General features: G+C 46.0%; 2 protein-coding genes across 2 annotated transcripts in view; both read right to left on the bottom strand.

Annotated features, from left to right (window-relative positions):
• The window catches only part of fan1 (FANCD2 and FANCI associated nuclease 1), a 37,993-nt gene extending 31,860 nt beyond the window's left edge, over window positions 1-6,133 (bottom strand). The window contains exons 1-2 of the mRNA XM_063071089.1: window positions 5,549-6,133; window positions 1-137 (exon numbers count right to left, since the gene is read on the bottom strand). The exon at window positions 1-137 is cut by the window's left edge and continues 4 nt beyond it. Coding sequence (XP_062927159.1) covers window positions 1-137; window positions 5,549-6,122 — 711 coding nt within the window. The 5' untranslated portion in view covers window positions 6,123-6,133. The remainder of the gene's footprint in view (window positions 138-5,548) is intronic.
• A 13,201-nt stretch (window positions 6,134-19,334) lies between these two features.
• mphosph10 (M-phase phosphoprotein 10 (U3 small nucleolar ribonucleoprotein)) lies at window positions 19,335-64,496 on the bottom strand. The gene is made up of 11 exons (XM_063071088.1): window positions 64,399-64,496; window positions 56,871-57,492; window positions 48,348-48,484; window positions 46,244-46,403; window positions 43,672-43,813; window positions 36,913-36,980; window positions 35,746-35,883; window positions 33,830-33,940; window positions 31,910-32,017; window positions 27,996-28,226; window positions 19,335-26,088 (listed from the first exon to the last, which is right to left on the bottom strand). Exons 1-11 carry the CDS (start codon window positions 64,464-64,466, stop codon window positions 25,939-25,941), a joined length of 1,935 nt encoding a protein of 644 aa, XP_062927158.1. The 5' UTR covers window positions 64,467-64,496; the 3' UTR covers window positions 19,335-25,938.
• Window positions 64,497-72,089: the final 7,593 nt, after the last annotated feature.

The following is a 72,089-nucleotide window of genomic DNA, read 5'->3' as shown; positions in this document are numbered from 1 at the left end:
CTGAACCAAGCCAGCGAGGGCCAGTTCGTTGATGATAGGCACCAGATCCAGGCCAATCTCAACATATTCCAGTCGTTTCACCCTCAGCCAATTCAGCTTCCGTTGGAAAAGCCTCACATAGAGTTTCTGGGCAGCACCTGAGGACAAAGGAGAATACAGTGACTTTAACAAGAGCAGCAGACCCAGTCAAGATTTACATTAAATCCTGAGTACAAGGACACGGCAGAGAAACTAAGCAAATACACTGTGTGCGTCTGTTTTCATGGAGAAGGCAAAAACTCCAAGAAATATCCACAACCCAAGGAATCAGTGCAAATAAAGAAATAAAAGTAATAGGATTAGTGAAGATAAAACTATTTGCAAGTTAATGAGCATGAGAACTAACAAATCACAAGGGCCTGATTATCTTTTCAAAGCTGTGGCTGCAGAGACAGTGGACGCTCTAGTTATCCAAAGATTCAGCAATGGTTCCTGCAGGTTGGAGGGTAGCAAAGGTGACCTTTTGAAAAAGGAAGAAAATAGGAAACCATTGGCCTATTAGTCTGACATCAGAAGAGGAAAATGTTTAAATCTATAATGAAGGATATAGTACAACGAAACTCAGAAAAATAATTTGACCAAACAGCCAACATGGATTCAACAGTAGGAAATGAATTTGGAATTGTTTGAAGATGCAGCTAGTGGAGTAGGTGAGGGGGGCATCAGTGAATGGGAATTCACTTCAGTTGGAAAAACAGCAACACTGTAAAACTGGGAAATGATGTTGTTTAAGAGGCCTCATTGTCTTAACACAAGTCACTGAAAGCTAACAATTAGGTACACCAGCAAGCTAAGAAAGGCAAATGATATCTTGATCTTTACTGGGGTAAGTAATTATCTCCTACAATCACACAGAGTCTTGGTAGGATAACATCTAAACTACCAGTCAGTTTGAGACGTCTTACATTTGCCATAAAGGGAGTGGTGTAAAAATTCCCCAGCTGGGAAGGCAGAGTGACCATATAGCGAGTAGGCTGAGCCTGAAGAAATTGGAAATGTATACAACTCTGACATGGCACTCGCAGGCATGATGTCTTCCCTGGATCCCGGGGATATGTGAAAATAAGTGGAAGGCAATTTACAACTTAAATCAGGAAAAAGTTCTTCAAAGAGTGGCGAGTGTTTAGAATCCTCAAACTCTGTGGACTGTGGAGCCTCAGCTATGACTTGCATTTAAAACAGGTCAGTAGGTTTCCAGATGTGAAAGACATTGCTTTCGTAATGTGAACACAAAAGTGGTTCATTTTGGTAGGTCAAATATGATGGCAGAATATAGTATTAATGGTAAGACTCTTGGCAGTGTGGAGGATCAGAGGGATCTTGGGGTCCGAGTCCACAGGGCACTCAAAGCTGCTGCACAGGTTGACTGTGGTTGAGAAGGCATACTGTGCATTGGCTTTCATCAACCATGGGATTGAGTTTAGGAGCCAAGAGGTAATGTTACAGCTATATAGGACCCTGGTCAGACCCCACTTGGAGTACCGTGCTCATTGCCTCACTACAGGATGTGGAAACCATAGAAAGGGTGCAGAGGAGATTTACAAGAATGTTGCCTGGACTGGGGAGCATGCCTTATGAAAATAGTTTGAGTGAACTTGGTCTTTTCTCCTTGGAATGGCAGAGGATTGTGTGGATAGTCAAAGGCTTTTTCCCAGGGCTGAAATGGCTAACACGAGAGGGCACAGTTTTAAGGTGCTTGGAAGTAGGTACCAAGATGTTAGGGGTAAGTTTTTTTTACTCAGAGAGTGGTGAGTGCGTGGAATGGGCTGCCAGCAACAGTGGTGGAGGCGAATACGATAGGGTCTTTTAAGAGACTCCTGGGCAGTTACTTAGAGCTTAGAAAAATAGAGGGCTAAGGGGAACCTGGGTAATTTATACTTTATACTTTTAATTTCTAAAGTAAGTACATGTTCGGCACAGCATAGTGGGCCAAAGGACCTGTATTGTGCTGAAGTTTTTCTATGTTCAATAATACAAGCAAACTGTGTTTGAGGAAGAGGGTGTGCCATGATCTTGCGTGTCCTACGAAGGGGTGCAGAGTACAAAGTCTAGCAGGAGTTTGTTCGTTCTCCCTATGACTGTGTGTTTCCTCTGGGTGCTCTGGTTTTCCCACAGTTCAAAGACACACCAGTAAATTGTCCTGTGATGAGGCTAGGGCTAGGCTCGGGTTAAATCAGTGGTTGCTGGGTGGTGCTGTAAGGAACTATTCTGCACTGTATCTTTAAGTAAATAAATGTGTAAGTGAGAAAACCCACACAATTCTGATGAAGGGTGTTCAGCATGAAGCATCAACAGTTTCTCTTCCCACAGATGCCCCCTATCTGCAATGTGTTTTCCAGCATTCTTCACTTTCACACAAAGCAGTAGTCTGACCATAACTAAAGGACAGTGCCCAGTTCTGGTCACAACACCTCAGGAAGAATGTGATTGTATTGCAGAGGGTGTAGAGGAGATTCACCAGGATGTATCCACACTGAGAAGGCAGTATATCTGCAGAAATTGCTTTTCTTGGAGTTGCAGAGGCTGTGCATACAGAACTGGGGAGCAGAGATGGTGAAAAAAAATGTTTATCAAGTGTTTACAATCAGAATGCAAAAGATCAAAGTTTAAGGAAATTTTGAGAGAATTTCAGAAATATTTTGTTTGAATTCAGAGGGAGATTGAATTCTGGAATTCTATGTTTGAGGGAGGGTGTGTGGGCAGGTGGCCAAGTGGTTAAGGCATTGAACTAGCTACCTGAAGGTCGTGAGTTCGAGCCCCAGCCAAGGGAACGTGTTGTGTCCTTGAGCAAGGCACTTAATCACACATTGCTCTGCGACGACACTGGTGCCAAGCTGTATGGGTCCTAATGCCCTTGCCTTGGACAACATTGGTGCCGTGGAGAGGGGAGACTTGCAGCATGGGCAACTGCCGGTCTTCCATACAGCCTTGCCCAGGCCTGCGCCCTGGAGAGTGAAGACTTTCCAGGAGTAGATCCATGGTCTCGCAAGACTAACGGATGCCTTTACTTTACTATGTTTGAGGGGGCTGGTGAAAGCACACACCTACACATTTTAGGAGTATCAGATGGGCAGAAAATGCCAAGTGATAGAGGCTAGAGACTATGTACAGTTGGCACACCATCAGCTTCCTGATTCCAGGATGCAGAGAATCAGTTAGACAGCACAGGCTCAGGCTCTTACCCCAAATCATCCATGCTGAACAAGATGACTCTATGCACTCGTGCTATTTACCTGCATTTCTCTCAGACCTTTTCTATCCACATATTTGTCCAAATGTCTTAAAGATTGTGATTGTACACACCTCTGCAAATTCCTCTGGTAGCCTGTTCCAACATACTCACCATCATTTAGGTGAAAAACTTGTCTCTCAGGTGCCCTTTATATCTTCCCTCTCTCACCTTAAATCTACGTCCTCTACTCTGAGCAGTTACCTTATCCTCGCCCCTCTCTACACATTTGAAGGGAAACTGCACCCAGCCTCTCAAGCCCTCCAGTCCCACTAACCCTTCCCAGCTTCCCAGTTGGGGGAGACTAGAAATGCATGCAATACAGTACGTTTATAACATGACTCCCATCACTGCACTGTGTTGAAGGCCAGGGTCAGCACCATTACCATTCTCAGGAACCTCCAGGTCTCTCTTTTCAACAACACTCCACTCTCCAGAGCTATACCATTTACTATGCAAAATCTTCCTTGCTTCAACTGATCAAAATGCAATACTTCACACTTACCAAGTTAAATTCCATCTTCCAGTTGTAACCTTAGATAACCTTCTTCACTGACTACTACCCCACCAAACTTACTAAACACATTGTTGCCCATATCATCACGAAGAAATGAAACGTTGCCCCAGCAGTGTCCCCTGGGGCACGGCACAGCACCACTGTCACACTCTGACTCCTTCACTCTCACCCTGCATCCCATGTGATCTAACTTTACAGCTACCATGTGGGACCTTGTCAAAAGTCTCGCTGAAGTACCTGTACGAATGGCGGGGTGGAGATACGTCTCTACCAAAGGAGATGTAAGGCACTCCTTCCCTCTGCTAGCCTGCAGGTCACCCTTGGGCAAGGTGTAATACCTGCTTAGCTCCCGATCAGGGTCACCTGAAGTCATGGGACCAGGTGATAGATGGCTGTATGAGCAGCTGGTGCATATCACAAGTCCTGGTTAAGTGACCATTGATTCCAAACAGATATCTGACAATGACTGGGGTCACCTGCCTTGAAAAGACACTGCCCAGAAGGCAGAAATGACAAACCACTTCTGTATAAAAATTACCAAGGAAAATCATGGTCATGGAAAGACCATGATCACCCATGACATAGACCACAGCACATAACGAACAGCGAAAATCTGTGTAAACAACATTTACCACCCATCAATCTTTTTTATGACACCTTTAAAATAATCAAGCTTGCGAGACATGACTTCTCATGCACAGAGCCTCACTGCCTATTCCTAACTCAGTCCTCGCCCTGTCAAACTGCTGGCAGCTCCAGTCCTCCGGTAATCTTCCCAACATGGACATTAAACTCTCAGCCTGATGGATTAGAATCTGGGCCGTGCCCACTCTGAGTGAGATTTGATAGTATCCAATGTCATGAAGGATGAACATAATAATCTTCTTTCTAACAGAGAGGATATTTAATAAAAAGTACTGTTTCATTTCGTTAATTGCTGGGATTCAAACTGCAAGTTGAACAGAATCAACAGGATGCAGAGCTAGGCTGAGAAGTGGCAGATAAGGTTCAGTCTGGAAGTGTGAAATGATTCATTCTGGAACGTCCAACTTAAAGACAACAGAGTTAATAGCAGGATTCTTGGCAGTGTGGAGGAATAGAGAGATCTTGGGATCCAGGTCTATAGACCCTTCAAATTTGTAGCACAAGGGAAGGCGTGGGATGTGTAGGCATTCACTGATCAGAGGATTGAGTTCAAGAGCTGCAGGTAAGGTTACAGCTCTACAAAGCTTTGGTTAGACCAAACTTGACTATTATGTTCAGTTCTGCTCGCCGCATTATAGGAAGGACAGAGAAGCTTTAGAAACAGTGTAAAGGAGATTGACCAGGATACCCCCTGGATTAGAGTACTGTATAGGGTGAACAAGGGAGGGCTTTAGAGTGAAGGAGAATGTACAAAACGTTAAGAGGCAAAGAGTAGGTATGTGGAACGTATTGCCAGGGGTGGTGGTAAATGCAGATATAATAGGGGATTTTAAGAGATACATAGATTAAAGAAAATTGAGTTATGTGAAAGGGAAGGGGTAAACTGATCTTGGAATAGGGCAAATGGTCGCAAGAACGGAAAGCCTGTACTGCACTGTAAAGGATAAGGTACAATTTGACAAAGATCTGAAATGAGAGCTCCGCCAAAGCCCCAATAACCTAAAGACCGCCTGCCGTTCTGTTTCACACTGGTCTTGATGAAGCCAAGAGCCCGGGCTCCCAGCAGGGCCCAGGTCACCTGGGACCCACTAGTCCCGAGTTCACAGTCGCCTCCATACCCGAGAGCCCCCGGAACATCCGGATCCAGTGTTTGTCCTCCTCGTTCAACAGTTCGGCGTCCGGGCTCAGCAGCACCGCGTCCAGCACCATCAGAAAGTTTGCCAGGTAGTAAGGCGGGGCGGCCGCATCCCGCCACTCGCCTCCGGCAGCGGTTGCCTCCCCGGTCGCGGGGGAAACGGAGGCTGCTGCCTCCAAGGTGGCGGGGGAAACGGAGGCCGTTGCCTCCCCGGTCGCGGGGGAAACAGAGGTTGCTGCCTCCCCGGTCGCGGGGGAAACAGAGGCCGCTGCCTCCCCGGTCGCGGGGGAAACAGAGGCCGCTGCCTCCCTGCTTGCAGCATCGGTTCCGTTACCGAGGGCTGCACCAACACCGGCCCCGGCATCCGCGCTATCGCCTCCGGCCTTTCTCTGTCGGTATCGCCGCGACAACTTGTTCAAGAGGCAGGACGGCGCCGCGACGTCATCTGTACCCGGTCGACCGGCTGCTAATTCCTTTCCGGCCCCGTCCGAGATGCGAGGCCTTCGGTCCCGCAGTGAAAGGCGACATCGCCGCTTCTTCGGTTCCGGAGGCGACATGTTATCGAGGCACCGCCTCCTTCCACGGACAAACTCGCTTCAACCACCAATCACAACTCTCCCCTGACAGACCAGCTCGCCCCATCCACCAATCACGTGTCGTCCAGCCACGGCATCCCGCCCTTTTCACCGACTCGCCGTTCAGAGCTCCCGCTCGGTAACCTAGCCCCGCCCCACCCACTGCTTAACCAATCACCGTTCGACATTCAGCCCCCCCACTCCTCCCGTGAAAGACTTCCGCACACGAGGTCACGGACTGGTCAAGCTACAACCCCAAGTCTCCCTAAATATATAGAAAAACTAACAGCACAAGATAGGCCCTTCGGCCCACAATGCTGTGCCGAACAGGTATTTACTCTAGCAATTACCTAGGGTTACCCATAGCCCTCTATTTTTCCAAGCTCCATGTACCTATCCAGGAGCCTCGGTATGTAGATGCTGTTCCTATAACCAGCCCAATTTTGGATCCAGGTTGCTAACTTTTCTTGGATTCCACGGATTCTAAGCTTTTCAAAAAACTTTCCATAAAACTTTCCATATCCGACCTTATCAACCCCGTCTCCCTGCCCCCGAGTGCCGGCGACGGTGCAGTGCTGCCCCCTAGTGTTCACTGGGCAGAAAACAAGCCATACATTGTCTTCCATTGCAGACTGCGGCAAAATTCAGGGACTCGTGGTCAAGTGTGACTTGTGCTGTGCATGAATTGTTAAGGATGACGTTATGGAGTACTTGCTAACACAGAACAAGGTAGGACAAAGTCAGCGTAGTTTCCTTAAGGGAAAATCTTACCTGAAGAAACTGCTGGAATTCTTTGAGATGACAAGTAGGATAGATAAAGGATGTTGTATATTTGGACTTTCAGAACGCCTTTGACAAGGTGCCACTGATGAGGTTACTTACCAAGTTAAGAGCCGATGGTATTACAGGAAAGTTATTGGCATGGTTAGAGTGTTTGCTGATTGGCAGGAGGCAGCAAGTGGGAATAAAAGGTTCCTTTTCTGGTTGGCTCCAGTGAATAGTGGTGTTCTGCAGGGGTCGGTATTGGGACTGCTTCTTTTTATGCTGTATATCAATGATTTAGATGATGAAAATTGTGGCATTATTGGCAAGTATGCAGATGATACAAAGATTGGTGGAGGGGCAGGTAGTGTTGAGCAAACAGGTAGGATGCAGAAGGACTTAGACAGATTAGGAAAATGGGTAAGAAAGTGGCAAATGAAATACAATGTTGGAAAATGCATGGTCACGCGCTGTGGTAGTAGAAATAAATGTGCAGACTATTTTCTAAACAGGGAGAAGATCCAAAATCTGAGATACAAAGGGACTTGGGAATCCTTATGCAGAACACCCTAAAGGTTAACCTGGAGGTAGAGTTGGTGGTGAGGAACGTAAATGCCATGTTAGCATTCATTTCAGGAGGGCTAGCATATAAGAGCAGGAATGTGATGCTGTAACTTTATAAGACACTGGTGAGGCCTCACCTTGAATATGGTGAACAGCTTTGCGCTCCTCAACTAAGAAAAGACGAGCTGGTATTGGAAAGGGTCCAAGGACAGTTCACAAGGATGATTCCGGAAATGAAAGGGTTATCATGCGAGGAATGTTTGATAGCTCTGAATCTGTAATCGCTGGAATTTAGAAGGTTGAGCAGGATCTCATTGAAACCTTTCAAATGTTGAAAGGCCTAGATAGAGTAGATGTGGAAAGGATGGTTCCCATGGTCTAACACAAGGGGGCACGGCCTCACAATAGAGGGGTGACCATTTGAAAGAGAGAGTGCAGAGAAAATTCTTTAGCCAGAGGGTGGTGAATTTGGGGAATTTATTACCAAAAGCAACTGTGGAGGACAGGACATTGGGGGTATTTTTGACAGAGCTTGATAAGTTCTTGATTGGACACAGCATCAAAGGTTATGGGAATGGGGAGTGGGGCTGAGGGGAGAAAGGATCAGCCATGATTGAATAGTGGAGCAAACTCAATGGGCCAAATGGCCCAATTCTGCTCCTATGTCTTATGAATGTTGGTACTGTTTTGCACCTGGATCCCAGAGTAATACTATTTCATTTGGCTGTATTCATGGGTACTTATGTATGATTGAATGACAATTAAACATAAACTTGTACTTACTATATTCACAAACAAAAGACAATCCGCAGATGCCAGAGATCCGAGCAACACACACAAAATGCTGGAGGAACTCAGCAGGCCAGGCAGCATCTATGGAAAAGAGTACAGTCGACTTTTTGGGCTGAAACCCTTCAGCAGGACTGGAGAAAAAGAAGATAGGGATTTGATTTAAAAGATGGGGAGAGGGGAGGGAGAAACACAGATGATAGGTGAAACCGGGAGGGGAGGGGTGAAGTAAAGAGCTGGGAAGTTGATTGGTGAAAGAGGTACAGGGCTGGAGAAGGGGGAATCTAACAGGAGAGAACTGAAGACCCTGGAAGAAAGAAAAGGGGGAGGAGCCCCAGAGGAAAGCCAAGGAGATAAGGTACAAGAGGGAAAAGGAGATGGGGAATGGTGAAGGAGAGTGATGGCATTACAAAAAGTTTGAGAAATCAATGTTCATGCCATCAGGTTGGAGGCTACCCAGACAGAATATAAGGCATTGGTCCTCCAACCTGTGTGTGTCCTCATCGCGACAGTAGAGGAGGCCGTGGTTTGACATATCGGTATGGGAATAGGAAATGGAATTAAAATCAGTGGCCACCAGGCAATCCCACAACTTCTGGCTGATGGTGCTCAGTGAAGCAGTCTCCCAATCTACGTCAGGTCTCACCAAAATACAGGGGGCCACACTAGGAGAACTGGAAGCAGTATATGATCCCAGCAGACTCACAGGTGAAGTGTCATCTCACCTGGAAGGACTGTTTGGGGCCCTGAATGGTAGTGAGGGGGGTAGTGTGGGGCAGGTGTAGCACTTGTTCGACTTGCAAGGATAAGTGCCAGGAGAGAGATCACTGGGGAGGGATGAATGGACAAGGGAGCTCTGTGGAAAGCAGAAAGTTGGGGGGAGGGAAGAGATGTGTTTGATGGTGGTATCCATTGGAGATGGTGGTAGTTATACAGAATTATGTGCTGGACGTGGAGGTTGGTGGGGTTGTACATGAGGACAAGAGGAACCCTATCCCTGATGGGGTGAGAACAAATGTGCATGAAATGAAAGAGATGCGGCTGAGGGCTGCATTGATGGTAGAGGAAGGGAAGCCCTTCTCTTTGAAAGAAGAGGATATCTCCTTTGTTCTGGATTGAAAAGACTTATCCTGAGATCAGATTCAGTGTAGACAGAGGAATTGAGAAAAAGGGAACACAAAATAATAAAACAGACTATTGTACTATGACGTGTGTTCTCCTGTTGCAGATATGAACTGTTGTGTATGCTTATTGCATTTGGTAGGAAAGATTTTCTGTAGTAATCGTTGTGACAGCGGAGCTGAATGAGCCTGTTTGAAAGGTGCTCCTCTGCTTATTCAGTAGGTCATGGAGAGGATGTGCCAGATTGTCCATAATGGATAACCCCCCACCCAACACTAACTCATCAAGAGTCTGGGTTGTGGCTAAGTATGGATCCAGCCTTTTTGATGAGTTTATTTTGTCTTTTTGCATCACCAATTCTGATGCTGCTTCCCCTACATAAAGCTGCAAAGAAGACCGCACTCGCTACAACAGTCTGGTAAAAGATCTCCAACATCCTGCTGCATACATCTCAGCTTCCTTAGAAAATAGATTCTGCTCATCTCCTTTGTGTAAACAGCCTTGGTGTTGGTTTTCCAGTCGTCTGTTGTCGAGGTGAACATCCAAGTATTTGTACTCCTCCACCATTGCAACTACTTCTCCCAGAATGTATACATGACTCATCACAGTTCTTTTCCTCCTGAAATCTATCACCATCTCCCTGATTTTGGCCACATTCAGGAGCACTACTCCACAAACTTGTCCACCAGTTTTCTGTACTCCAATACCTACTTACCCCCAACCACTGCAGCGTCATCAGAGAACTTCTGCAAGTGACAAGACTCAGATTTGTACTGAGAGTCTGAGGTGTACAGTGTGAACAGAAACGGAGACAGGACAGTCCCTTGTGGCTCCAGTGCCACTCACCACTGTAATGAGAATACACATAGATTAAGATGTTAGCTGTCCTGTGCTGGCACCAGTGGGATCAGCAGTTGATCTGCCACCCGTCTTCAGGAGAAAGAGAGATAAGGAAAATAATGGAGCAGCATTTGGAGATGTTAATGAAGAGACGGGGGAGTTTAATGGAAGGAGAGCTGTCAAGATCGGCTCCCCCTTTGAACCCTGAACTGTTTGAAGTGATGGACAGGCCATACCCCAGCAGGGGGATAAAAAGGGACAGGTTCGCTAGGGCAGCACACACATGACACCCCAAGGTAACGAGACCCTGGAAGCGGTGCATCTCCCACAAGTCGGTGGGAAGTTTTGGACAGCTGGTTGCAGGATCAAGCCATAGACGCACAGGGTGGAAAGGCACGATTGGCAGGAACCTGGTGTGTGTCCACCCTTGCCTGGGTGCCAGGTTCACCGCAGGGAAACGATCGTATCGGGAAACGGATGACCTCAGATGACATCACAAAGGGCTCGCACAAAAGCTGACTGCGAAGAATATCGAAGGTCTGTGTGGAAGCTGTTTGAATATTCATTCGTTTTGCTCTCTCTCTCCTTCCCCCAACTGTCCATCGCCACGGCAGTGATTACTGCGAACTGAACTGAACTAAATTGAACTGAACTTTGCGTCACTTTGAAACTGGTCATTTACCCCTAGACAACGATAGAGCTTGATTGATCCTGTTATCTTAATTCTGTGTACATGTGTGTTTATCATTGCTGAACTGTTGCATTTATTATCCTTTTGATTAGAATACTGTGTTGCTTGTTTCTTTAATAAAACTTTCTTAGTTCTAGTAATCTAGACTCCAACTGAGTGATCCATTTCTGCTGGTTTGGCAACCCAGTTACGGGGTACGGAACACCACCATCTCAGACTGAGAACTACCCACCCATACAAACTGGGGTCTGTCTGTCAGGTAATCAGTAATCCAGGAGATAGTGGATTTATCTACACCCATCCTTTGCAACTTCTTACCAGAAGAAGTGGCTGGATCGTACTGAAGGCACTAGAGAAATCAAAAAATGTGATTCTCACAATGCCACCATCGTCATCCAGGTGGGAGTGAGCTCTCTGCAACAGGTAGATGATGGCATCATCCACTCCCACATGAGGCTGGTAGGCAAACTGTAGAGGGTCCAATGAAGATCTCACCTGCAGTCCATCAGGTAAGAACCAGCCTGACTCAGACTCAGACTGCAAAGGTGCTACAAAGCATCAGACCACTGGGTCGCACAGGCCTTCAGTACAATGAATCCGTCCAGTCCAGCAGCCTTGTCTTCATGTAGTCTCTCCAGCTGTCTCTTAACCTGACCTGCAGTCAGTCTGGCAGGGGAGGGTGGTCACCCTCGGAGGCAGGAGACTCCAAAGTTTGGGGGTTTGGAACACAAGCACTCATCAGAGGGGAGGAAGAAGGCTTTGGGGACAGGGAGGGTGTCTGGTCTGGGCAAGTGGGGGAGGCTTGAATGTTCCATGTAGCCAACAAAAAGGCAGGCATAGCTGGGACCCATGACTTCACTTTTTGTTTGAAGGAAGTGGGAGGAGCCATAGGAGAAATTATTGAGAGTGAGGACAAGTTCCGCCAGGGGGAGTAGAGTGGTGGTGAAGAGGAACTGTTTGGGTCTGGTGTCCAGAGAGAAAGAAAAAGCTTTGAAGACTTCCTGCTGGGGGATGGAGGTGTACAGGGACTGGACATCCATAGTAAAAATAAGATGATGGAGGCCTGGGAACTTGAAATCATTGAAAAGATCCAGAGTGAAGTGTCACGGATGTCAGTAGAAAGGGACTGAACTAGACAGGATAAAAACCGAGGCGAGGTATGCAGATATGAGTTCAGTGGGGCAGGAACAAGCTGAAACAACGGGTCTACCTGAACAAACAGGTTTGTGGATTTTGGGTAGGAGGTAGAAACGGGAAATGCGGAGTGTGGGATCTATGAGGTTTGTGGCAGTGGAAGGAAGATCCCCAGAGCTAATAAGGTCAGTGATTGTGTGGGAGACAATGGCCTGGTGCTCCTTAGTGGGGCCCTGTTCAAGGGGCAAGAAAGAGCTGTCTAAGAGTTGTCTCTGGGCCTCAGCAAACTAGAGGTCAGTACGCTACTATAGCACCCCACTTACCTGTGGGTTTGATGGTGAGGGTAGGATTAGTGCAGAGGGAATGGAGAGCAGAACGTTCAGAAGGAGTGTTGGAATTGGAGAGAGGAGTGGTGAAGTCTAGATGGCTAATATCCCGTTGGCAGATTTGCTGATGATACCACAGTGGTGGGGCTCATCAGCAAAAATGATGAAACAATGTACAGGGAGGAGGTCAAACACCTAGAGAGCTGGTGCAGTGATAACAACTTGATGCTTAATGTCACCAAAACCAAGGAGACGATCGTCCATTTCAGACGGTCTCAGCCTGAGCACACACACCTCAGCATCAGCGGCTCCACAGTAGAGAGAGTGGAAAACATCAAGTTCCTTGGGGTGCAGATCTCGGACAATCTCACCTGGTCCAGGAACACCACTGGGATTGTGAAACGGGCCCAGCAGAGATTGCATTTAAAATCACTCCCCACTAACATCTTAACTACATTCTACAGAGGCGTGGTTGAGAGTGTGCTGACCTTTTGCATCACAACCTGGTACTCCAGCTGCAGTGCTGTCGACAAAAAAACCTTGCAGAGGGTGGTTAGGGGAGCAGAGAAGGTTATTGGGGTCTCCCTACCTTCTGTCCAAGACCTCTTTTGGAGTCGATGCCTCCAGAAGACACGATACATCATTAAAGACCCCTCACACCCTCTCCATGAACTGTTTGTTCTTCTGCCATCAAGCAAACCTTACAGGAGCATCAAAACTAAAACTAAAACCACAAGGCTATTAAACACCTTCCTTCCACAGGCAGTCAGACTGCTCGACCTGACTCTGCTTTGGACACTTTTAACTTGATTTTAACAAACATGTGGCTGTTGTACTTTACTATTTATTGTTATGTTTATTATTTAGTGTTGCGTTTTGTTATGTTATGATCGCACTGCTCCTGGGAAACGCTGTCTCATTCTGCCCTGCAGAGCTGATGTACAGTTAGAATGACAATAAAGTTTTTTGAATCTCTTGAATCTTGAATGAAAAGGTCCAGAGCAGACAGAAGACCAGAGTGGGGTGTCCAGGAAGAGGAGGAGGGTTGAAGATTCGTGAAGGGGTCATTGCTGCAGGGTGGAAATTCCTTGCCAAATAGGCTTGAAGATTGAAGCGGTGGAAGAGCTCAGTGTCATGGCGGGCATGGATCCCACTGATGTGTGGGCACAGGGGGACAACTGAGGGGCCCTTACTGAGGGTAGAACGTTCTGCCTCAGAGAGGGGAAGGTCACCGGGGATGGTGAAAACCCTACATGGATGAGAGCTGGGATCAAATGGGGGAAGGGGGTTGGTAGTGTCTGAGAGGAAGGGGGGCTTGGGATGTTCAGAGATAGTGGGGTGAGAGGAAGATGAAGTTTCTGAGGATCCAAAAGCTGGCAGTGGGACCAGAGAGGGACGGGATTGCAGAGTGGTTGTGGGGGAAGGGGAGACGGGGGGTTCCAGCAGCAGCACATGAAGACCAAGCCTGGAGGTCAAGACCAGAGTTGGAATTGGAGGTTGCACAATTGGCACTTTGGAAGTGTCTGAGGTCCCTGGAACCCGCATTGATAGCGATGGAGTCCGGCTTTTGAATCTGCTCTGGATCGTTAGAACCATTGAGGTCGGCAGCAGGGATCGCAGTCTGCAGACATCTGGGCCCACTGGCATTGGAGACGGCGGTTCTGTGTCTGGAGACGGGTGAAGTTCCAATCCTTGCAAGACGTGAGAAAGTCAAAGAACCGGCATTTGAAAGCATAGATCCGGCGGAAGATAAAGTAGCAGAGGGGTCCACTGCAGGCGGCAGAGAGAGAACTTACAGTGTTTAGTTATCTCTTTACAAATCGCATCAATTGCACAGGATCTCCCACAACAAACCATTGCTAACTATCTTCCAATTAAGCACAACTTCAGAAATTAGAATTTAGATTTTTTTCTAATTTCCCTTCCACCAACTTTATACTAACAGGCCTTTAATTATCTGTCATCCTTGAATAAAGACACATATTTGATGTCTTCCGGTCATCTAGACTAACTCTGCAGTTCAGGCCTGCAGCCATCGGCTTCACGCTCCTCAGGGCTCAAAAGCCTCCGTGTTTTGGACTTAACTTTCAGGGACACTGCAGTTCATATTCTGTGAATTATCTGTTTACTTTATTTGCACAATTGGTTATTTTTTTTGCTCACTGGATGTTTGTTTGTCTTTGTTGTATGGATTCTATTGTGTTTCTTTGCTTTGACGATGCCTGCAATAGATGAATCTTAAGGATATATATGGTATACAGACTGCGATAATAAATTTACTCTGAACTTTGAACCTGTGGCAAACAGTTAAATGTCTGTCAGAACCCCAGCAATCTCCTCCCTTACCTACCACAGCAGCCCGGCATCCATCTCATCAGGCCCTGGGGATTTCAGAAGTCAAACAAAATTCATTATCGAAGTACATACATGTCACCATAAACAATCCTGACACTCATTTTCTTGTGGGTATTCACAGTAAATACAAGAAACACAATAGAATCAATGAAAGACTGTCCCAACAGGACAGACATGCAATCAATGTACAAAAGACGACAAACTGTGCAAATACAAAAAGAAAATAAAAGAAATAACAATAATAAATAAGCAATAAATAAGAATAGCCTGAGAGGAGTCCTTCAAAAGTGAGTCCATAGGTTGTGAGAACAGTTCAGTGTTGGAGGGAGTGAAGATATCCCCTCTGCTGCAAGAGCCTGATGGTTGAGGGGTCATAACTGTTCCTGAACCTGATGGTGTGAGCCCTGAGACTCCTGTACCTCCTTCCTGATGGCAGCAACAAGACAAGAGCATGTCCTAAACCAGCGGTCCTCAACCACCAAGCTGCGGACCGGTACCGGACCACAAAGCATGTGCTACCGGGCCGCGAGGAAACGATATGATTTGGCGATATGAGTCAGCTGCACCTTTCCTCATTCCCTGTCACTCATTGTTGAGCTTGAACGCACGCGAGGTCATTACCCACGGGTCATCCATGTCAGCGCGGGAAGGAGATCAACTCCTCGAGCTTGCAAATGACGGTGGGCTGAAAAGTATGTTTGACATAACATCTCTGCCGGCATTCTCGATCAAAGTCAAGGCTAAATATCCTGAGATAGCCACGAAAGCACTGAAAACGTTGCTTCCATTTCCAACATATCTCTGCAATGAATGCAACGGAAACTAAATTGCGAAATAGACTGGACATAAGGAACCCCCTTCCAGTATCGCTGTCTCCCATCACCCCACGATGAAACAAGACCAGGGCTCCCACTGATTCAGCGATATTGGTGTGTTGCAATGATTTTATATGTTCATACGGGGAAAATATGTCCTGTGTGTTTAATATCCAAACATTACTTAAAATGTTATGATGCTATTGGCTTATAAGTGACTTATATAACCATATAACAATTACAGCATGGAAACAGGCCATCTCTGCCCTTCTAGTCCGTGCCGAACACTACTCTCACCTCGTCCCACCGACCTGGACTCAGCCCATAACCCTGCATTCCTTTCCTGTCCACATACCTGTCCAATTTTTCTTTAAATGATAATATCGAACCTGCCTCTACCTCTTCTACTGGAAGTTCATTCAACACTTACTTCAAGCTCCTCTGTCCTCCCCTGATAATTGACTTATCACTATATTCATGTGAAGAAAATATGCGCTGTGTGCTTAATATTAAATTCATTAGATAAACCCCTTTAGAAACGAAATTGAGTGTATTAGCCACTCATCACCGATATTCTGGTCGTGATTAAAACACCCACCTCCGAACAGAATCATCAAAAATGATTTGTAGAAAAAAATCGGCACGTGCACATGTGCGCAAATCACGCATGCACACTGGTGCCCGCACAAGGCTTCATGGTCATAAACACAAAATAATCTGCAGATGCTGGGGTCAAAGCAACACTCACAACACGCTGGAGGAACTCAGCAAGTCGGGCAACATCCGTGGAAAAGATCGGTCGACATTTCGGGCTGGAACCCTTCGTCAGGACTGTAGAGAGAAGGGGCAGAGGCCCTGTAAAAAAGGTGGGGAAGGGTGGGAAGGAGAAGGCTGGTAGGTTTAGTTGAAAAACCAGTAAGGGGAAAGATAAAGGGGTGGGGGAGGGGAAGCAGGGAGGGGATACACAGGAAAGGTGCAGAAGGAATAGGGGAAAACACAATGGGTAGTAGAAGGAGGCGGAACCATGAGGGAGGTGATAGGCAGCTGGGGGAGGGGGCAGAGTGACATAGGGAGAAAGGATGGGAGGGGGAGGGAATTACCGGAAGTTGGAGAATTCTATGTTCGTACCAAGGGGCTAGAGACTACCTAGACGGTATATGAGATGTTGCTCCTCCAACCTGAGTTTAACCTCATCATGGCAGTAGAGGAGGCCATGTATGGACATATCTGAATGGGAGTGGGAAGCAGTGTTGAAGTGGGTGGCTTCTGGGAGATCCTGTCTGTTGTGGCAGACGGAGCGGAGGTGCTCGACGAAGTGGTCCCCCAACCTGCGTCAGGTTTCACCGATGTAGAGGAGGCCGCACCGGGAGCACCAGATACAATAGATGACCCCAACAGAGTCACAAGTGAAGTGCTGCCTCACTTGGAAGGACTGTTAGAGTTCCCCTTGTCCTCACCTACCTCCCCACCAGCCTCCGGATCCAGCACATTATCCTCCGCAACTTCCGCCACCTTCAACAGGACCCCACCACTAAGCACATCTTTCCCTCTCCGCTTTCCGCAGGGATCGGTCCCTCCCCACGGATCTCCCACCCAGCACCTGTCCCTACACCTCCTCTCTTGCCACCATTCAGTCCTTCCAAGTGAGGCAACACTCCACTTGTTTCGTCAAGCTCTCAAAACATTTCATCACAGCAGATGCAAGTGCTGGGCCGCCTGCTTTTTTTTAATGGATTCACCCTCCTGCAGGATGCTCTCACTTTGGTTTTAGAGACTGTAATCAGTGTTATCAGGGGCTGTGGGAATTTGTGATGGTTCCTCCATGTTTTGAGAGCCCTAGTGAGCACAGGAGATATTGAGTTCATTTGGGAGCGAAACCCTGTTTATCACCTGCTTTGCTTTCTAGGAGACTGCATTCAAACCCTGCCACAGCTGTCAAGCATCCTTCAGTGACTCAAGTTTTGTCCAGAATTGCCACTTCGCAGGTGAAATGACTTTCCAGAGACTGTACATGAACCTCTTGTATTTTACTTGGTCACCATATCTGAATGCCTCTGATCTGGCCCTCAGCAAATTGCATATTCCGGGGTTCATCCAGGGCTTCTGATTGGGGTAGACTCTGATTCTGTAGTGATGTATTTGTCTAAGATTGTTTTTATGAAGTCCACAACTGATATATTATTTACCTACCTTAATCGTTTTAATGGTCCATCAGCAGGATTTGCCTACTTTAATCGTTTTAATGGTCCATCAGCAGGATTTACTACTTTAATGCCTGCTTAGGCATCTAATACTGCTTTCATTTCATGTAGCATGCTGCACAATTTCACAATTCCAACCTATGATGGCTTTCTCCTTGGTGAATGCAAATACTTAGTAATCTTGCTGCTAGGAAGGTCCCACACTTCTGCTATTAGCAACAGGACACAAAGAACCGACGTGCTCTCACTGCCATACATCTGATTTTACCCTTTCGCTTGTTCTACCCATCACCCCACCCCAACTTCTCAGCTATTGATTGTTTTCTCCCTTCTGCAGCTCTGATAAGGGGTGTCAACTTGCCATAGATTCTGCCTGACTAGCATTTTCTCTTTTTATTACGGTAGGAATGATGAGTCTGCTTTCAGGTGGAGTTAGTGTGATCTATGGAACTCTGCAGAGATCAGTGCTGGGGTCTCAGTGGAGTACAAACTGTATCAATAATTTACAGGCAAAATAGCCAAGATTCCTAAAGATAAAACGCGCTGTGAAGAGGGTGCAGAGCAGCTTGGAGGAGATATGGACAGGCAAACTGAATGGGCAAGGAACATAGCAGATGGTATGCAATAGATCATTCATATTAATTGAAAAAATAGGCAGTATTTTTTAAGATGATGAGATTGGTATTTATAGAATATACAAACGTAGAACAGTACAACATACTGCAGGCCCTTTGGCCCACAATGTTTCGCCAACCTATATGAACAATCAATGCAACCCCTCCTACACAGCACAGAACCCTCCATTTTTCTTTCATACATGTGCCGATCTAAAATGTCTTTTAAATGTTCCTGTTGTATCAGCCTTGACCACCAACTCCAGCCAGGCGTACCAGGCACAGACCACATTCTAAGATGTTTCCCCTAAACTGCAACCCCACAGCCAGGATCTCCTAATGGCCACCCATTTCAATTTGACTTTCCATTCCCATAGCGACACATCTATCCATTTCTCCTTTACAGGTTGGAGGAGCAATCCATCAGATTCTGTCTGGGTCGTCTCCATCCTGACATCGATTTCTCTAATTTTCATCAACTACAGCCCTCAGATTCCATCCCACTCTCTTTTCTCGTTTTCCTTCAGCCTTTTACATCTTCCACCTATCATCAACACAAAATACTCTGCAGACGCTGGGGTCAAAGCAACACTCACAACACGCTGGAGGAATTCAGCAGGCCGGGCAGCATCCGTGGAAACCATCAGTCAATGTTTCGGGCCAGAACCCTTAGTCAGGACGGGTCCTGACGAAGGGTTCCGGCCTGAAACGTTGACTGATGGTTTCCACGGATGCTGCCTGACCCGCTGAGTTCCTCCAGCGTGTTGTGAATGTTGCTTCCACCAATCATCACCAGTTCGATAACCCTACAGGAGACATAGGCGCAGAATAAGGCCTCAACCCATTGTGTCTGCTCCACCATTTCATCATGGCTGATCCCAGATCCCATTCAACTCCCTACACCTCCCCTCTCACCATATCCCTTGATGCCCCAACCTATCAGGAATCTATCAACTTCCGCTTTGAATATACCCCTGGACTTGGCCTCCACTGCATTCTGTGGCAGAGCATTCCACAGATTCACCACTCTTTGACTTAAAAAAAAATAAAGGGAATTACAGAGGCATGAGAGAAGAGCTTGCCCAGGTGGATTGGAGGAGAATACCGGCGGGGATGACGACAGAGTGGAGATACCTGAAGTTTTCTGGAATAGTCCACAAGGCACGGGATAGACATGTCCCACAGAAGTAGTTGTTCTCAATTGATAGGGGTAAGCAACCATGGTTGTTAAGGGAATTTAAGGACTATGTAAAAGGAAAGGGCATATAAGATAGCAAAAGTGAGTGGGAAGTTGGATGATTGGGAGGCTTTTAAAATCCATCAAAACACAATTTTAAAAAAAGCTACAATGAAGGGAAAAGTAGCCAATAATATAAAGCCGGATACTAAAAGTTTTTTTCAGTTATACAAAGAGTAAAATGGAGGTGAGAGTTGAAATTGAACCACTGGAAAATGATGCTGTTGAGGTAGTAAAGGAAAAGGAAATGGCAGTTGAACTTAATGGGTACTTTGCATCATTCTTTTCTGTTGAAGAAACTAGCAGTGTACCAGAGGTCCATGAGTGTCAGGGAGCAGGAGTGAGTGCCATTTCCATGACAAAGGGAAAAAGTGCTAGGTTTTTAAGGTAGACAAATCACCTGGACCAGATGGTCTACATATCAGAGTCCTGAGAGAGGTTGCTGAAGACATAATGGATGCATTGGTCATGATCTTTCAAGAATCATTTGATTCTGGTATGGTCCCAGAGGACTGGAAGATTGCAACTGCCATTCCACTCAAAATTGAGGGGTGACCTTTCAGAACAAAGGTAAGAATTTTTTTTTAACCAGAGAGTAGTGAATCTATGGAACGTTCTGCCACAGACTGTGGTGGAGGTCAAGTCTGTGGGTATATTTAAGGTGGAAGTTGGTAGTTTCCTGATCAGCCAGGACATCAAAGGATATGGTGAGAAGGCAAGTGTGTAGGGTTGAGTGGGACCTGGGATCAGCCATGATGGAATGCTGGAGCAGATTCAATGGGCTGAATGGCCTGATTTTGCTCCTATGTCTTATGGTCTTACCCTGTTCCAAAAGGCCACCCCTCAATTTTGAGCCTGTGCCCTATAGTTCTGGAGACCCCCCACCATAGGAAACATCCTCTCCACATCCACCTTATCTAGTCCTTTCAACAATCAGGTTTCAATGAGATCCCCACACGTTCCTCTAAATTCCAGTGAGTACAGGCCCAAAGCTGCCAAATGCTCGTGTTAACCCCTTCATTCCCAGAATCATCCTCGTGAATCTCCTCTGGACTCTCTCCAATGACAACACATCCTTTCTGAGACAAGGGGCACAAAACTGTTGATAATACTCCAAGTGCAGCCTGACTAGTGTCTTATAAAGCATCAGCATCATCTCCTTGTTTTTATATTCTATTCCCCCTGAAATAAATGCCAACATTCCTTTTGCCTTCTTTACCACAGACTCATCCTGAGAATCAACTTTCTGGGAGTCTTGCACAAGGAAAATGAGGACTTGATAGATAGGAGCTACAGGGAGGGTGTCTCCTCTAAGTTGCAGGAGGCAGGTACTGGGGTGACTGTCAGGAGAAGGAAGGGAAATAGACAGCCAGTACAGAGTACCCCTGTGGCTATTCCCCTCAATAAGTATACTGCTTTGAATACTGTTAAGGGGGATGACCAACCGGGCGGAGCCGCAGTGAATGAGTCTCTGGCAATAAGTCTGCTGCTATGGCTCAAAAGGGGGGAGAAGAGGACTGCAGTAGTGATAGAGGATTCTATAGTTGGAGGAGTAAACACAAGATTCTGTGGATGTGAAAGAGACAGCTGGATAGTATGTTACCTCCCAAGTGCCAGGGATCCGGTCCACAGCATTCTAAAGGGGGTGGGTGAGCAGATAGAAGTCTTGATACACATTGGCACCAACGACATAGGTAGGAAAAGGGTGGAGGTCTTGAAGAGAGAATTTCAGGAGCCAGATAGAAAGCTGAAAATCAGGACCTCCGAGCCAGTAATCTCTGGATTGCCTGTGCCAAGTGTTGGTGAGAGTAAGAATAGGATGATAGCAGATGAATGTATGGCTGAAGAATTGGTGCAGGGGGCAGTGTTTCAGTTTTCTGGATTATTGGGATCTCTTCTGGGCAAGGTATGATGTGTACAAAAGGAACTGGTTACACCTGAACCCGAGAGGGACTAATATTCTTGCGGGCAGGTTTGCTAGAGCTGTTGGAGCGGCCCTAGACTAATTTAGCAGGGAGGTGGGACGCAGAATGATAGGACTGAGGGTAGGGCAGATGGTATATTACTAGCTGCAGTGTGTAGTGGGACTGTCAGGAAGGACAGACAGATAACAGGGCAAAATTGCAGCCAATGGGATGAGTGACAGTGTAACGGGGACAACATTGAAAAGGGTGACAAATACAGGACTGAAGATGTCATATTTGAATGCATGCAGAAAACAGAATAAGGTAGCAGTTACAGACTGGCAGGTGGGCATCACTGAATCATGGCTAAAAGAAGATTATAGTTGGAAGCTTAACATCCCAGGATACAAAGGACAGGCTGGTAAGCGGAGGGGGTAGAGTGGCTCTGTTGGTAAAAAATTTGAACCAAATCATTAGAAAGAGGTGACATAGGATCAGAAGGTGTAGAATCATTGTGGGTAGTGTTAAGGACTGGCAAGGGTAAAAAGACCCTGATGGGAGTTATATATAGGCCTCCAACAGCCAGGATATGGGTGACAAATTACAATAGGAGATAGAAAATGCATGTCAAAAGAGCAATGTAACAATAGTCATGGGAAATTTCAATATATATGTAAAGTTGAAAAATCAGCTTGATACTGATTTTGGATCTCAAGAGACAGAATTCGTAGAATGCCTATGAGATGGCCTTTTACAGCAGCTTGTATTTGAGCCTACTTAGGGGATCAGTTATTCTGGATTGAGTATTGTGTAATGAAGAGAATTTGATTAGGGAGTTTAAGGTAAAGGATCATACTAGGAGGCAGTGATCAAAATATGACAGAATATGCTCTGCAATTTGACGGAGAAGCTAAAGTCAGATGCATCAATATTACAGTGGAGTATAGGGAATTTTAGATGCACAAGAGAGGGTCTGGCCAAAGTTGATTGTAAGGGGACACTAGCAGGGATTATGGCAGAGCAACGATGGATGGAGTTTCTGGAAGCAATTCGGAAGGTGCAGGATAGATACATACAAAAGAAGTAGTAGTATTCTAAAGGCAGGACGTTGACAAGGGAAGTCAAAGCCAACATTAAATGAGAAGGCATATTATAAAGCAAACATTAGTGGTAAGTTGGAGGACTGGGAAGCTTTTAAAAACCAAAAGAAAGCAAATAAAACATAATGAGTGAAAAGATGAAATATAAATTAAAGTAGCCAATAATATCAAAGAGGACACCAAAAGATTTTTTAAAAACTGAGTAAAAAGAGGCGAGAGTAGATATTGGACCGCTGGAAAACGACACTAGAGATTGTAATGAGACAACAAATGGCAGACAAACTGAATAAGTATTTTGTATCAATCTTCACTGTGGAAGACACTCACAGTTTGATAGTGTCAGGGGGCAGTAGTGAATGCAGTTACTACTGCTAGAAAGAAGATGCTTGAGAAGCTGAAAGGTCTTAAGGTAGGTAAGTCACCTTGACCAGATGGTTTACACCCCAGGATTCTGTGAGGTAAATCAGGGTTCTGACAGAGGTAGCTGAAGAGAGTGTGGAGGCGTTAGTAATGATCTTTCAAGAATCAGTAGATTCTGACATGGTTCCAGAGGACTGGAAAATTGCAAATGTTGCTCTACTCTTTAACAAGGGAGGGAGGCAGAAGGAAGAAAATTACAAACCAGTTAGCCTGACCACAGTGGCTGGGAAGATGTTGGAGTCAATTGTTAAGGATGAGGGTTCAGGGTACCTGGAAGCACATGATAAAGTAGGCCAACATCAGCATGGATTCCTCAAGGGAAAATCTTGCATGAAAAATCAGTTGGATTTTCAGAAGGTCTTTGACAAGGTGCCGCACAAGGCTGCTTAGCAAGATAAGAGTCCATGGTATTACAGTAAAGATACCAGAATGGATAGAGCAATGGCTGATAGGCAGGAGGCAAAGAGTGGGAATAAAAGGAGCCTTTTCTGATGGCCACTAGTGACTAGTGGTGTTCCACAAGGGTTGGTGATGGGACTGATTCTTTTTACATTGTATGTCAATGATTTGTGGCCACGTTTGAGGATGATACGAAGATAGGTGGAGGGGTAGGTAGTGTTGAGGAAGCAGAGGCGCTACAGAAGGACTTAGATTAGAATAGGCAAAGAAGTGACAGATGGAATACAGTATCAGGAAGTGTATGGGCATGTATTTTGGTAGAAGGAATAGAAGTGTAGACTATTTTCTAAAAGGGAAAAAATTCAAATATCTGAGGTGTAAAGGGACTTGGGAGTTTTTGTGCAGTATTCCCTAAAGGTTAACTTGCATGTTGAATCGGTGGTGAGGAAGGCAAATGCAATGTTACCATTCATTAAGAGAGGCCAAGAATATTAAAAACAAGGATGTAATGCTGAGGCTTTATAAGGCCCTGGTGAGGCCTAACTTGGGAGTATCGTGAGCAGTTTTGGGCCCCTTGTCTGACATTGGAGAGAATTCAAAGGAGCTTCACAAAAAAGGATTCTGTGAATGAGAAACTTATCATATGAGGAGTGTTTGATGGCTCTGGGCCTGTACTCACTGGAATTTAGAAGAATGAGGGATGGCTTCGATAGAGTGGAGGTGGAGAGGATATTTCCTATAGTGGGGGAGTCTAGGACCAGACAGCATAGCCTCAGAATTTAGTATGGAGAGGAGGAGGAATTTCTTTAGCCAGAGGGAGGTGAATCTGTGGAATTTGTTGTCACAGGAGGCAGTGGAGACCAAGTCATTGAGTATACTTAAGGCAGAGGTTAGCCTGGGCATGAAAGGTTACGGGGAGAAAGAAGGAGAACGGGGTTGTGAGAGAAATGGATCAACCATGGTCAAATGGCGGAGCAGATTCAATGGGCTGAATAGCCTATTACTGCTCCCATCTCCTATGATCTTCTGTTTCTTCCCCCTTCCCCACCCACCGATCCCCTTAATTGGTCTCACCCATCACCTGCCAGCTTGTACTTTGTCCCCTGCCTCCACCTTCTTATTCTGGCCTCTTCTCCCTTCTTTTCCAGACCTGACGAAGGGTCTCAGCCCAAATCATCCACTGTCAATTCCCCTCCATAGATGCCAACTCACTGGGTGAGTTTCTCCACCATTCGATGTGTGTTGCTCAGCAAGTTGGGCTTTATTTCAAGAGGAACTGAATACAATAGTTGAGACTTCTTACTCCCATTATGTGAAGCCCTTTGTAGGCGACTTCTGGGGTGTTGTGGCCAGATTTGGTCTCTGTATACAAGGAGGATGTATGGATGGAGGAAGTGATGGTCCACTAAGTTGATTCATGAGATGGGGAGTTTGCTGTATAAGGGGAGAATTCATAGATAGGCCTGTACCCTTCTGTTTTGTGAGAGATTATCCAATTTGACATGGTGCACATAGCAGTATTTCCCCATGTTGGAATTTCTACACAGTGGTCACCATCTTCAAATAAGGTGATGGTCATTCAGGGACAGAGACAGGAAGAAATTTCTTCATGCAGAGGTCAATGAATCTTTGATGAACCTATGATGGACTCTTTAAAGAATCCACAAGGTTCTCTTTGCTCAGTCACAATTACATTCAAGGCAGAACGACAGGTTTTCAGATTGTAGAGAAATCAGAGGAATGAGGATGTGGCACAGACTTGTAGATCAGACATTACCATAGTCAGAAGTCTAATAGCCTGGGCCTGTTTCTAACTTCAAACAGAAAAAAACTGTATACAAATCTGATGAACAAATCTTCATTGATAGTGGGCAAGATACAACTTCAAATTCTCTCAATTATACAAAAAGTTTAAACTTTTAAAAAGATTTCAACACTCCAAATGGAATGTACACATACTGATTGGGTTATCAAATACAAATGTCCTACTGTGTTGGGACAAAATGAATGTGTGATTGAATGCAGTGAGCCAAACAAACTGTTCTGAACACATGATCTGCTGCTCAGGTTCCCATCCATCAATCTGCAGAAACTGCTACTAGGAAGCTACAATCCAACACAGAAAACAACACTGCTTTGTGTCACATTGGTGTGCACTGCCAAGTTTAGTAAATGTTCCATTTCTGTTGTTTTCCACCTCATCCCAGACCACGATGTTATTTTCCTCTCCATCTCTAACATTTTGTTTCTGCTCAAAGGTCAGCAACCAGAAATACCTCTCATTCACTGCACAGAAGCCATCTGACATGGTCAGTGTTTGTATTTTTGTTTAGTTCAGATATTCCATTGTGCCTGGTAAAGTTCTTTCAGAGACTCAGGAGTCCAACATGTAGTCTTCTGTGAAAAACAGTAAAAAAGTAGTACTTCTTTAGAAAGCAGCCTGTTTTGAATAAAAATAGGCTTTGGAAAGCAATGTTGCACCACGGTGGGATTGTCACTGCCTTGATCATGTGAAGGAATCTGTATTAAAGTTTCAATTTGTTTGCTGAAAGTTTCCCAAGCTTATTCTTCTTCTTGCCTGCAGCTTTGACTCCACTAAGTTCAGCTTTCACTTGGTCTTGTAAATGGGAGAAGAAGGCTTTCGATGAACGCAGAGTTTTGTCTTTACCTTCATCCTTTTTGTAATTAGGAAAAAAAAACGTTATTACACTTCTTGTTTAAAGAAAAAGGATACTACTTTTAAATGCATGAGCTGAATTACAGTGGGGAACACAGATTGTAGCACACAATGCCCAACAGTATAGGGATTTACTGTAACAAAATACATTTCTATCAGCGTGCCAATAATTCAGAGGTCAGCAATGTGTTCAAACTTAAGAGGAAGATTGAATGGAATTATAAGCAGATAACACAGAGGGGAATAAACTACTCAGGCAGATAAACTGAGCCAGTAACGATATAGTATAGCAAAATGATGAAGACATGCCACTGATCACATTCCAGCCTTTAAAGGAACCTGCCATAATATTAGCAACACACACAAAATGCTGGTGAACGCAGCAGGCCAGGCAGCATCTACAGGAAGAGGTACAGTCGACGTTTCGGGCTGAGACCCTTCATCAGGATTAACTGAAAGAAGAGACAGTAAGAGATTTGAAAGTGGGAGGGGGAGATCCGAAATGATAGGAGAAGGCAGGAGAGGGAGGGACGGAGCCAAGAGCTGGACAGTTGATTGGCAAAAGGGATACAAGGCTGGAGAAGGGAGAGGATCATGGGACGGGAGGCCTAGGGAGAAAGAAAGGGGGAGGGGAGCACCACAGGAAGATAGAGAGAGGGACAGAGGGAGAAAAAAGAGAGAAAAAGGAGGAAAATAAAAAATAAATAAATAAGGGATGGGGTAAGAAGAGGAGGAGGGGCATGAACGGAAGTTAGAGAAGTCAATGTTCATGCCATCAGGTTGGAGGCTACCCAGATGGAATATAAGGTGCTGTTCCTCCAACCTGAGTGTGGCTTCATCTTGACAGTAGAGGAGGCCAATGGATGGCCATACCAGAATGCGAATCGGACACGGAATTAAAATGTGTGGCCCCACGGAGATCCTGTCTTCTCTGGTGGACAGAGCGTAGGTATTCAGTGAAACGGTCTCCCAACCTGCGTCGGGTCTCACCAATATATAGAAGACCGCACTGGGAGCACCGGACGCAGTATATCACACCAGCCGACTCACAGGTGAAGTGTTGCCTCACCTGGAAGGACTGTCTGGGGCCCTGAATGGTGGTGAGGGAGGAAGTGTAAGGGCATGTGTAGCACTTGTTCAGCTTACACGGATAAGTGCCGGGAGGGAGATCAGTGGGGAGGGATGGGGGGGGGGGAACGAATGGACAAGGGAGTCGCGTAGGGAGCGATCCCTGCAGAAAGCAGAGGGGGGTGGTGGAGAAGGTGTGCTTGGTGGTGGGATCCCGTTGGAGGTGGCGTAAGTTACGAAGCTATGTTGGACCTGGAAGCTGGTGAGGACAAGGGGAACCCTATCCCTAGTGGGGTGGCGGGAGGATGGGGTGAGAGCAGATGTGTGTGAAATGGGAGAGATGCGTGTGAGAGGCGTTGATGGTGGAGGAAGGGAAGCCCCTTTCTTTAAAAAAGGAAGACGTCTCCTTCTTCCTGGAATGAAAAGCCTCATCCTGAGAGCAGATGCGGGGGAACTGCAAGAAGGGGATGGCATTTTTGCAAGAGATAGCGTGGGAAGAGGAATAGTCCAGGTAGCTCTGAGAGTCCATAGGCTTATAGTAGACATCAGTAGATAAGCTAAGCTGTCTCCAGAGATAAGAGACAGAAAGATCAAGAAAGGGGAGGGAGGTGTCAGAAATGGACCAGGTAAATTTGAGGGCAGGGTGAAAGTTGGAGGCAAAGTTAATGAAGTCAACGAGCTCAGCATGCTCTCAGGATGAGGCTAATTGTGGTACTTATTGTGGGGAACAATTACATAAAGGATATAAAACTTCCTTTCTTCAGTCAGAGTGAGACATATTAAGCAGCCAGATCACACTCCCTTCCCTGAAGTTATTCGTTGAGTGTCTGCACTCACCTTCAGCAGTAGCACCCTTCCTTGCTGAGCCAGTTTCTGTGCTTTCTGAACATTCATTTTCTTCTCTTCTTTATTGCTCATTTTCACGTTCTGCTTTTCTAGACTTTTCTGACGCATTTCTTTTGCCCGTATTCTCAGACGTTTCAGCTTCTTCTTTTGTCTCCTCTCCCGCTTTTTGTCTGTTGGTGTCTTTTCATTTTCTCCCTGGAGAACCCCGGCTCGGCCCTTCTCCTATAATCATCAACAGTCAGAAGGGCAGAGACACCAAGCACGGGTCTAACCAGCATTTGTACAAACCAGCCTTTCCCCAGACAGAGGCAGCAGAGTCATTCAAAGCATGAACCTCAAACACAAACTTATGAATCTCATCCAGTGTACATTGGATACACTGGGTCTGGTATAGAGCCACTGAATACAGAAGCAGGGACCGAGTATGGGGCACTCATTGAACTCTTATTAATGGCCAGAGGTTGAACATTGTGGATATGCTATGTTGTTGTCGGAATTTGAACCCTCAAGCCCATTCTCAAATTGTATTGTTTCTTAACAAATGACGCATTTCACTGTATGTTAAGGTTTATGTGATAAAAGTGGACATGGAGAGGATGGCTCCTATAGTGGGGAGGTCTATGACCAGAGAGCACAACCCCAGAATACAAGGACTTTGCTTTACTAGAGGTGAGGAGGAACTTCTTTAGCCAGATAGCGATGAATCTGTGGAATTCATTGCCAGATAGCTGTGGAAGCCAAGTCATTGGGTGTATTTAATGTCATAGAACATTACGGAACAGAACAGGCCCTTTGGCCAACCTAGTCAGTGCTGAACATTAATCTGCCTAGCAACACACATCAAAGTTGCTGGTGAACGCAGCAGGCCAGGCAGCATCTATAGGAAGAGGCGCAGTCGACGTTTCAGGCCGAGACCCTTCGTCAGGACATTTAATCTGCCTAGTCTCATTGACCCGCATCCAGGCCATAGCCCTCCATACCTATCCGCATTCCTATCCAAATTTCTCTTAAATGTTGAAATTGAACCAAATCCACTTCCACTAGCAGCTTGTTCCACACTCACAGCACTCTGAGGTCCTGGCCTGAAACGTCGACTGTTTACTCTTTTCCATAGATGCTACCTGGGCTGCTGAGTTCCTCCAGCATGTTGTGTGTGTTGCCAGCATCTGCAGATTTTCTCATCAAGTACCCCACCTCATGCTCCCCTTAACCATTTCGCCTTTCACAATAACCCATGACCTCTAGTTCTAGTTTCACCTGGCTTTTATTCTATCTATACCCCTCATAACTTTATATACCTTATCAAATCTTCCCTCAGGAATATAGTCCTAACCTTTTCAACCTTTCCCTATATCTCAGGTCCTCAAGTCTTGGCAACATCCTTGTAAATTTTCTCTCCACTCTATCTTATTTAGATCTTTTCAGTAGGTAGGTGACCAGAACTGCACACAATACTCCAAATTAGACCTCACCAACACCTGCAACAACTCCAACGTAACATCCCAACTCCTGTACTCAATACTTTGATTTATGAAGGCCAATGTGCCAAAAGCTCTCTTTACAATCCTATCCACCCGAGACACCACATTCAAGGAATTATGGATCTGTACTCCCAGATCTGACTGTTCTACAGCACTCTTCAGTGCCCCACTGCTCGCCGTGTAAGCCCTACGCTGGCTTGACCTCCCACACTTGCCAAAAATTCCATCTGCCATCTTTCAGCCTATTTTTCAAGCTGGTCCAGATCCAGCTATAGTCTATGATAGTCTTCCTTACTGTCCACTAATCTCCCAATCTTGGTGTCATCAGCAAATTTGCTGATCCAATTTACATTATCATCCAGACTATTGATACAGATGACAAACAACTGACCCAGCACCAGTTCCTGCAGCACACCACTCGTCACAGGCCTCCAGTCAGAGAGATCAACCATCCACTATCACTCTCTGGCTTCTCCTGCAAAGCCATTGTATATTCCAATTGACTACCTCATCTTAAATGCCGAACGCCTGAACCTTCTTAACCAACCTTCCATGCTGGGCCTTGTCAAAGGCCTCACTAAAGTCCACGTAGACAACATCCACTGCTTTGCCTTCATCAGCTTTCCTGGTAACCCTCAAAAACTCCATAAGATTGGTTAGACATGACTTACCATGCACAAAGCCACGTTGACTATCCCCAGTCACTGTTAGTCTATCCAAATACTTACATCTCCAGTCCCTCAGAATACCTTCCAAGCACTTTCCCCATTACTGACGTCAGGCTCACTGGCCTATAATTTTCTGGCTTATTCTTCAAGCCTTTCTTAAACAACAGAGCGTTAGCTTTCCTCCAATCCTCCAGCACCTCACTCCCACAACAGTCCAGGGAATAACTTGTCAGTCCCTGGGGATTTATCCACCCTATCTTGGCTCCAGACAGTAAATACCTCCTCCTCTATAATCTGTAAACAGTCCATTACTCACGGCTGTTTTGCCTGACTTCTATATAGACTCTGCTTCCAAATCTCAAGTAAATAAGATGCAAAAATATGTATTTAAGATCTTCCCTTTTCTTTTGGTTTCATGCATTGATAACCAGTCTGAGCTTCAAGAGGAACAATTTTGTTCTTAATATATCTGCAGAAGCTCTTGAGTTTCTCTCTCTTTCATCTTGTCTGCTGGAGGAATATCCTGCTTGCACCATCTCCTTTGCCACATGTATGATCATCCCATTTCTGGCCTCACGAGCATGTGACATGGGTTGCAATCCTGACAGCACAACCTTTGAGGTCCTGTGCTTTAACTTAGCACCTAACTCTTTGAACTCACTTTGCAGGACCTCATCACCATTCCTACCCATCTCATTGGTACCAATGTAGACTATGACATCTGCCTGCTCACCTTCCCCCTTAAGAAATGCTGTGGACTCAATCTGAGAAATCCCTAACCCTGGCACCCAAGAGGCAACATACCATACGAGAATCTTGTTCTCATCCACAGAACCTCCTTTCTTTTCCCCTGATCATTAAATCCCCTATGATTACAGCTAGCCTCTTCTCACCTCCTCCATTCTGAGCCACACTCAGTGCCAGAGACCTGACTGCTGCAGCTTTCCTCTGCTAGGTCAATCCCCCCCTCGCCCCCAACAGTATCCATAGCTGTTATTGAGGGGAATGGCCAGACGTATTCTGCACTGGCTGCCTAACCCCCTTCACCCTCCTGACAAGTCACCTGTTACCTGTGTCCTGCACCTTGGATGCAACTACCTCCCTGTATGTCCTGTCTATTAATCCCTCAGCCTTCCGAATGATCCAGAATCCATCCACTTCCAGCTCCAGCTCCTTAACACGGCCTGTTAGAAGCTACTGCTGGATGCACTTCTTGCAGGTGTAGTCCTCAGGGACTAACTGTGCAATAAAAAAGAAATGAAAAAAATCTACCTGCAGCCTTCGCCCCCCTCCCGCCTAAGCCTCTCAAGCAAAAGCCTGAACTTCCCACTGTATCACTGGTCCACTCACACAATGGCTGTTCTGCTTAAACCAAACTTCTTTTTACTGGACCTTGCCAAGTGCCTAATTATGCACACTCCAACATCTCCTAGTGATGTGTGGTGTGCACTTTTAAAACAGAGGTTGATAGGTTCTTGATTAGTAAAAATGTCAAAAGGTTACAGGGAGGAGGCAGGAGATTGCGGTTGAGAGGGTTAATAAATCAGCCATGATGGAATGGCAGAGCAAACTCAATGAATTGAATGACTTAATTCTGCCCCCAAGTCTAATGGTCATTAATAAATAAATCTAACCTAATGCAGCCATCCCTGCTGCAGCTCAGCTGATGATTGGGTGCTACAGAATTTAGTATGCCCCAGAAAAGCTTATCCCATTAACCCTTTGTCTTTCCACTGATTTTCACTTGATCCCTTACCTTGATCTCTTCTGGTGCCAACAAAGTGGCCTCACTGACATTCACTGGTGCTACCTCCTCCATACTGATGGATGGCAGGTTGGAGACGACCTTCAGCTCAGGTACAGGCTGATAAAATTAATAAGAACCATTAAAAGCATTCAATAGGATGATAGTTTATTCAAGGTTCGAGAGTGTTTAATGACATTTCCAGTATATAAATGTAAAGGAGAACAAAATAATTGTTATTCTGGATTGAATGCAGAGAAAAACACAGGAAGATAAATAATATACTTCTTTTAAACTCAATAAATACTTAAGATAGCTTATGTACATAGATTGATTGTAAGTCCACAAAGTGATACTAAGGACAGGAGTGTCGGTACCTGAGGTGATTCTGTCAGGATTGATAAAGTAGTGATGGCTGACAGTGTGGAGGGGGTGGGCTAGTGGTTGGAGGTGTTGATCAGCTTTACTGCTTCGGTAGTAAAAGGTCGGGTATGGATCAAATTGAGGTGGTGAGGCCTAGATCCAAGAGTGAGGAGCAACCCACTGTTTGACCGATTTAAGCACAGTGCCAGATTGAAAAGGTCAGGGTGTCGGGGATGGAGGCAAGGGACAGGCCGGTGTCCAGCTCAACTCTGCGCTGAACTGAGGCTGTGACCTGCAACTAACAGGCTCCTGGATTAGCTGTGACTGGCTTCGTGGCTGTGGACTCACATTCATGTATCTCAGTTCTGAATGTTATTTGCTTACTTTTATTGTTTGCACAATTTGATTTCTTTTTCTGCACATTGGTTATTTGACAGTCCTCTTTTAAATTGGTCCTATTGGGTTCCTTTGTTTTTGACTGCCTGTAAGGAGACGAATCTCAAGGTTGTACATAGTGTACATACTTTGATAATAAATGTACTTTGAACTTAGCATGGAGAAAGTAACCGTTTTTGAGTCTGGTGGTCCTGATGGGAGTGGGGCAAACAGTCCACAAGCAGGGTGGATGGGATTCTTCATGATGTTTTCGCTTTTTCCAGCACCTTTCTGTATTTGTGTCGTCAATGCCAACAATTCTCCTCCAACATGGACAACTAACAGACAGGCAGCACAGGTTATGTTCCTACCTCAGTCTCACACCATGGGGGTATTCACAATCTCAGTATTCAGTGAATGAAGTGTTCACAAAGACCTGTTCTTGGTTTCTGCAGATGACTAAGTTGCTCAAGGTACAAAGATCAGAAGGTCAATATGCAGTGAACTAGAGGAATGGCACAGCGTCTACAGCATCACAAAGAGCAGCTGCAATAATCTATTTAAAAATGAAGTCCAATGAAACAGAGGATTTGAAACGAAGGGCTTCGGTGCTGGAATTAGTGACTTTTCAAAACACCAGGCTGAAGTGCAATTCCATTCCAGCAAAAGTGAAGATTATATTATCAGCTTGGTCTGAAATCTCTCTTCTTGAGGATACACTCTAGACCCACACAGGCATTGGCCATATAAGAGCTTACCTACCCTAATGACTACACTTTATGTGTTAACTTGCATTTTGAGATAGCCAATCTCAGGGACATCATAGCAAAATACAACTTGTCCAGACACATACAGCAATGCAGATTAGGGAAAGAGACCAATTTTCAGGGGCGCTCAGGCACAATGAGGTTCACTGCTGAAAGGCGGTGATCTAATCTGGAATGAAATGTGAACTGAAGCTGAAATCTCTGTCACACCAGTAGCCAGCATTAGACACGAACAGCATATTCATCAAAACACACACTTAAGAGAAGGTGGTGTCCCAATACATTATGTCCGGGAATCAGCTGTGTCACAATGACAGCATCAGGCTCAGGAGAACTTTAACATGCTATAATGCTGTAAGAAAGAGCGGAGCTGCACCTCAAACACATTGTCTCCAAGCATTCATGGTGTTACAGTTTTTTTACTCACCGGTTTGGGGGTGAACTGGAAGTTGCAGAGAGCGTCCAATTTGAGGAATAAAGAATCCATCGCTTTCTGGATCTCCGTGTACTGCTGGTTTTCCTCCACTTCAGTCCTTTGCTGCAGTGACAAGAAATACAAAGCTGAAGTTTCACTACGCTGATACAGGAACAACACCTTATCACACCCATAGGCAAGGCCAACCCCTTCCACTTCTTCATCCATTTTAGCTTAATCCTTAGCAAAACAAAATCAATGGTAATAAAGCAATATATTTCACATTCAGTTCTGTTTTTCTTTTTCAAAGTTTGAATTATAACTATTATCTTAAACTGAAGATATTATACTTGCCCTGGGTACAGTTCCCAAGGTTGCCAACTCTCCCTGGAACACAGATTTACCTGCAAATCTAATCACTTAGTGTTGTACAGGCTTCCCCCACCATCCGAAGGTAGAGCATTCCTATGAAACAGTTCGTAAGCCAGAATGTCGTAAAGTGAAGAAGCAATTACCATTTATTTATATGGGAAAAATTTGTGAGTGTTCGCAGACCCAAAAAATAACCTACCAAATCATGTCAAATAACACATAAAACCTAAAATAACAGTAACATATAGTAAAAGCAGGAATGATATGATAAATACACAGCCTATATAAAGTAGAAATACTTTTCCACAATCATTGCCGCACTGTTCTCCGTAGCGAAAATCTCACGCAAGTGCTCTCGGCAGAAACAACTCTCTCCAGTAACCTTTAAGCTATGAAGCTGCCAAATCATACCAAATAACGCATAAAAATACACAGCCTATATAAAGTAGAAATAATGTATGTACAGTGTAGTATCACTTACCAGAATTGGGAAGACAGCTCCGAGCACACTGATGATGGTGTGTTAGGCTGAGTCGACAGAGATTGGGGTGGTGCAGTGGACCCCACCCTCCGGGCCACCGACCAATACCAATCCGCGAAGAATGCAGCGGTAGCCGGGACGCACCCAGCACATCTTTAAACAAAAAGCCGAATTAAGCAAGCTAATTAACTAGGTGCCGCCCGGCACATAAATGTTAGCCCAGATCAGAGGCGACAAAATCGGCAATCACCTCTGATTTGGGCTGACATTTACGTGCCAGGCGGCACCTAATTAATTAGCTTGCTTATTTCGGCTTTTTTCTTAAAGATGTGTTGGGTGCGTCCCAGCTATCACTGAATTCTCTGCAGCAATGTATCGGTCCGTGGCCCGGGGGTTGGGGTGGTGGGACACTGGGGTGTCATCTCATCGTTGTCTGTTTCCATCAGGGCAGGCAGGTCATCTTCTTCACGTTCAGTTCCTGGATGACTTCACTTTGTCTGTTCACTACTGCATTCAGCTTCAATTGTTATCCTTTCCTCTTGCAAGTGCATCAGCTCTTCATCTATCAGTTCTTCGTCATGGGATGCCAAAACGTCTTCAACATCATCTTCGTCAGCTTCCACAAGCCAAACTCACTTTGTCCTTACTTCGTTCACCATGATCAAAATGCTTAATTATGTCTAGTTTTACACTAAGTGTAACACCCTTACGAGCTCTCTCAGACTTTTCTGATACCTTAGAACTCATCTTGCTAACGGCTGCTCACAGGCACGTGTTTAAGCAATGCCGGCTAGAATGCAGTTCCGGGGGAGGAGCTTGGCTGCTCGGGGCGCGCACTGCCTTTTTCGTAATGTGAAAACAGCTTCTGTAGCAAAAACAGGTAACTAATGTAGGTCTTTCGTAACAGCGAGGTTTTGTAAAGCGAACATTCGAAAAGCGGGGGACACCTGTATATCTATTCCACTAAAGAATAGCCACCAATATGCAAAGTCCAAATCCAATTTTCTTTACATATCCCAGATCACTGAAACCAGCTATGAACTATTTATTGCCCAAGAACAGCAGAGCTCCTTACCTGAGTTTGTTTTTGATATTCCTGCTCATAGACCGCAGCCAGACTCAGTTTACTTTTCTCATGGTCCAAGGTGAGGCGCTTTTTGTACTCAAAAGTCTCTTCTTTTGGTTTCTCTTTGCGCAAGACATCATCCCAGGCCTATGACATGGAACACATACACCTAGGCATCAGTATTTCATTCACAATAAACCATCAACTACTGAAGTATACTAACAGAAGCAAGGTTAAGAACCCTGGACTCTACCGACTGTCAGTGCCCCTAATATCCAAAGGTACCTCTGTGTAAATTAGACTGATAAAGCAGGTCAAAAGCATCAAGAATGAACGTTCATCTCCCCAGTCTTGTCCGAAGCTCCAGAAAGACACAACAAATGCTTGGACTGGGAGCTGCATAGAAGATCCCAATATCTGCCTCATCCTTGTGCTGAGCTGCTAACTGACCTGCTGTACATTCCTGGATATTGTGATTTTTAGGAAAAGTACTTTGTCTTTAAGAGCGTCCAACCCTCATCACCAGGGTCAGTTTTCATATGGAGATTTCTGCAGTCCCATTTTCCTTTGACACTCAAAGCTGCTCCCATTCTCATTGCTGCTTCTGTTGTTGAGATGGCTATAAGCAGCCATACATTCACTCTCCAGTAAGTATGCATTCTTTCTCCAACTCCACGTTGGCCAAATGCTGCCTTTCAGCTTGGCATCTTATTCTAATGCTTGTTTATCCGACTATCATTTTGGACAGCTCAAAGCCCACCATTCACAACTGTCTTCCCGGTTCTTGCACATTAGTGAAAGATTCTATCAGGCTTGCTCGGGTCATCTTACTCCATACACCAGTCACTGGTAGGTAGGAATAATGAAGCAGCAGGCCAAATCTGCCCCTCAGGAAGACAGGTATTGTGCTGCATGTCCTACCACTCCCATTTCTTCCATTCTATACTCATTAACTCCAAGCGCGAAGTGCAAATCCAGGATGAGTACTGCATCTACTGCACTAAGGTTCAATCCACAACCTGCCTTTCAAATGAATCACTCTCCTTCTCATTATACTGGACACTTTAGAACCACAGGAACAGTATGAAGAGGATGTCTCTTGGGTCTAGTCCACCAACAACTCCTAGTAGTCTACAACAAACTGGTTCAGAGTGAACAGCAAAATCATAAACTGACCTGGTCCTTAATCCTCTGGATAATGACATCTTCCAGTTGAAGTGTTGTTTCCTCAGTAATGACAGGTGCTAGTAACAGACAGACATCAGCACAGACTCAGTATAAAACAGACTGTAACATAATTTGCCACTTCCCTGGTAAATTCGTTGTTCCATGCACCCAAATATTCCCAGAGGTTTCTACCATCCGAGTAATCACCATTCCCATTTGCTCAGTGTGAGAGGGTAGGACAGAGGAAGGAATTTACACCTGCAACCAGAACAAGTGGCAAGCTACTAAATGAGTACTTTGTATCAGTATTCACCAATGAAAAGGACAGTGAGATCAGGAGGGGTATACTGATACTCTAGGACACGTTAAGTCCCAGCGCCTGATAAAATCCATCTCAGGTTACTGAGAGGGGCGAGGGGAGATTGTTAGGCGCTCGATCTTTACGTCTTCTTTAGCCATTTGAGGTCCAGAGAATCGGAGGAGTGTTCCTCTGTTTATAAAGGGTAAAGAGAAACCAGGAAATAACAGGGTGATGAGCCTTATAACAGTGGAAGGGAGAATAATAGAGATTCACAGGGACAGAATGCACTCACATTTGGAAAAATATGAAGTCATTAGGGGTAGTTAGCAAAGCATTGCACAGGGAAGGTCATGTCTTACAAACAATTGGTGAAGAAGATGATTGATGAGGGTAGGCCAGTGGATGTTGTATTCAGAGACTTCAGGAAAATTTTCAACATGGCCTTCATGGTAGGATGATCTGAAAAATCATGGGATTCATAAGCGACTTGTTTGATTGGATTCAAAATTAGCTTGGCTATAGAAGATGCAGGGTAGTGGTGCAGTTTTTCTGACTGGAGGTCTGTGACAAGAGGTGCTTCACCACAATCAGTACTGGCACCTTTTTCTGACAGAAGGTCTGTGACCTGTGGTGTGACAACTAGTGCTGGGACACTTTTATGTGATATATAAATGATCTGGGTGAAAATGTAGGTAGGCTGATTAGCAATGTGCAGATGACACCTGGTGGTTGCGGATGATGAGGAAGGTTGTCAAAGAATGCAGCAGGATAAAAAAACAGTTGGAAACGTGGACAGAGAAATGTAGGTGGAGCCTAATTAGGACAACTGTGAGGTGTTGCACTTTGGGAAGACGAGGAAAGTAGACAGTAAATGGCAGGAATCTGAGGAGCACTGATGTAGAGAGGGGTTTTGGATGCGCCTTCAAAGTGGCAGCAAAAGTAGATAGGTCAGTAAAGGTGATGTACCTTTTCAGTCAGGCTGTTGAATAAAAGCTGGGAAGTCATGTCACAGCTGTATAAAACCTTGGTTAGGACACATCTGAAGCATTACAGTCACTTCATTACCGGAAGAACATGGATACTTTGGAGATGGTACCGAGGAAGTTCACCAGGATATTGCCCAGCTTTCAGAGTATTAGCTATACAGGGAGATTGGACAATTTTCTCTAGAGCGTTGGAGGTTAAGAGGAGACCTGATAGAAGTTGTGACGAGAATACACATAAAATTAAGATGTTTGCTGGCCTGGGTTAGCATCAGTGACATCAGCAAGTGGTCTGCCACCTGCCCTCAGGGGAAGGAGAGATAAGGAACAATGGAGCAGCGTCTGGAGATGTGTAATGAAGGAACGGGGGAGAGAGAGCTGTCTGGAGCGGCTCCCCCCTTTGAACCCTGAACTGTTTGAAGTGATGGACAGGCGATACCCCAGCAGGGGGATAAAAAGGGACCGGTTCGCTAAGGCGACACACACGCCACCCGAGGTAACGAGACCCTGGAAGCGGTGCGCCTCTCACGAGTGGGTGAGAAGTACCAGACAACGCACAGGGTGGAAAGGTACGATCAGCGGGAACCTGGTGTGTGTCCGCCCTTGCCTGGGTGCCGGGTTCACTGCAGAGGATCAACCGCATCTGGAGGAGGGGTCACAGTCGGTGACCTCGGGTGACATCATCAAGGACCCGCCCAAAAGCTGCTTGTGAGCCATATCGCCGGTCTGTGAGTGAAGCTGTTCTGAATGATCAGTTGTTCCTGTTCTATCTCTCTCTTCCCCCCACGTTGTCCATCGCCAGGGCAACGATTACTGCGAACTGAACTACTAAACTGGACTGAACTTTGAGTCACTTTTAAATTTGGTCATTTACCCCTAGACAACGATAGAGCTTGATTGATGCTGTTATCTTAATTCTGTGCACATGTGTGGTTATCATTGTTGAACTGTTGCATTTATTATCCTTTCGATTACTGTGTTGCTTGTTTCTTTAATAAAACTTTCTTAGTTCTAGTACTCCAGACTCCAACTGAGTGATCCATTTCTGCTGGTTTGGCAACCCAGTTACGGGGTACGTAACATAAGTGGGGGCTCGTCTGGGATTTTGAACGCTAAATTTGGGACGGAGTAAATTGATTGGGTTAAAATTCCCGAAAGAAAGAAAAGACAAACAGCAGAAATGGAGGCTGAGGAATTTATAAAGGCGCCGACCTTGGAGGCATTAGAGGATGCCAGGAAATCGGAATTGGTAGCTGTGGCCAAACGGTTGAATCTTGCTAAGGTGAAGTCGACAATGAGGAGAGAGGAGATACACAGAGCTACTGTAGAGCACTATGTATCTAAAGGTGTGTTTCCCGAAGGCGAGCTGGGGGTGGTGTCTATTGAAAAACCTGCTGGAGACGCAGTACAGGTACAGCTTGAAAAACTGAGACTTGAGCACGAGTTCCGGGTACGGCAGTTAGAACACGAAGAGAAAGAGAGGGACAGACAGATGGAGAGAGAGGAGAAACAGAGGGAAAGGGAATTTGAGCTGGAGAAGTTAAAGATAAGGGCCGAGCAGGGGCTCGTGCCGAACTAAGGTGGAGGGTTCCGGGCGACCCAGGAGGTTAGGCTGGTTCCCCCATTTGACGATACCGACGTGGATCAGTACTTTCTCCACTTCGAAAAAGTGGCTATAAGTCAGGAATGGCCGAGGGATAAGTGGGTTGTTTTACTTCAGAGTGTACTGAAAGGGAAGGCCCAAGAAGCTTACTCAGCTTTGTCCGCGGAAGATGCCCAGAGGTATGAGGTGGTGAAAGAGGCCATCCTCAGGATTTATGAGTTGGTCCCGGAGGCATACCGGCAGAGGTTCCGGAATGCGAGGAAGCGGTGGGACCGCACGTATTTGGAGTTTGCCCGTGAGATGCAGACATATTGTGAGCGTTGGTGCGCCTCGAAGGGGGTAGAGGGGGATTATGACAGACTGCTACAACTGATCCTGATTGAGCAGTTTAAAGGTTGTGTCCCTGAGGGTATGAGACCCTACCTCGATGAGAAAGAGGCAGCCACGTTAGCCGCAACTGCTAAGTTAGCGGATGAGTATGCGTTGACGCATAAAATGAAGTTTGCCCCGAGTAAAGGCTACCAGAAGGGTAGTCAGGACGGCGGGGAGAGTCCGCCGGAAAAGTCAGAAAGTAAGCCGGGGACTAGTGAAAAGGATAAGGTAGACCGGGAGCAGTCTGGTAGGAAGTCTCCTGGGGTCGTCTGTTATAACTGTGGGAAAGCCGGACACTTTGCGTCCAGGTGCTTTGCCCCAAAGAAGGAGACGGGAAAAGGAAAAACGGCAATGTTGAATGGCTGTATTGAGCTGTTAAGCGAACCGCTAGGGGAGGACAGGTCTGAAAAAGTCCAGGAAGGGCGCGAGAGGTTTATCTCGGCCGGACTGGTGTCAGTGAAGGAGAGGTTAAAACCAGTTCCAGTGCGGATCTGGAGAGACACGGGAGCGTGTCAGTCACTAATACTGAAGAGTGTATTAGAGTTTAGCTCAGAGACTGAGACTGGGGAGGTAGAGGTCAAAGGTGTTGGGGAAGGGACAGAGTCAGTCCCTTTGCACCAGATACACTTACAGAGCAACCTGGTCTCTGGACTAGTCACGATCGGGGTGAGGTCCGAATTACCGATGAAAGATGTGGAAGTCTTGCTCGGTAATGACCTCGCCGGGGGAATCGTGTTCCCAGTCGTGAGATTGACAGGTCAGCCTGCCAGCATTGAGGCCCCGCCCATGGACTCACAGGTTCATCACGGGCCCGCGATCATGAATTTAGCTGAAACGTTTCTGCCAACCTTCTGTGAGACAAGGGGTAGTGAGGGAGCTGGGACGGACGTAGCAGTAGCCAGGAAAGAATTTGTGCAGACGCAGAAGCGAGACGAGGGGCTGATGGTTTTTGCAGAGACAGCTCTCTCTGACACAGCTTTAACAAGGGAACTAGTAGGCTATTGTGCGGGTGAGGAAGTGCTAAGGAAGAAAGGGAAATCAAGGACAGTACCCGCAAATGAGGAATGGGGGGGTGGTGCACAAGAGTTATGGGGATGAGGTTTTTAACATGGCCCACGAGGTACCCCCCGGTGGACATTTTGCGGTGCTGGAGGAAACAGTTGGTGGAATCATGAAAGAGATTTACCGGCTGCCCAGGGGGAAGAATGTTATTGATCATGACCGACGCGAACTGAGACGGTCACCGGCTTTTGATATGCTAACAAACCTAGTCGGTGTTAGCGTGGAAATCAATGAAGCTAGGGGCCCCCTGATAAGAGGAAAAAACCATTTTGAAAAGATTAGGATGGGATCGGTCAGATGGGAGAAGGCTATTGTTTTGGCCAGGTCTACTGATAAGGTCTCTCCCTTAATCCCCGAACAAAGCGAATCTTCAGAAGAAGTAATTAAACGACTCACACCTGTGTGTTTGATTGTCCCGAGGAAATGCAAAGAACTGGGACGTTGGGTTATGTCTGTTACAATAGGGCAGCCTAGTAAAGAACACTCATATTTAATGAGTAATTCAGTGACTAAAGGGCTGATGAACACAGAGGTGTGTATTGGCAATTTAATACGGCTGTCTGAAGCCAGTTTGATAGTGAACCTTGAAAAAAATGAATTCGGCCACACGAGGGTCACTTACCTGGGAATTGTGGTGACACAGGGGCAGCTGGCAGCGATGCAAGCTACAGTGCAGGCTATCGCTGACCTCCCAACCCCGACAGATAAGAGGGCCCTCAGAAGGCTCTTGGAGATGGTGCGGTACTGCAGGAAGTTTTGCAATAACTCTGCGGTCAATACCCGTCCCCCTCCTACTAAGCCCTTGCGAGAGAAAACTGAGTCGGAATGGGACGACCGTTGTTATTGTGGTCCGGGACAAAACCAAATGACAGGTTACATTGGTCGCAATTCATCACTGTTTGTGGCCACTATGAAGTTTGCTGAGTTGGAGCCTGGTCTAAGGGATTATTAATAACACGTGTAAAAGGAACAGAAAATGTGATGACTGTCTGTCAAGGTGTTGACAGCTTCAAATTCTCTGTATTAGCCAAATAACTGATAAAGATGCATATTTGTGTGTGTATCCAATAATGTAGTCATGTTTGTAATTTTTACCTCCCAGTAAAAATCCTTAAAGGGGAGAAGTGTGACGAGAATACACATAAAATTAAGATGTTTGCTGGCCTGGGTTAGCATCAGTGACATCAGCAAGTGGTCTGCCACCTGCCCTCAGGGGAAGGAGAGATAAGGAACAATGGAGCAGCGTCTGGAGATGTGTAATGAAGGAACGGGGGAGAGAGAGCTGTCTGGAGCGGCTCCCCCCTTTGAACCTTGAACTGTTTGAAGTGATGGACAGGCGATACCCCAGCAGGGGGATAAAAAGGGACCGGTTCGCTAAGGCGACACACACGCCACCCGAGGTAACGAGACCCTGGAAGCGGTGCGCCTCTCACGAGTGGGTGAGAGGTACCGGACAACGCACAGGGTGGAAAGGTACGATCAGCGGGAACCCGGTGTGTGTCCGCCCTTGCCTGGGTGCCGGGTTCACTGCAGAGGATCGACCGCATCTGGAGGAGGGGTCACAGTCGGTGACCTCAGGTGACATCACCAAGGACCCGCCCAAAAGTTGCTTGTGAGCCATATCGCCGGTCTGTGAGTGAAGCCGTTCTGAATGATCAGTTGTTCCTGTTCTATCTCTCTCTTCCCCCCACGTTGTCCATCGCCAGGGCAACGATTACTGCGAACTGAACTACTAAACTGGACTGAACTTTGAGTCACTTTTAAATTTGGTCATTTACCCCTAGACAACGATAGAGCTTGATTGATGCTGTTATCTTAATTCTGTGCACATGTGTGGTTATCATTGTTGAACTGTTGCATTTATTATCCTTTCGATTACTGTGTTGCTTGTTTCTTTAATAAAACTTTCTTAGTCGTAGTTCTAGTACTCCAGACTCCAACTGAGTGATCCATTTCTGCTGGTTTGGCAACCCAGTTACGGGGTACGTAACAAAGTTTATAATATAAATAGAGACACAAGGTAGATAAACAGAGTCTTGTTCCCAGAGTGGAAATGTCAAATACTAGAGGACTTGCCTTTAAGGTAGGGGCTCCCAGCCTTTTTTTATGTCGTAGACCCTTACTATTAACCAAAGGGTCCCTGGACCCCAGGTTGGGAACCACTTCTTTAAAGTGAGAGGGGAAAAGTCTGAAGGAGATTTATACAGCATTTTAAAAAATTATTTCAGAGAGCAGTAGGTTCCTTTAACACACTGCCAAAGGATGTGGGAAGCAGATATGATAGTACTGTTTATGAGGTATGTGAACAGTCAGGCAACAGAGCAATATGGATCTTGTACAGATAGATGCAAATAGTTAAGACTAGTACGGTCAGCACAGACATTATGGGCCAAAGGGCCTGTTCCTGTCCTGTACTATGCTCCGTAACTACGCAGAATAGAACTCACCCTTCCTAACTGTATGATCAAAGAGAAGGTCCTCTTCCAGCAAGCTGTTTTCAGGCCGTTTCTGAGCGGTGACCTCTCCCAGGAGTTGCCATGGCTTCTGCTCCAGAGCGGATTTCTCCAGCTGCTCAATCTGTGCTCTCAGCTACAGGAAACAAACCACACTACATGTTGCCAGTGAATTACACAGAAAGCATGGACCTGACTATGGCTACTCCAGCCCAATTAAAGCCATGCTGGTGCTTACTCTCCATACAACTTGGATCTAATCCCAGATCACCATTAAGTACGGGAAATGGAGATCATGTTGAGACCACATTTGGAATATTGTGCACAGTTCGATATGCCCAGCTTTGGAATTACGCCACTAACCTGGAAAGGGCACAGCAAAGATTCATGAGGATGCTACTGGCTTGAGGCTGGATAGGTGAGCACATTTTTCCCTGGAGCATAGGAGGCTGACGGGTGACCTTATACAGAATGATACGGAGCATGGATGAGATGAATGATGAATGAAGTTACTAGCATGGGTGGAGCATTAGCTGATCGACAAAAAACAGAGAATGGGTATAAAGGGATCCTATTCTGGCTGGCTACCGGTTACCAGTGGAGTTCCACAGGGGTTGGAGTTGGGACCACTGCTTTTTACGATGTATGTCAATGATTTGGACTACGGTATTAATGGATTTGGGCTACATTTGCCGATGTTACAAAGATAGGTGGAGGAGTGGGTAGTGTTGAGGAAATAGAGAACCTGCAGAGAGACTTAAAGATAGTTTAGGGGAATGGGCAAAGAAGTGGCAAATAAAATACAATGTTGGAAAGTGTATGGTCATGCACTTTGGTGGAAGAAATAAACAGGCATATTATTATTTAGATGGGGAGAGAATTCAAAATGCAGAGATGCAAACGGACATGGGAGTCCTCGTGCAAGAAACTCTGAAGGTTGAGCCAGTTGTGAAGAAGCCAAATGCAATGTTGACATTCATTTCTAGAGGCATAGAATATAAGGCCAGGGACACGATATTGAGGCTCTATAAGGCACTCGTAAGACCACATTTGGAGTACTGTGTGCAGTTCTGGGCTCCTTATTTTAGAAAGGATATACTGACATTGGAGATAGTTCAGAGAAGATTCACAAGAATGATTCCAGGAATGAAAGTGTTACCGCATGAGGAACATCTGGCAGCTCTTGAGCTGTATTCCCTGGAGTGCAGGAGAATGAGGGGGGGGGATCTCAGAAACATTCCGAATGTTAAAAGGCCTGAACAGATAAGATATGGCAAAGTTATTTCGCATGGTAGGGGATTCTAGGGCAAGGGAGCATGACTTCAGGATTTAAGGACACTCGTTTAGAACTGAGATGCGGAGAACTTTAGTCAGAGGGTGGTAAATCTGTGAAATTTGTTGCCATGAGTGGCTGTGGATGCCAAGTCATTGGGTGTATTTAAGGCAGAGATAGATAGGTTCTTGATTAGCCAGGGCATCAAAGGGTATGGGGTGAAGACAGGGAGTGGGGATGACTGGAAGAATTGGATCAGCCCATGATTGAATGGCAGAGCAGACTTGATGGGCTGAATGGCCTACTTCCGGTCTTATGATCAGTCTTTTCCCCATGTAGGGAGTCCAAACGAGAGGGCAGATTTACAGTGAAAGATTGAAAAGGGTTCTGAGGGGAACCTTTTCCACACAGGAAGAGGGTGGTGGATATGTGGAACAAACTGCCATAGCAAGGTGCAGAGGTGGGGACAATTAGTGTTGAAAAAATATTTGACAGGTTTGTGGCCAGGAAAGGACATGAGTTAAATGCAGGTAGATTGGATGAGCTCAGATACACATTCTGATTGGCATGGGTCAGTTTCTCTGCTGTATAACTATGAGTCTTGTTCCTTCAACCACCAATAGAATCAGTTGTTCAAAGGTGACCTGAAGTAGGTGTCAATCTAGTACAACATCGGTAAATTTAACTCCCTGATTCTGACCTGCTACTCTCATCTTCATCTCCCTTTCATCATAATAAGTAACTTTTCTTTACTCTGCCCCAGCCTTCACTCAATCAATCCTTACTTGTAATAACAAAAACAGATTTCTCAATGTCTGTGCTTTCCTAGTCTAAGCTTTCTCACATGAATCCTATCCCGCTCCTTGCTACCACTCTCACAATATAAAATTCTCCCCATCCAATTTAAATGTCTGCACAGCTGATCTCTCTAACTCAGCACCCTTCTGTCTGACATCACACAACTACAAACCTCTTATCCTTCTGACACCGGTATTCAGTGTCTCCATTTCTCCGGCACCGTTACTGTCAGCTGCCAAGGGTTCAAGGGCTGAGTTTTGTCCCCTGAACCACTTTCCCAAATACACTTCCAGAAAACTCATATCTTTAATCCTGATCTTGAATCTCTTTGGCCAGCTTTTGATTACGACATCCTACACCCCACCATCACCCGCTCAAATATCCAAGTTTAAAATCCTCATTTCCCCTCATCCGATGAATGGTTTTGTGTGATGTAAGTAATAGGTTTAATAAACAAAAAGCTACATGCCCATATGTTTCAACTTTAATAATCACCTTTTCTTGTCGTTTTTCAAAGTTTGATTTTTCATCTTTCAGCTTCTTCTTTTCTGTCACAGTGGCCAGGTCATCATCTTCATCATCATCAGACAGATCAAAGCTAACTTTCTTATAAACTCCATTAGCCTCTCTGCCTCTCTTTATCTGCTCCTGGTCTCTGAGACAGAGAAGAAACTCAAATTAATATAGCACTAAAAATGGAATCTATACCTGCATTTGTACAAGGGTACACTGATCATCTCTTTCCAAGTCCAACGTAGTGCTCCTTGCAATCTAGCACATTGCTTTAATTCAGATTCCAAGGCAAGTAATGTGAAACATTTGAGTGCAGTTTATAATCTTTCAACACTTTTCTCACAAAAGACAGTGGATTTGGCCCAGTACATCACAGGTAAAACTCTCCCAACCATTGAGCACATCTACGTGAAACACTGCTGAAGGAAAGCACCAACCATCAAAGATCTTTACTACCATAGCCATGCTCTTTTCTCACTGCTGCCAGAAGTGTAGATTTACAGTGCCGTACATTAGGTACACAAGATTACGGAGTGACTGGGTAGATTTACTGTGTCGTCATTAGGTACACAGGATTACGGAGTGACTGGGTAGATTTACTGTGTCGTACATTAGGTACACAGGATTACGGACTGACTGTGTAGATTTACTGTACATTAGGTACACAGAGGATTGTGGAGTGACTGGGTAGATTTACTGTGTCATACATTAGGTAACAGAGGATTGTGGAGAAACTGTGTAGATTTACTGTACTGTACAGTAGGTATACAGAGGATTGTGGCATGACTGTGTAGATTTACTGTACTGTACATTAGGTACACAGGGCTGAGGAGTGACTGTGTAGATTTACTGTACTGTAAATAGGTACACAGAGGATTACGGAGTGACTGTGTAGATTTACTGTACTGTACATTAGGTACACAGGATTACGGAGTGACTGTAGATTTACTCTGTCGTCATTAGGTACACACAGGATTGTGGAGTGACTGTATAGATTCAGAGTTCCATACATTAGGTACACAGAGGGCTGTGGAGTGACTGTGTAGATTCACTGTGCCGACATTAGGTACACCCAGGATTACGGAGTGACTGTATAGATTCAGAGTTCCATAAGTTTTGTACGCAGAGGATTTTGAAGTGACTGTGTAGATTCAGAGTATATTATATAGAATCACACAGCATAAAAATGGGTCCATGAAGAACATGTATCAAACACCTATTTACACAAATCCTCATGGAGTCCAAAACCTCTCAACTGCATCATTAATAAGCCAAAGGAAATGGCAAATCCAAGTTAAATTTCTACAGGATGAGGGGCAATCTGATGAGGAGTTTACAATGCTGCTATGCAATCCATTGTTAACTTATTGGGTGACACCCACCATCTTCCACAAGACAGAATGGGGTTTCTTGGATGTCTGGCAAGGATGTAAAGCTGATGCTTTATAAAATATTGGTCATACTGCATTTGGAATATTGTAAGCAATTTTAAGCCCCATATCTAAGGAAGGACATGCTAACCCCGGAGAAGGTCTGGAAGAGGATCACAAGTATCATCCCACGAATGAAAGGTATGAGGAGCATTTGATGTCTCTAGTCCTGTACTCAATATTGAGTTCAGAACAAGAAGGGGGTATCTCATTGAAACCTAGAGAATACTGAAAGCCCTGGATAGAGTGGACACAGAGACAATTGTTCCATTAGTAGTAGATTCTAGGAATCGAAGGCACAGCCTGAGAATAAAGAGATAACCCTCTAAAACTGAGTTGAGGAGGGATTTCCTCAGCCATACGGTGGTGAATCTATGGAATTTGTTGCCACGGAGGGCTGTAGAGGCCAAGTCATTGGGTGTATTTGAAAGCAGAGATTGATAGATTCTCGATTAAATGAGTCAAGAGTTATGGGGAGATCAGGTTTGGGGGGAAAAAAAATCAGCCATGATTGAATGACAAAGTATTCTCAATGGGCTGAATGATCTTAAATTATGCTCTGATGTTTTATGGTCTTATGGATGAGCTATCGAGAGAGGTTGACTAGAAGTATATGGAGCAGAGGGAAAAATGGAGAAAATAACTTGGAAACTTACTCATCTCGATCCTGGTTGTTCCCAAATTCTTCTGGCTTTAGTTTTCGCTTTGCCGCTTTGCCATCTTCTACTGCAGGTTCCTGACATTCAGTCGGGTCAAAGTAATCTTTGTATTTCAGGTTCCTAGAACTTTTAGTCTGACAAACAAACAAAATTTAAATATGTAAAAACATTACTACAGAGTTCTTTGTCACACCATCACAACCCATCCATTAACCGTTTCCACTGGAGGATGAACAGCCAACCCGTTCTCAGACCTTTACCAAATGGTATACAAATCATGACCAAAGGGTACAGAACAAGTCATAACTAGTCAGCTTATATCTGATCTTGACATTAAGAAGAGGAACAATGCCTTTGGAAACCCTTGGAAATATGCCACACATTGTCATGGCATTGCCAGCCCATGTCTGTAGAGTCTGCAGCTATGTTGAGCCCATTGCTATACACATGACTGTACAGCTAAACATCCAAGTAATCACATTGTCAGGTTCACTAATGACATGTTAGTGGTTGAGATCACCAACAAGACAGCCTACAGAAAGGAGGTGGAAGAACTCAGAACCCGGTGACAGGCAAATAACTTTTTCCTCAATGTTAACAAGACACTGGAGATAGAAATATAGAAAACCTACAGCACAATACAGGCCCTTCGGCCCACAATGCTGGTGCTGAACATGTACTTACTTTAGAAATTACCTAGGGTTACCCATAGCCCTCTATTTTTCTAAGCTCCATGTACCTATCCAGGAGTCTCTTAAAAGACTCCATCGTATCCACCTCCACCACCGTCGCCGGTAGCCGATTCCACGCACTCACCACTCTCTCTGTAAAAAAAACTTACCCCCGACATCTCCTCTCTACCTGCTTCCAGGCATCTTAAAACTGTGCCCTCTCATGTTAGCCATTTCAGTCCTGGGAAAAAAACCTCTGACTATCCACATGATCAATGCCTCTTTACATCAGCAGCACAGCAGTTTCAAACTCCTGGAAGTGCACATCTCACGCAACCACTCACGATCGCAGAACATATTCTACAGAGTCAGGAAAGCTCTCCAACACCTCAACTTTCGGGAGAGGCTGAAGAGAGCTGGACTATGCACACCCATACTAATATCCTTCTATTGATCCTCCTAACAAGCTGCATCACTGCATGGTACAGAAACCGCACTGTGGCAGACAAAGGGTAGTCAAAGGTGCCCAATGCATCACCAGCACCAGCCTACCCACCATCAAGGACATATATACAGAGAGGTGCCAGAAAAGAGCCAATAATATCAAGGATCCAAACCGTCCATCAGGAAGGAAGCTACATTACATTCATGCCAGGACAACCAGACTGAAAACAGTTACTTCCCCAAGCAGCAAGGCTGATCAACACCTCCACCCACTAACCCATCCTTCCACACACACCCCAAACACAAATACTTAAGTAGTGACACTCCTATACCTAGTGTCACTTTATGGACACACAATCAATTTATATTTTCAAGCTATCCAATGTATTTATATTTATTTGTTTTATTATTGTGTTTATCTTACTTTTTTTGTGCTTTTTCAAAAGTTCAAAGTAACTTCATTACCGAAGTACATGTATGTCACCGTATACAACCCTGTGATTCATTTTCTTGCAGGCGTACTCAATAAATCCATAATAGAATAATAATCATAAAAGAATCAATGAAAGACCACAGCAACTTGGGTGTTCAACCAGTGGGTTAAAGACAACAAACTCTGCAAATACAGAAATAAATAAATAATAATAATAAAAATGTGAGCAATAAATATCAAAAACGTAAGATGGAAGCGTGTCCATAGGTTGTTGAAACATTTCAATGGTGGGGCAAGTGAAGATGAGTGAAGTTATCCCCTCTGGTTTTGGAGCTTAATGGTTGAGGGATAATAATTGTGCCTGAACCTGTGGTGTGGGTCCTGAGGCTCCTGTACCACCTTCCTGATGGCAGCATTGAAAAACAGCATGTCCTGGGTGGTGGGATCCCTGATGATGGATGCTACTTTCCTGAGACAACATTTCATACATTGCATACCAGACTGTGATGCAGCCAGTCGATAAACTCTCCACTACACATCTATAGAAGTTTGTCTATATTTTAGATGTCAGGCCAAATCTTTGCATCTCGTAAGTAGAAGTATTCCTGTGCTTTCTTCATAATTGCACTTGCGTACTGGGTCCAGGACACAATGAGGAATTCAAAGTTGCTGACCCTCTCCACCTCTGATCCCTCAATGAGAGCTGGCTCATGGACCTCTCGTTTCCTCCTCCTGAAGTCAATAATCAGCTCCATGGTCTTGCTGACATTGAGTAAGAGGTTGTTGTTATGGCACCACTCAGCCAGATTTTCAATTTACTTCCTATATGCTGATTCATCACCCATGACAGAGGTGTCATCAGCAAACTTGAAAATGGCATTGGAGCTGTGCTTAGCCACACAGCCTTAAGTATAAAGCAAGTAGAGCAGGGGCCAAGCACACAACCTTGTGGTGCACCTGTGCTGATGGAAATTGTGGTTATTACCAATCAGAACTGACTGGGGTCTACAAATGAGGAAACCAAGAATCCAAGTGCACAAGATGGTATTGAGGCCAAGGTCTTGAAGTTTATTGATCAGTTTTGAGAGGATGATGGTATTGAATGCAGAGCTGTAGTTGATAAAGAGCATCCTGATGTTTACATCTTTGCTGTATAGATGTTACAGGGTTGAGTAAAGAGCCAATGAAATGACATCTGCTGTGGACATTTGCCAATAGGCAAATTGGAGCAGATCCAAGTCACTCATCAGGCAAGAGCTAATGTGTTTCATCTCCAATCTCTCAAAATCACTGCGAATGTAAGTGCTGCTGGACAATAGACAGTGAGGCAGGCTACCACAGTCTTCTTATGTGCAGTCTACTTAAAGTAGGGGGTACTCAAAGCGAGAGGCTAAAGACATTCCAGCCTATATCAAAGGAGGTCTAAGGTGAATTACCTTGCAGGTGACCCTTGGTCAAGGTGTAGCAGCTGCTTAGCCCCTGGTCAGGGTCTTGTGAAGCCATGGGAGCAGGTGGTGGATGCTTGATTGAGCAGCTGGTGCACATCACAAGTCTTGGTTATGCAACCACTGATGCCAGGCAGACAATCTTTGAGAAATTGTGATAATGGCTGGGGTTATCCATCTTTTAAAGACACTACTCAAAAGAAGGCGATGGCAACCACTTCTGTAGAAAATTTGTCGTAGACCATGATCACCCAATTCATATGACACAGCACATAATAATGAGTACCAAATTTCAAAAACATAGAACATAGAATAGTACAGCACAGTACAGGCCCTTCGGCCCACAATGTTGTACCGACCCTCAAACCCTGCCTCCCATATAAGCCCCCATCTTAAATTCCTCCATATACCTGTCTAGTAGTCTCTTAAACTTCACTAGTGTATCTGCCTCCACCACTGACTCAGGCAGTGCATTCCACGCACCAGCCACTCTCTGAGTAAAAAAAACCTTCCTCTTAAATCCCCTTTGAACTTCCCATCCCTTACCTTAAAGCCATGTCCTCTTGTATTGAGCAGGTGCCCTGGGGAAGAGGCGCTGGCTATCCACTCTATCTATTCCTCTTATTATCTTGTATACCTCTATCATGTCTCCTCTCATCCTCCTTCTCTCCAAAGAGTAAAGCCCTAGCTCCCTTAATCTCTGATCATAATGCATACTTTCTAAACCAGGCAGCAACCTGGTAAATCTCCTCTGTACTCTTTCCAATGCTTCCACATCCTTCCTATAGTGAGGTGACCAGAACTGGACACAGTACTCCAAGTGTGGCCTAACCAAAGTTTCATAGAGCTGCATCATTACATCACGACTCTTAAACTCTATCCCTCGACTTATGAAAGCTTTCTTAACTACCCTATCCACCTGTGAGGCAACTTTCAGGGATCTGTGGACATGTACCCCGAGATCCCTCTGCTCCTCCACACTACCAAGTATCCTGCCATTTACTTTGTACTCTGCCTTGGAGTCTGTCCTTCCAAAGTTTGTCCTCACACTTCTCCGGGTTGAACTCCATCTTCCACTTCTCAGGCCACTTCTGCATCCTATCAATGTCTCTCTGCAATCTTTGACAATCCTCTACACTATCTACAACACCACCAACCTTTGTGTCGTCTGCAAACTTGCCAACCCACCCTTCTACCCCCACATCCAGGTAGTCAATAAAAATCACGAAAAGTCGAGGTCCCAGAACAGATCCTTCAGGGACAACACTAGGCACAATCCTCCAATCTGAATGTAGTCCCTCCACCACTACCCTCTGCCTTCTGCAGACAAGCCAATTCTGAATCCACCTGGCCAAACTTCCCTGGATGCCATGCCTTCTAACTTTCTGAATAAGCCTACCGTGTGGAACCTTGTCAAATGCCTTACTAAAATCCATATAGATCACATCCACTGCACTACCCTCATCTATATGCCTGGTCACCTCCTCAAAGAACTCTATCAGGCTTGTTAGACACGATCTGCCCTTCACAAAGCCATGCTGACTGTCTCTGATCAGACCATGATTCTCTAAATGCCTATAGATCCTATCTCTAAGAATCTTTTCCAACAGCTTTCCCACCACAGACATAAGGCTCACTGGTTTATAATTACCCGGACTATCCCTACTACCTTTTTTGAACAAGGGATCAACATTCGCCTCCCTCCAATCCTCCGGTACCATTCCCGTGGACAATGAGGACATAAAAATCCTAGCCAGAGGCTCAGCAATCTCTTCTCTCGCCTCGTGGAGCAGCCTGGGGAATATTCCGTCAGGCCCCGGGACTTATCAGTCCTAATGTATTTTAACAACTCCCAACACCTCCTCTCCCTTAATATCAACATGCTCCAGAACATCAACCTCACTCATATTGTCCTCACCATCATCAAGTTCCCTCTCATTGGTGAATACCGAAGAGAAGTATTCATTGAGGACCTCGCTCACTTCCACAGCCTCCAGGCACATCTTCCCACCTTTATCTCTAATCGGTCCTACCTTCACTCCTGTCATCCTTCTTTTCTTCACATAATTGAAGAATGCCTTGGGGTTTTCCTTTACCCTACTCGCCAAGGCCTTCTCATGCCCCCTTCTTGCTCTTCTCAGCCCCTTCTTAAGCTCTTTTCTTGCTTCCCTATATTCCTCAATAGACCCATCTGATCCTTGCTTCCTAAACCTCATGTATGCTGCCTTCTTCCACCTGACTAGATTTTCCACCTCACTTGTCACCCATGGTTCCTTCACCCTACCATTCTTTATCTTCCTCACCGGGACAAATTTATCCCAAACATCCCACAAGAGATCTCTAAACATCGACCACATGTCCATAGTACATTTCCCTGCAAAAACATCAGCCCAATTCACACCCGCAAGTTCTAGCCTTATAGCCTCATAATTTGCCTTTCCCCAATTAAAAATTTTCCTGTCCTCTCTGATTCTATCCTTTTCCATGATAATGCTAAAGGCCAGGGAGCGGTGGTCACTGTCCCCCAGATGCTCACCCACTGAGAGATCTGTGACCTGACCCGGTTCATTACCTAGTACTAGATCTAGTATGGCATTCCCCCTGTCGGCCTGTCCACATACTGTGACAGGAATCCATCCTGGACACACTTAACAAACTCTGCCCCATCTAAACCCTTGGAACTAATCAGGTGCCAATCAATATTAGGGAAGTTAAAGTCACTCATGATAACAACCCTGTTATTTTTGCACCTTTCCAAAACCTGCCTCCCAACCTGCTCCTCTGTATCTCTGCTGCTACCAGGGGGCCTATAGAATACCCCCAATAGAGTAACTGCTCCCTTCCTGTTCCTGACTTCCACCCATATTGACTCAAAAGAGGATCCTGCTATATTACCCACCCTTTCTGTAGCTATAATAGTGTCCCTGACCAGTAATGCCACCCCTCCTCCCCTTTTTCCGCCCTCTCTATCCCTTTTAAAGCACTGAAATCCAGGAATATTGAGAATCCATTCCTGCCCTGGTGCCAGCCAAGTCTCTGTAATGGCCACTACATCATAATTCCATGTATGTATCCAAGCTCTCAGTTCATCACCTTTGTTCCTGATGCTTCTTGCATTGAGGTACACACATTTCAGCCCTTCTACCTTACTGTCTTTACACCGTTTATTCTGCTTCTCTTTCCTCAAAGCCTCTCTGTGTGTTAGATCTGGCTTTACTCCATGCATTTCTTTCACTGCTCTATCGCTCTGGGTCCCATCCCCCTCGCAAATTAGTTTAAACCCTCCCAAACCATGCTAGCAAACCTACCTGCAAGGATATTGCTCCCCCTCGAGTTCAGGTGCAACCCATCCAATCTGTACAGGTCCCACCTTCCCCAGAAGAGATCCCAATGAACTAAAAATCTAAAACCCTGCTCCCTGCACCAACTCCTCAGCCACGCATTCAACTGCCATCTCCTCCAATTCTTACCATCACTGTCACGTAGCACTGGCAGCAATCCTGAGAACGCCACCCTTGAGGTCCTGCTCTTCAGCCTTCTGCCTAGTTCCTGAAACTCACACTTCAGGACCTCATCCCGCTTCCTGCCTATGTCGTTAGTCCCAACATGTTTCACGACTTCTGGTTGCTTTCCCTCTCGTACCAGGATGTCGTGCACCCGGTCAGAGACATCCCGGATCCTGGCACCCGGGAGGCAACAAACCATGCGGGTGTCCTTCTCACGTCCACAAAATCTCCTGTCTGCTCCCCTGACTATAGAGTCTCCAATGACAACAGCTCTCCTCTTCTCCATCCCACCCTTCTGCACCACAGGGTCAGACTCAGTGCCGGAGGCCCTGCCACCGTGGCTCACACCTGGTCGGTCGTCCCCGCCAACAGTATCCAGGACGGTAAACTTATTGTTCAGGGGAATGGCTACATGGGTGCTCTGCACTACCTGTCTGCTCACCTTTGCTTCCCCCCTCTGACTGCTTCCGACAGCCTAGGTGTGACTACCTCCCTGCAGCTCTAATCTATGACTGCCTCATTCTCCCTTATGAGTCGAAGGTCATCCGGCTGCTGCTCCAGATTCCTTACACGGTCTTCCAGATCGCCCAGCCGTATGCACTTCTGGCAGATGTGACTCTGCGGGAGAGGGGAGTTCCCCCAAGACTGCCACATCTCATATGAGAGGCACATCACCATCTCAGGAGACACTGTAAAAACTAACTGCGAGCTAGCTTGTCTTCCGCCTCTTCTCGTCGAAGCCTCTCGAGTCAAAGCCTCAAAGCTCCACTCCTTCACTGGCCGCTTTCATATCAGCCTAATTTCAAATTATACTAACATTATATATAGAAAATTTGAGTTGTGCGGCAACAAAGGTTATGTGCACGGAAGCTTTTCAGTTACTGCATGGCTGTGCATCCGTGCAGTTTAGAGAGAACAGTGGTTGGTATCCTCTGGAATTCAACAAATCAGAAACAGACCATCATCACCTTCTCTCCAGAAGAACACTTCAAACTTGAACACATCCAGAGCTCATAAACATTACAATAGGAAACATAATTCAGTTGTACTGGTTCAATTGTAATCCAAGCAGCTGAATTTGCACTTTAACCACCTAATGGAGAAAATCTGTTCCTCCCTGGAATATGTTGGGAGAGTATTGGAATGCGAGTGAGTTAGTGATTCCATTCTGTAAATCAAAGCCTTAGCTCACACTGATCCCCTTAGAAGGGTTATCTCAAATTGTGTCGGGGGGGAGGAACTGGGGTACAAGAGCCTTTGTTATAGGATTCACTGACATAGGAGAAATAACTGTCCTCTGGGGAATGTTCCCTAATTGGGAAATAGGGGCCTTTTTTTTTTACAGGATTCACTGACATAGAAGTATGAGCTGTCTTCTAGGGTATGTTTCCTAATGTTTAGTTTCTTTATGAATAAACAAGTACCTTTAGTACAGATAAAGGAAATTGGACACACTGGGACAAAAGCAATCTCTACACATGATGAGCTGTGACATTCCAGTAACCAACTCTTCTACGGGAGTCAGTGGATAAACGCATGGACTAGTGAGACTGAACTGCACTGCAGAGGCCAAGTTCCCTATTCTGTTTTGAGCTGGGTGAATCACAATCAGGAAACTATGCAGAGTGCTGAATTCACCAGCAAGCCTGCTGTTGAAAGGAAAATAAAATCAACTAGTACCATTAATAATGAGTGAATGAGGCTAATAATGAGAGGAGGCAAAGGCCACACACCCAAGTAACTGGGAATATCTCAAGGGGAATCAAAGGGAGTGTAGGAAACAGATGCAAGGAAACCAAGCAGATGCCTCTGATGACACACAAGCCAAGATGCACCAGTGATCAAAGGCACACAGACAGCGGCATCTGGAAGCCATCCTGTCCATCAATTTGGAACTAGGTTTAGTACATAATAAGCTGACAGGTAAAGAATAGTCAGAAAATAAGGCTCAATGGATGCAAACAAAATTATCACATCAGGTCTATCAGAGAGCAGAGTGAAGAGTTTCATACAACCATTACCTTTTTCTTAGTCTTTGTTTTTACAATTTCTTCATCTTCAGAAGGAATATCTTCAAAATAATTGATTTCATCATAACTCTCCACATTTGCTTCTTCCTTCTCAGCATTCTCTAAAAAAGCTTCCATTTCTGAAAGTTTGAAAAATTTATCATCTAACTCAGAGCTTGGGTGTTTGGGGCTTTCCTTCTTCAGCTTAGTCCTTGTCGCAAGCTCATCAATGTCAAAGTTGATGTCAGAGTCCTCATCAGTTAGCTCTTCAGACAGATATTTCTGTGCACTAACTTCCCTGCTTTTCAGTTCTGTCTCTTCATCGCTGCTCTCTTCTAGTTCATGATCATCTTCTATCTCTAACTCTTCCACAGGAGAGTCAATTGCTGCCTTTTCTGTTCCATTCAGTTTGCTGAGACTGTCACGATGAAGGAAAGCCACTGCCCCTTTGAAATAGTTTAGTACTGAATGGTTTTGCAATTCAATCTCCTGCCAGATCTGTTCTTCATCAAACTGTTCCACAACCAACTCTTGCAATGGGCTTCCAGCAGCCCCATCTGCCTCCTGTGTTTTCTGGAAATCGTACAGCTCTTTTGTGAGAGCAGTGAACTCCGACGCCAGTTTGTCCTGCACACTGGGAGTCAGCGAGAAGAGATAAGAGTTAATCAGAGATTATCACTAGCAAGTCAGGATCCAGACATTACACATTCCATTCATGGTTTCACAGGTATTAACACTTCTGGTTTCAGACACATACCATAGAGCACAGAAAGATGCCCTTCAGCCAATCTAGTGCATGCCAATATACGAATCTGCCTAGTCTCTTTGACCTGTACCCGAACCATAGCCCTCCATACCCCTCCCATCCATATACCTGTCCAAATTTCTCAAATGTTGAAATCAAGCCCACTTCTGCTGGCAGCTCATTCCACATTCTCAACACCCTGAGTAATAAATCTTCCATGTTCCTCCTAAACATTTCACCTTTAACCCATGCCACTAGTTGTAGTCTCAGTCGACCTCAGTGGAAAAAGCCTGTTTGCATTTATCCTATCTGTACCCTTCACAATTTTATATAACTCTATCAAATCTCTTCTCATTCTCCTATGGTCCAGAGAATAAAGTCGTATCCTACTGAATCTTACCATACAACTCAGGTTCTGAAGTCCTGGTGATATCCTTGTAAATTTTTTCTGCACTCTTTCAATCTTATTGATATCCTTCCTGTAGGCAGGTAACCAGAACTGCACACAATACTTTAAATTAAGCCTCACCAATGTCTTATCAAATTTCAACATAACATCCCAACTCCTGAACTCAGTATTCTGACTTATGAAGGCAAATGTGCCAAAAGTTTTACAATTGCATTTAACTGTGATGCAACTTTCAAGGAATTATGTACCTGTATTCTACTCTGTTCTACTGCACTCCTCAGTGCCCTACTGCTCACTGTGCAAGTCCTACCCTGGTTTGCCCTCCCAGAGTGTAAAACCTCACACCTCCATTTTTCCAGTTGGTCCAGATCCCGCTGAAAGCTTTGATAGTCTTCCTCGCTGTCCCCTACTCTCCTGGTTCCTGAAAGGTTGTTATAGCCAGGGGTGGTAATGGGGACAAGCTCTCACCACCTATTAAATGCTCTCAATGGCATGCACCTCAAATAGCCTCTGACAACCAAGTCCAACTCCTGGTCTTCACATGTGGCTTAGCTACTAACCCCAGTGGAACCATTTCTGCTAACAGGAGAAGGGGAAAAGGTGGGTTACTGGTGCCTTAAAACCAGTCGCTTCGGGTAGATGTGGCTTGTCAGCTGTGGTTGGCAGCTTATCTAGGACAAGGAACACTCTGATCTCAAACTTCTGTGTCTTGTGGCTATCCCCACTGATGTGCAAGACCGGGAGTAAACCATGAGGGAAAAATCCAGTACTGGAGTCCCTAAGGCAGTCCTACATTGAATTCAATGCTGATTGGCAACTCCTGTGATGCTCCTCGTACCAAAATGTATTGCTTTCTGCTGTTCCTTTAGATTCATCAGATGTGTGGAGAGAGGGAGCCTGCTACATGGGCAACAGCTTGCTCTCCATATCGTACTGCCCTGGCTTGTGTATCTAGACAGCAAGGACGCAATATCCATGGTTCACCCTGACTGACGCAGGTCTCACACCACTTCACTCCCAATCTTGGTGTCATCTGCAAATTTGCCAGTCCAGTTACCTACAGTATCATCCAGATCATTATTCCCTACGGCACACCACTAGTCACAGGCCACCTGCCAGAGGCAGCCAATTCAATACACCTCTCTGGCTTTTTCTGCAAAGCCAATGTCTAATCCAAATTAATACCTCATCTTGAATGCCAAGCAAATGAACCTTCTTGACCAACCTTCCATGTGAGACCTTGTCAAGGGCCTAGCTAAAGTCCACGTACACAACATCCACTGCCTTGCTTTCAACCTTCCTGGAAACTTCCTCAAAAACTCTAAGATTTGTTAGACACCACTTAGCATGCACAAAGCCATGTTGACTATCCCTAATCTGTCCTTGTGTATTCATATACTTTTATTGGAAGGTGTTCTGAGTGACTGGATATAACTTTCCCACCACTGATTTCATAGAAACATAGAAACATAGAAAATAGGTGCAGGAGTAGGCCATTCGGCCCTTCGAGCCTGCACCGCCATTTATTATGATCATGGCTGATCATCCAACTCAGAACCCAGCCTTCCCTCCATACCCCCTGACCCCTGTAGCCACAAGGGCCATATCTAACTTCCTTTTAAACATAGCTAATGAACTGGCCTCAACAGTTTGCTGTGGCAGAGAATTCCACAGATTCACCACTCTCTGTGTGAAGAAGTTTTTCCTAACCTCGGTCCTAAAAGGCTTCCCCTCTATCCTCAAACTGTGACCCCTCGTTCTAGACCTCCCCAACATCGGGAACAATCTTCCTGCATCTAGCCTGTCCAATCCCTTTAGGATCTTATACGTTTCAATCAGATCCCCCCTCAATCTTCTAAATTCCAACGAGTACAAGCCCAGTTCATCCAGTCTTTCTTCATATGAAAGACCTGCCATCCCAGGAATCAATCTGGTGAACCTTCTTTGTACTCCCTCTATGGCAAAGATGTCTTTCCTCAGATTAGGGGACCAAAACTGCACACAATACTCCAGGTGTGGTCTCACCAAGGCCTTGTACAACTGCAGTAGTACCTCCCTGCTCCTGTACTCGAATCCTCTCGCTATAAATGCCAGCATACCGTTCGCCTTTTTCACCGCCTGCTGTACCTGCATGCCCACTTTCAATGACTGGTGTATAATGACACCCAGGTCTCGTTGCACCTCCCCTTTTCCTAATCGGCCACCATTCAGATAATAATCTGTTTTCCTATTTTTGCCACCAAAGTGGATAACTTCACATTTATCCACATTAAATTGCATCTGCCATGAGTTTGCCCACTCACCCAACCTATCCAAGTCACCCTGCATCCTCTTAGCATCCTCCTCACTGCTAACACTGCCACCCAGCTTCGTGTCATCCGCAAACTTGGAGATGCTGCATTTAATTCCCTCATCCAAGTCATTAATATATATTGTAAACAACTGGGGTCCCAGCACTGAGCCTTGCGGTACCCCACTAGTCACCGCCTGCCATTCTGAAAAGGTCCCGTTTATTCCCACTCTTTGCTTCCTGTCTGCTAACCAATTCTCCACCCACACCAATACCTTACCCCCAATACCGTGTGCTTTAAGTTTGCACACTAATCTCCTATGTGGGACCTTGTCAAAAGCCTTTTGAAAATCCAAATATACCACATCCACTGGTTCTCCCCTATCCACTCTACTAGTTACATCCTCAAAAAATTCTATGAGATTCGTCAGACATGATTTTCCTTTCACAAATCCATGCTGACTTTGTCCGATCATTTCACCGCTTTCCAAATGTGCTGTTATCACATCCTTGATAACTGACTCCAGCAGTTTCCCCACCACCGACGTTAGGCTAACCGGCCTATAATTCCCCGGTTTCTCTCTCCCTCCTTTTTTAAAAAGTGGGGTTACATTAGCCACCCTCCAATCCTCAGGAACTAGTCCAGAATCTAACGAGTTTTGAAAAATTATCACTAATGCATCCACTATTTCTTGGGCCACTTCCTTAAGCACTCTGGGATGCAGACCATCTGGCCCTGGGGATTTATCTGCCTTCAATCCCTTCAATTTACCTAACACCACTTCCCTACTAACATGTATTTCGCTCAGTTCCTCCATCTCACTGGACCCTCTGTCCCTTACTATTTCTGGAAGATTATTTATGTCCTCCTTAGTGAAGACAGAACCAAAGTAATTATTCAATTGGTCTGCCATGTCCTTGCTCCCCATAATCAATTCACCTGTTTCTGTTTGCAGGGGACCTACATTTGTCTTTATCAGTCTTTTCCTTTTTACATATCTATAAAAGCTTTTACAGTCCGTTTTTATGTTCTCTGCCAGTTTTCTCTCATAATCTTTTTTCCCCTTCCTAATTAAGCCCTTTGTCCTCCTCTGCTGAACTCTGAATTTCTCCCAGTCCTCAGGTGAGCCACTTTCTCTGGCTAATTTGTATGCTACTTCTTTGGAATTGATACTATCCCTAATTTCTCTTGTCAGCCACGGGTGCACTACCTTCCTTGATTTATTCTTTTGCCAAACTGGGATGAACAATTGTTGTAGTTCATCCATGCAACCTTTAAATGCCTGCCATTGCATATCCACCGTCAATCCTTGAAGTGTCATTTGCCAGTCTATCTCAGCTAATTCATGTCTCATACCTTCAAAGTTACCCCTCTTTAAGTTCAGAACCTTTGTTTCTGAATTAACTACGTCACTCTCCATGTTAATGAAGAATTCCACCATATTATGGTCACTCTTACCCAAGGGGCCTCTCACGACAAGATCGCTAATTAACCCTTCCTCATTGCTCAAAACCCAGTCCAGAATAGCCTGCTCTCTAGTCGGTTCCTCGACATGTTGGTTCAAAAAACCATCCCGCATACATTCCAAGAAATCCTCTTCCTCAGCACCTTTACCAATTTGGTTCACCCAGTCTACATGTAGATTGAAGTCACCCATTATAACTGCTGTTCCTTTATTGCACACATTTCTAATTTCCTGTTTAATACCATCTCCGACCTCACTACTACTGTTAGGTGGCCTGTACACAACTCCCACCAGCGTCTTCTGCCCCTTAGTGTTACGCAGCTCTACCCATATCGATTCCACATCTTCCTGGCTTATGTCCTTCCTTTCTATTGCGTTAATCTCTTTTTTAACCAGCAACGCCACCCCACCTCCCCTTCCTTCGTGTCTATCCCTCCTGAATATTGAATATCCCTGAACGTTGAGCTCCCATCCCTGGTCACCCTGGAGCCATGTCTCTGTGATCCCAACTATATCATAATCATTAATAACAATCTGCACTTTCAATTCATCCACCTTATTACGAATGCTCCTTGCATTGACACATAAAGCCTTCAGGCACTCTTTTACAACTCTCTTAGCCCTTTTTAATGCTTGCCCTGGATTTGTCGGCCTGCCACTTTTACTTTTCCCCTTTGTACTTTTTGCTTCTACGCTCACTTTACACCCCTCTGTCTCTCTGCACTGGTTCCCATCCCTCTGTTGTGAACTAACCTCCTCACACCTAGCCGCTTTAATTTGATTCCCACCCCCCAACCATTCTAGTTTAAAGTCACCTCAGTAGCCCATTTCAAGTCTCACTGGCCAATAATTTCCTGGCCAATAATTTCCTGGCTTATTCTTGGAATCTTTTTTAAAGAGCACAACAAAGATTAGCACCTCACCTGTTGTTAAGGATGTTTTAAATATATCTACTAGGGCTGTCCCACAAGGTCGGAGGGAACATTGTCAGGCCCTGGGGATTTATCCTACTTTGCTTCAAGATCACATGCATCCCCTCCTCTGTAATCTGTATAGGGTCCACGAGCTTGCCACTGCATTGCCTCACATCTATAGCTCTGTGTCTGTCTCGAGTAAATACAGATGCAAAAAATCCATTTAAGATCTCTCTCATCTCTTTCAGCTCCATGTGGAGATGACCACTTCGATCTTCAAGAGGACTAATTTCATTCCTTGTTATACTCTTGCTCTTAATATACCTGTAGAAGCCCTTAGGATGCTCCTTCACCTTGTCTGCTAGAGCAACCTCATATCTTCTTTTAGCCCTTCCAATTTCTTTCTTTAGTGTTCTTCTGCACTTCTTATACTCAAGTACCTCATATGCTCCAATCTGCCGACAGCTGCTATGCACTTCCTCTCTTCTTAAGCAGGGCCTCAATATCTCTCAAACACCAAGCTTTCCTAAACCTGTTATCCTTGCCTTTTATTCTGACAGACACATACCAGCTTTGTATTGTCAAAATTCTATTTTTGAAGACCTCCCTCTCAACAAGTACACCTTTGCCAGAAAACAACCTGCCCCGATCCACATTTGCCAGATCCTTTCTGATACCATCAAAATTGCTCTTTACCCAATTTAGAATTTCAACCTTGAAACTAATGGCATTATGATCACAAGATGCAATCTTCTGTCACCTGCCCTGCCTCATTCCCTTATGAGATCCAGTGTTGCACTCTCTCCAGTTGGGATTTTTATGAATAAGGAAACTTTCTGAACACATTTGACAAACACCTTTAAGTCTCAGTACAATTGCAATGTCATAATTCCACGTGCTAGTCCACGCCCAAAGCTCATCTGCCTTTCTGACAATACTACTTGCATTGAAATATATGTAGCTCAGTACATTACTCCCACCATGCTCAACCTTTCAATTTCTGACCTTGTATGTAGGCTTAACAACATCTCCACTGTCTGTTCTGACACTCTGGACCCCATCCCCCTGCAACTCCAGCTTAACCACAACAACTGCCCCCCCCCCCCGCCACCACCATCAAGCAGAACTAGTAAACCTTTGAACTATATATTAGTCACCCTCCAGTTCAGATGCACAATATCCCACCAGTACAGGTCCCACTTTCTCTGTAAGAGAGGCCAGTGATCAAAATACCTAAAGTCCTCCCTCCTGCACCAACTCCTTAGCAAATCGTCACACCTCCTACCCATGTCATCAGTACCAACGTGGACCACAACCTCTGGCTGCTTAACCAACCACTTAAGAACACTCTGGACGATTCTAAGTGTCCCTGACCCTGGCACCCGGAAAGCAACAAACCATCTGGGAATCTCGTTGGTTAAGGGAACAGAAGCTCCTTTCTGTTTCCCCAACCAACAAATCCCCCATCACTACAGCTCATTTCTTCTGCCTCCCACCCCTACTAAGCCACAGACCCAGTCTCAGTGTCAGAGATGTCCTCACTTGTAGGTTGATCCCTCCCTGTTATCCCAGACCACCTCAGTTACCTTATCCCCCTCTCCGAATTACCCCAGAACAGCCATTACCTCATCTCCCTCTCTCCACATTACCCCATTACTTCAACCCCTCTCTCCCTGTTACCTCATCCCCCACCTTTATCTACTCTCTCCCCGTTACCTCAGTAACAATTCAGGCCGCTGTACCGCACTCTCCAGCCGCCGAACACACGCTCCCAAAACCGCCATCTTTGCAAAGTCACACCGCTAGAAGTCCCCGGAACAAGTGTTCCGGCGCAACATTCCGGCCCTGGTGTCCGCGTCTAAAACTTCCGCCAGGTGTCCGTGATTGGAAAGGTCGGTCCGAGGGCTCCTGGGCGATGTGACTCTGGGCCTCCGGAGACTGTCTGTGGACTGTGGTGAAGCTGACTGAGAATCTCCGAATAATTTCACACATTGCGCCCGTTAGTTCGGTATAAATGTTAAATCGTCCAGGAATGGATAATAACAACAGGGACTCAGAGTGATATACCGCAGAACCCCAGGAAAAGCTCGGGCTGAAGTGGCCTCTGGGCTGTACGTTTCCCGGGTTCTCACTCTGATAGTTTTTTCTCTATTTAAGCAGCCCGGAATCCAATGGAAATTGGACATACAGTACTGTATTTAAAAATGGTACTAAACTGAGAGGTTCAAAGGAATTAGAGACAGCTGTTTAGAAATTACTGAAAATCTGGCCATACCTCTGCAGATCAAATGAAAATTGGACATTAACACTGAACTTAGCAGACTATCAGATCACGTAGGCCAAATGGTTAAAACAAGAGTTACTGCTCCTCAAAGGCTTAATTGAGTTCTGTATGTACCATTACTGAAGTATCTTTAAAGACTGCTATTTGTTGGCTATTTAATATTTCAGTAGTATTTGGATAATATTGAAAATATATTGTTTGATTAAGCATTCTTGTTCATTTAAATAATTATGGGCATATGTATAAAAAAAGTGAATAACATAGGTCATGATGCTACATGAAATACATGTGTGCTTCTCTTAAAGTAAAAACAAAAATACAATGTTTTTCTTTCAATTAGTTTTATGTTTCAGATTTAGAAAACATAACATTGGTGACGAGTAAGATTTAAAACAAACCCAAGATGATGACCTACCTGTTGAAGCGCAGCAAGATGTTTGAGGCAGAAAACAGACAAGTACAGTGAGTAACAGTGATTAGAAACATAAATTTAAAAAGCAGAGATGGGCTGGCTGCATTGGCAAGATTGACACATTTGATTACACAAAAAGTATCTGGCTGTTGTATACTGGGCGCATTGAACACTATTTTAAAGCAAATAAAACAGCCAATGAGAAACAAGTACCAGTTTTGTTAAGTGCAATGGGTTTAAAGGAATACGGTTTGCTTTGAAATTTGACTGCTCCAACCAAACCAACTGAAATGAGTTTTGCTGATATCGTGAAAGTAATGCAGAAACATTTAGAACCAAGACCATTGTTGATTGCAGAACGCTTTAGGTTTCACAATAGGGGGATGGGAACCAGAGCTGAGGATCAGCCAGCAGGTTTACAAGTAGATGATGGGTGAAACATGAATGTAAGTGTAACGCTCAGCTATATCGGCTCGTGTTTATCTAGGGGAAACCCCGTCCACTGCCCAACCTTCTCTCCCAGTTGCTGTGCAATGCCACCTGATTCGGCCTCAAACATTAGTCATCAGCCAGCACACAATGTACATTTTACAGATTACACTTTATAAATCTTACTAGGACTAGAGATACAATATAAAAGGAAAAGAAAAAGGCACCAGACTTATCAAAGTTCGATTTCTTCATGCACACAGTCGGAGCTCAAATACCCGGAACCGTCTCTCTTTCCCCTGAGATCCACTCGGAGCCCCTCGACTCGCAGCTCGGGACCACCCAAAGTGATCGACCAGGGCGCTCCCAGCATGTCCGTCGTCCTCCCGGTCTCTCCTCCAACTCCCCGCCAAAAACACCGCTTCCCAGCCACATGAGACAGAATATCACCCCAAAAAAGAATAACATGGACACCCATTGGTTCATTCGCTCTCTTGTCAATAATATAACCCAAACAAGCTGCAGCAAGAGAACCTTCTCAGCATTTAACATAACAAAGAAGCCATTTTGATTAACATACGCAGTAACATAAAAGGAGAAACCCCTTACACTCTCCCCCCACCAAATTAAAGTCATGCCCTAATGACATTAACAGAGTTCACCATTGCTCCTTGCAAAACACAAAACCCAACCCAGGTGCATAAAGCAGTGACATAACTTCCCAGGGCAGTAGAGATCACACCCAGTTCTCCCAGCACTGTATAGGTCAACCTCTCCGGGGGGTGCCTACTTCTCTGAGACCTCCGTACCTCCTCTGCCGACCCTTTCGGCTCAGACACCACGGGAGACACCCTGGGCCTACCTGTCAGACCCTCACCCTCTCCCTCACTGTGAGCCCTCTGTCTCGGGTTCTGGTTCCACCCTTTCTCCCCCCAATGCCAGCTGTATCTCAGGCTGCTCCTCAACACCCTCCCTCCTCTCACCTAACTCAGTGGAGGAAGGGCCAGGAGCCTCTTCTTCCGGTATCGGGGGATTAGCGAACGGAAATAGGTGCCACTCATCCGAACCATTGTCTTCCGAAGCATTATCCCTTTCCGGGGTGGGGACCGGCCCCATCTCTTTCGCAGCAGGCTCTTCCCTCGCCCCACGTCCTCGCAGAGTCCTCGTACTAGGCGTAAACTCCCATTTGGGATCTTGGTCTACCTGCACCTCTTGACCCAGGGGCAACAGGTGGTTCCGATGGAGTACCTTGACAGGCCCCTTCCCATCCACTGGTCTCACCCGGTAAACAGGGAGATTCGGCATCTGACTCTCCACCACATAGGGGGTGGTCGCCCAGCGATCCGCCAACTTGTGCTTACCAGGTAGTCCTAAATTCCGTATAAGGACCCGGTCTCCCGGCAGTAGTTGGGCGAACTTCACTTTCTGATCATACCTCCTCTTATTCCTCTGATTCTGCTTGGTGGCCTCAGCCAACTCGTACGCCCTTTTCAACTCTCTCCTCATATCGGATACATACTTCAGATATGGCTTCGAAGGTAATTCACCTGCTTCAGTCCCAAAACACGGTCAATGGGCAACCTCGCTTCCCGCCCAAACATCAGATAATAAGGCGAGTACCCCGTAGCGCCATTGCGAGTACAATTGTAACAGTGAACCAAATACCCGATGTGCTGACTCCACTTACTCTTCTGACCGACCTCCAGAGTCCCGAGCATGTCCAACAGGGTCCAGTTAAACCTCTCGGGCTAAGGATCAACTTGCGGGTGATAGGGCGTGGTCCTGGATTTCTCGACCCCAAGCATACCCAGTAATTCATGGATAAGCCTGCTCTCAAAGTCCTGTCTCTGATCACTATGGATCCACTGGGGGAGGCTATAATGAACAAAGTACTTCTCCCATAACACCTTCGCCACTATAGTCTCTTTCTGGTCCTTAGTGGGAAACGCCTGAGCATATCTAGTGCAGTGATCTGTGATGACTAAGACATTCGCGGTGTTGCTGGTGTCTGGCTCAATAGACAGGAAATCCATACACACCAGGTCCATGGGTCCCGCACTCTGCAAGTGGGACAAAGGAGCCGCCTGCACAGGCAGGGTCTTCCTCCGGATGCAGCGACTGCATTTCTTACAGTATTCTTCAACCTTCTCCCTCATCTGGGGCCAGTAAAACCAGTTCTTGAATAATCCATAGGTCTTTTCCACCCCCATGTGCCTGGAATCATCATATAGTGCCTGGAGCACAATCTTCTGATACTTCTCAGGCATGACCGGTTGCCAATGCCGGAGGTGGTCCGGTGGTGATGTGACCCGGTACAAGATTTGGTTCTTCAGCTTCAACGGAGGCCACTCCTTCAGTGGTAAGGGCACCGAGGTGTGCTTCGCCTTCTCCACCTGAGCCATATCCCCCTGTCTAACCGTGTACCAGATAGTGCCAATGCCCAGGTCATCACGCTGAGCCACCCCCAATTCCTGGGGGCTCACCTCTGGCAGCTGCCTGTGTCAAATTACAGTACTCAGTGGGTAGCGCATCATCATCTGCCCCCAATTGCCAATTGATCCACTGCCCGATCCGGCCCCATCGGGGCTCCTGCTTCAGCGTCGCTCACAAATTGACACATGGCCTTCACTCCCGGGGCAGGGACGCCCACCCACTCCTCGGCCGTGCCTGACCCCTCATGCGCCTGACGAGATAAAGCATCCGCATCAATGTTCCGACTCCCCGGCCTTCAGGCTGAACTCATGGGCACAGACAAGGCTGCCAACCACTGATGCGCAGTAGCATCCAGTTTTGCCGAGGTCAGAATATAAGTGAGAGGGTTGTTGTCCGTTGTCACCTCAAACTTAGCTCCGTATAGATAGTCGCTCAATTTGTCCACCACCGCCCATTTCAGCGCCAGGAACTCCAACTTGTGAGTGGGATAGTTTCTCTCAGATGGCGACAAACTTCGGCTGACAAACGCCACCGGCCTCAATCCGTTTCCCTGTTCCTGGTACGGGACAGCCTCCAGACCCTCTCGACGGACATCAGTGTGCAGCACATACGGCTTCTGGGTTTCGGCAAAAGCCAACACCAGGGCCTGTGTCAGCGCCCTTTTCAGAGATTGGAACGCCTCCTCACATTGAGCATCCCACCTCGGTCCAAAGGGCTCCGCTGGGTTCAAGTATCCACCTGCCTCCTGCCCTTGGTCCCTCTTCCTTTTCTTCCCCACAGGTGGATAGCCACACAACAGCTGGTTCAATGGGTGACTCATTTTAACGTATCCTTTCACGAATCGCTGGTAATATCCACAGAACCCCAAAAACGAGCGTAAGGCGCTCACCTTCTGGGGTCTCGGCCAGGTGGTCACTGCGTCTATCTTAGCTGGATCAGTAGCCACTCCATCTCACGAACATATGTGTCCAACATAGCCGACTGACGGCTTACAGAACTGGCATTTGTCCAGGGAAAGTTTCAACCCTTCCTCCTTCAGCCGACTCAGCACCTTCAGCAGCCGCTCCTCATGTTCCTCCAAAGTAGATCCAAACACTATCAGGTCGTCCAGATACACCAACACCTCCAGCAAGTACATATCCCCCACTGTCCTCTCCATGAGCCTCTGGAAGGTGGCTGGAGCCTCCATATGCCTGGGGCATTCGTTCGAACTGAAAGAATCCCAGGGGACAGATGAAGGCCGTCTTTATCGGCCTCACTCATCGGAATCTGGTAATACCCACTCCGCAAATCCAAGACACTAAACCACTGGGCACCACTCAGACAGGCCAATGCGTCTTCAACCCTCGGGACCGTATACTGGTCGGGGACAGTGCGCCGGTTCAGGGTCCTATAGTCCACACACACGTGTATCTTCCCATTTTTTTTCCTAGCCACTACTATGGGGGACGCATAGGGGCTCCGGGACTCCACGATAATCCCTGCATCCTTCAACTGCCGCACATCTTCCACATCTGCTGGGGCCAACCGCCGCGACCTTTCTCTAAACGGGGTGTCATTTGTCACCCGGATAGTGTGCCGAGTGCTCTTGGAACATCCCACATCAAACTCGCCCTGAGAAAAGACATCCCCTAGCTTCAGCATCTTCTCCACCAGCCTTCTCTTATACTCCGGTGGTACGGGGGAGTCCTCAAAATTAAAGGCCTCTTCGGTCAGCTGCCCCCTGTTCTCCAATAGTTTTCCTCCAGTGGGGCTCCCGGCTAGACATCACCGTCACCGGGAACAAGTGCGCGAGGGGCATCCCGCGCTTAAAGGTGATCTCCCTCTCCGTTGTGTTCCTTACAATCACCCCCATCCAGCGTGCCTGTACAACCGAGGGCCTCTGCAATTCAGGTCTCACCAGCACCCCAGCCGGGAACCGGGACTCCCCTTCAAGGTCTTCCTGGGTGTCTACTAACAAGGCCCTGCCCGCTGGTACTCTGGGAAATCTGGGGGTCCCCATCACTAGTGCCACCTTCCCTGGCCGTATCACCTTAGGCCTCACCTCAGTACACCACACTGTCCCTCATTTGAACTCAGGATCCAGCCCCTGGGGGTCACCCACTTCTTCGAACACTGCTCGAAACACTGGGTGTACTGAGAGGGTCTCCAGGAAGTTCTCCCCCACCTTCTCCTTACAGGCTTCCAAGAGCTGTTGCACCAGAGGGGAGTTAGTCCCCACTAGCAGGGCAACGCCACCGGTTTCCACTGGATCCGGGCAAACCAACACCAACCTCTCAAGGGCTTCCGACACTCCCACGTCGTCCTCCGAGAATTCCAATCTCACTGACAGGTACCTATCGTACGGGTAGTCGCCATCACTTATACCCCAAATTTCCAGTGCATTCAACGGGGTTACTGGCAAATGCTTTAGATATCTGTTGTAGAACGACCGGTACAATAAAGTAACCTGCGATCCTGTGTCAAGGATGGCTCTTGCAAAGATTCCCTCTATGCTGGAACGGGGTCCCACTAATCCATCTGGAATAAGGGCTTGGGCTTTCGGGGTCCCATGACTGATTTCTGGGAATGTGTTCCTCCAGAGACTCCAGTCCGTCCCCTCACTGAGTCTCTCATAAGTTTCCCGACACCTCTCCCTTCTTAGTCGCCCTCTGCGGGGCGCCTTGTCTCTCACAATCCCTCCGAAAGTGACCCTCTTACCCACAGCTGTAGCACACCCCCGGACGCTCACATTCCCGCTGGAAATGCCCCACTTTCCCATAGTTATAGCACACGCTACCCACCGCCCCTCTCCCGAAATGCCCACCACTCCCAGCCCACTGCGTGGGACGTCCCCCGAAGGGGGTACTCTCCCTGTCCATCCCCTCAAGCGAGGGGTCCCTACCCCCCTGAGACCGCTTGGGTTTCTCGGTTCTCAACCCGGCCACCACCTCCTGTACCGCTGAGGATTGTCCCCGGTGACCAGAGCCCACTTTCCAGCCCAACGTGCTCTCATCCTCCCGCACCTTTCTAATCAGCTGCCCGAGTAATGGAGGGGGGCTCCCTTTATAGGACTGCCAGAGACTCCAAGCCACCTTTTCCTCCTCTAGGGAACCACTAAATATCTGACTCATCCTCAACCTCACCACTTTGTCCGCCTTCACTACCCCTTGGCGCCGCAACCCAGTAAGCATTCTCTCCAGCTGAAAAATGTATTCTGAGAGCTTTTCCCCTCTACCCTGCCACATGTGGTGAAACTCCACTAAAAGCTCCCAGGAATCTCCCAACATTCCAAACGCTCCCTCCAAAGCTTCCAGATACTCCGCCAGGGAGGCCGAGGGCTGTTCAGCTCCCGGACGACACCGGCCGCCCTGCCCCTCAAACTTTCCACCAATTGCTGTCTCTTTTCCTCATCCGAGCCTGGCCACGTCTCTAACAACTGGGATGTATTTTCGATCCATGTGTCATAGTCATCCTCCCCTTCTGGGGTAGGCGTGGCTCCTGAGAAAATTCTCGGCTTTTGGCGTAGCCCCTTGGCCCTTCTACCAGGGAGGTAATGGCAGCTGCTAACTCGGAGGTCTCACCTCTAGCTGGAGGACGGGGCCTGGCCAAGCCTTCCAACTCTGACACCCCACCACTAGCTACTGGCACCTCCCCTGGGGTCTCATCTAGCTCACACCAGCTTACAATCTTATCTCGATCCATCTCCGCACACTTAACGTGGCGATTTATACAGCTTGCCGAAAATCAATCCCGGACGTCAGCCCCCACATAAGGAAGGACAAGCCAATGATTGCGTACAAGTGCAGACAGAGCAAAGAGTTAAGTTGTACCAAAGTTCAAAAAGGCAAAGAATGCAGGACTGTAGGT

The sequence above is a fragment of the Mobula hypostoma genome, chromosome 18 (genome assembly GCF_963921235.1).
Source record: "Mobula hypostoma chromosome 18, sMobHyp1.1, whole genome shotgun sequence".
In the NCBI taxonomy this organism is placed as follows: domain Eukaryota; kingdom Metazoa; phylum Chordata; class Chondrichthyes; order Myliobatiformes; family Myliobatidae; genus Mobula; species Mobula hypostoma.
This window is presented reverse-complemented; position numbering and strand designations above follow the sequence as displayed.

What these genes read in the sequence shown, in the direction of transcription:
- mphosph10 (XM_063071088.1), bottom strand. Translation starts at nt 64,466, where the DNA reads ATGGCGGTTTTGGGAGCGTGTGTTCGGCGGCTGGAGAGTGCGGTACAG. An exon ending in TCCAGAGGATTAAGGACCAG is followed by an intron (nt 35,884 to 36,912) that starts GTCAGTTTATGA and finishes TCCATGTCATAG; the next exon opens with GCCTGGGATGATGTCTTGCG. An exon ending in TGGCACCAGAAGAGATCAAG is followed by an intron (nt 28,227 to 31,909) that starts GTAAGGGATCAA and finishes TGATGATTATAG; the next exon opens with GAGAAGGGCCGAGCCGGGGT.